General features: G+C 44.3%; 1 protein-coding gene and 1 pseudogene across 3 annotated transcripts; both read left to right on the forward strand.

Annotated features, from left to right (window-relative positions):
• The first annotated feature begins 5,846 nt into the window (after positions 1-5,846).
• On the forward strand, positions 5,847-12,629 carry LOC134380158 (cyclin-dependent kinase 20-like). 3 transcript variants are annotated; one of them, XM_063099741.1, is made up of 8 exons: positions 5,847-6,003; positions 6,335-6,448; positions 7,483-7,671; positions 7,918-8,039; positions 8,185-8,247; positions 9,558-9,681; positions 10,117-10,272; positions 11,910-12,629. In XM_063099741.1, the coding sequence occupies exons 1-8, from the start codon at positions 5,929-5,931 to the stop codon at positions 12,099-12,101; spliced, it is 1,035 nt and encodes a 344-aa protein (XP_062955811.1). In that variant the 5' UTR covers positions 5,847-5,928; the 3' UTR covers positions 12,102-12,629. The 3 variants fall into 3 exon arrangements, with proteins under 3 accessions (XP_062955811.1, XP_062955812.1, XP_062955813.1); XM_063099742.1 differs by having other exon boundaries at positions 11,938-12,108; XM_063099743.1 differs by lacking the exon at positions 9,558-9,681 and having other exon boundaries at positions 11,910-12,108.
• A 7,232-nt stretch (positions 12,630-19,861) lies between these two features.
• LOC134381135 (F-box/WD repeat-containing protein 12-like) lies at positions 19,862-58,526 on the forward strand (annotated as a pseudogene).
• Positions 58,527-72,089: the final 13,563 nt, after the last annotated feature.

Here is a 72,089-nt window from a genome sequence, read left to right on the forward strand (position 1 = left end):
TAACTCATGCACAGGCCTGAGGTCAAAGGTCACTACTCAAGGGAGGCCCTCCTGGACCCTCAGGTCTATGCACACTCATAACCTTGTACCTTGTGCATATCACAACTTAAACAATAATTTTAAGATGAGTGTTTATTTATTCGTTCACTGTTGAGGTCTCAGCTCTAGAATGCCTGCATGGGAGGAGCTCAGTCCAGGGGAGCTGAGGGTCAGGCAGGAACAGTTCATGGTGATGCTGTTCCTTTAAAGCCAGAGTGGGGAGGGGGAGGGGCAGTGGGGGGGAGAGGGAGATACAGAACCGGGCCAGCAATGCCTTTTGTGTCTTTTGCCCTTTGTGGCCTAGCTCTGGAGGTCACACCAGATCGCTTCTGTGTGACTTCCAGGTTCTACCCTCTATACCCCAGGTTTCAAGCAAATGAAAATAGAGTCCACCCACCCCTGTAGAGGATTCATAAAACAAATGTACTTCACAGGGCCTGGTTCTCCAAAGCCTTGCAATTTCAAATATTGACCTTGCAAAGGACAGGAAATTTTCCCCAGGCTATTGAGTTTCTGTTGCAAGATAAGAATTGTAACACAGCAAGGTTGCTGCCTCAAAGACAGACAAGTTGCTGATTAATATATAAAGTTACTGCAAAGCTGCTGGAGGGAGACAGAAAGTTTGCTAAATCAAGCCTTTGTTAGTGGGTCACTTAATTGTCTAATAGAATGTCATCTGACTTGTTTTTACTAAATGTTACCAGTTTCTATTGTAAAACTTGTTAAATTGTACTTAGCAAAACCCCACCTATGTCTCTTCCTGTAACTTGCTGGTCTGGAGAATAAAGGCAGGAAGAGAACCCCAATTTGTGGTTATTACCCAAACGGAAGGATGCCTCAAGCTTGAGGGTCCTGGGATATTAACCCCTTTTTGGGGCTTCTCACTGCTCAAAAGAGTTGCGCTCTGAGTAATCTTTGGTGGCTCCATCACCCAGGGGAAAAGGGGTGACAAATCCGTGGGAGGCAAAGCAACACACCCCCTTTTGTAGAAATTATGGCATGATTTCCATGACAAAACTAACATTTGCAATCTTGACCATTTTTAAGCATACAGTTCAGTGGTATTACTACATTCACCCTTAATAAAACTGAAAACAAATGATGAAGTTCAGTTTTACAGTAATAGTTTATGAACAATACTATCATTTAAAGTGTGCTCATTAATGTGCAATTTACAAGGTTAAAGCTAATAAATGATACACGTGGGGGGAAAAGTACATTGCCATTGTGCAACCATTACCACCATGCATCTCCAGAACCATCCTTGAAATTAACCTTCTCCAGGAGACCTAGTTCAGAGGAAACTTTGTTGCAAGAAAACTGGACACAGCCCTCAGACAGGAATCACATCCAATCATAAACTACATCTAAAAGAAATCTAAACCCAGCCGTCTGCCGGTCAGCACAAGTACCCTGGACTAAGCTGGCTCTGTATAGACCCTGCCTGGGTCTGCACAGGAAGACTGAGCTCCCAGCATCCACGCCTCTGGGCTCGGACAGCTCTTGAAAGTTGTTGGTCCAAAGCCCCCCATATCCTGAAACATAAACACTGCATAACAAGAACTTTCTTAAAAGAAGATGGTTTCCATCATTTCCCAGCTGTCTGAGTTAATAGGCTGCTTCTCTGAGAACTAGAGAGATTAGCCCTACTAGGAGATGCAGATGGCCAAGTGTGAGCCCCGGGGGACCGCGCCCTTGCCCTTCTCACAGCTGTTTCCTAATTCACTTTTCTTCTTCAGTAAACACTTTTCTGGGCTGCTGGTTTGGAAACAGAGCTGGACTACCAGAGACCCTGTGATGTTGATGGAGAATAAAGCTGGATGGAGACCGCAAAGAACTAGGCCAAGAGACGCAGAGGAGCTTCCGCAGCTCTCTGGAGCGTGAGGACTGAGCAGCTCCTGTGAAAGCAGGACTTCTGCCACGGCAGGAGCACGAGACACTGTGTGGGAAGCCACAGATGCCGTGTCCAGCGCACCTCGTCCCTTGCCAGATCATGCTTGTCTGAAAGAGTAGGTGGTTTATCTGGGGCCAATATTAATAGAAACATTCCCATTCTTGGTTTCCGTCATTGCAGGTCAGCAATTCCCTGCAAGCTCTGTAGAAATATTCCCACGCAGAGATCGAGATCAGAACATGAAGCAGGGACCTCAGAGGTGCCTGGGAACCAGGACTCGGATGAAAGTAAGATGGACTGTCTCCCTCCAGGCTTCTCCGGTTGGACGCATGTGCTGGGAAAGGCAAACGGAGTCACAGCGAAACAGCAACAGGCTCTGGGTGTGCGCCCAACATCTGAGCAAAGGGTCCTAGCGCTGCATTCTGACCTGTGGTGCTGTCACGTTCTGTGTCTCGGACACATTTGGGTAGAGGCAGGGCAGGCCTGATCCTTGCTGCTGGACAGGCTGGGAACCAGCCAAGTGTGCTATCCACGTGTCTGAGCACCAGGTCTGCAGGTGCAAACAGGTGGGGAGGATGCTTCCTGGTAGGGCTAAGGATGGCACACACATGTGTAAAGTGCCTCACAGTACCAGGCACAGAGTTGACACCCAATCAACGCCAATTCCCTTCCAGCTCTTTCAACTCGATCTGACTCTGGTAAGTCAGACATAACATAGCATAAACACGCATAAACAGAGCACAATTTCCTGTTCTATATTTTGCCTTCTTGCTGGATCGTATTCTCAAAAGTGTTTTCTTATTTCTGAGTCTGCTATAAATGATCAAGGAACCGATTCTCATATCCAGGGAACCCAGTACCTCTACCAGCTCAGAGCAATTGAGAGTTATTCTGCTTTTCAGGAGTAAGGACCTGAGACCTCTTTTACTTTTTTATTTTTATTTTTTGAACAAAACAACTTTAACCAGTTGGTCATTATATGTTAAATTCAAAATTTACAAATAGTGTAGATATATTGTTATTATATTCTTATTTATTTATTTTTAATTGAAACATAATTGATTGTACATATACGTGGGGTACAGCTTTGAGTATCAATACCTCTGTGCATTACTGAAAGAAATTAAAGAAGACACAAAAAGGTGGAAAGTTATCCTATTTTCACAATGTCCATACCACCCAAAGTGTCTACAGAGTGCAATTCCCATCAAAATACCAATGACATTCTTCACAGAAATAGAAAAAACAATTCTAACATTCACACAGAACAGCAAAAGATCCCAAATAGCCAGAGCAATCCTGAGCAACAAAAATAAAGCCAAAGGCATAACACTGCCTGACTTAGAACTATACTACAAAGCTATAGGAATCAATACCTGTGTGCAATCCACAATCCTCAAATCGGGGTAATTACTATATTTATCATTACATAATGTAATCATTTTTTGTGGCCCTTCACCAATTTATCCCAAACCTCCTTCCCCTTTCCCATCTCTGGTGGCCTCAGTTCTGTTCTCTCCTTTTGAAAGTTCAACAAATTATTGTGATCGTCACATCTATCTCTCTTTCTTTTACTGTTTATTTGTTTATTTATTTTTAGTTCTAACTTGTGAGTGAAAACATGCGGTATTTTTCCTTCTGTGCCTGGTTATTTCACTTACCATAATTTTCTCTAAGTTCATCCATGTTGCTGCAAATAGCGGAATTTCATTCTTCTTTATGGCAGAGTAGTATTCCATTGTGTATATATACCACATTTTCCTTATCCAGTCATACTTTGATGGACATTTAAGTTGGTTCCAACTCTTGGCTGTTGTAAATAGAGCTGCAATAAACATAGGAGTGCAGGTGTCCCTTCGACATGATGACTTCCATTCCTTTGGATGTACACCCAGCAGTGGGATTGCTGGATCATATGGTAGTTCTATCTGTAGTTTGAGGAATCTCCATACTGTTTTCCATAATGGGTGCACTAATTTACAGTCTCACAGCCTCCAAATACTTCTCACTTCCCACCCTACAACTGAACATATTCATCCTACCACTTCCCCCAAATAATCATAAATCTGTCCTCACCCACTGAAATACTCATACACATTTCCTGAAGATTACAAATAAGAAAAACCACACATAACCATGCAGCATACCCTGAATACACAAATGGTCTTCCTACATTCCCCAAATCTATAAAACAGATTGCACATCCAAAGAAATATGCACAAGCACTTTCCCTAACAGTGCCCATATGCACAAGCAGAGAACACTTCCACACCCACCATCAGACACACAAATCCTCAACATTCAGGTAAAATATTCAACACAGGTAAAATATTCCTCCAAAACCCAAATAACAAACACCTAAACTCTTTGAGTATAGATGCATTACATCTCACAACCTCCACATACGCCCAACCCTATACACTCTAGCAAAAGGTCAGGACCTTCCCTTAATCCCAAATATCCACACAGACACAGCCGAACCACGTGTAAATACGCATATCAGAAATTCTCACCAACCGATGAAATACATAGCAACTCCCAAATTATACATCCATAAAAACACATTCTAAACGGATTCCCAAATAAAGACATACAACAAGCCATTCACACATCCTGTACTAGTCTGTTTCTGTTGCTTATAATAGAACATCTGAAACTGGGTCATTTAAGGGAACAAAATTTATTTCTTACACTTTCGGAAGCTTGGAAATCCACAGGCCAGAGGGTGGATCTGGTGAGGCCCTTATTCTGGGTGGGAACACTCTCTAGGGACCCACAGTGACCAGGGTATAACACGGTGAGAAGGGCAAGAGCAAGACGGCTGACCTCCTCACTTGCTCTCCGTATGAAGCCCTCAGAACCACGCCCTAAAAAACCCATTAAATCATTATCCCATTACTCCATGAATGGGTCAATCGACCCTGACTCTCACACCCCCAAAATCAAAAACAAAACTTTCTCTCATCCTCAAATATACACACTGTCCCCCCAACCAACCTATAAGTATACACACATACATCTGTGTGATAAGTTTTACTAATACAATACGGATGTAGCATACAATTTAATTTACATACAATAATAACATATATATTCCTCTTTACTGTAAATTCCATTTAGGCAAATGATTTTCATGTAATGCTTTTGTTGATTTCTGCCAAATTCTCGAATCCACAGTCAACCCACACTTCCAAGTTAATCATGATTTCACATCAGACTATGAAAGAAAGCTACTCACTTAAGTTTGCAAAGTTGCTCACATCAGTGACAATTGAGTGTGGTCACAACACAAATGCTGTCTGGTAACTTCATGGTGACGGGTTTTATAAGTGAAGCAATGACATGTACATTACAACTTCACTCATTTTCAGTGACATGAGCTGCGTCTTCGCTGAATTGGATACAAGTCTTCTTCCTTTTATCTTTGGAGGGGAGCGGCTAGCCTGTATGGGGGATAATCGTTTTCAAACACTGAAGACGCAGGATACTGGAGACGTTTTCCTCCAGCTTTTGCACTGTTCGGAAAGTAGGAGATGCAGAGGTGACACACATTTATGTTCCCTGCATTATCACATTTCCCCCTCACTTGCAGTCCAGGCACGGAGAGAACAATGCGAGGAGCCCTGATGTGCTGCGTTTGTCACTTTCCCTGTGGTAAACATGGAAATGGCAGTTCCATACACTTAGGAGTGGGGGGTCTGAGCACCGTTCCACTGTTTTTATGTAACTGATTGGCGGACGACTCCACGGAGAACCGCAGCTGGAGCACACCGTGTCCCCTCCACGCATGCGCACCTCCTCGAGCGCGGCCGCCGCAGCGGACATTGGGAGCCGGTTGCCCGTCAACGCAGGAAGTCAGAGCCCCGCCCCTGAGGGCGTGCGCGTGCGCGGGGCTCGCAGGGGTTGCTGGGCAACGGCGTCGCGCTGGGGTCGCCGCGCTGGGGCGGAGCCGTGGTGGGGTTGGGAAGCTGCGGCGCGGCCCGAGGCTGTCCCCGATGGAGCAGTACCGCATCCTGGGCCGCATCGGGGAGGGCGCCCACGGCGTCGTCTTCAAGGCCAAGCACGCGGAGGTGAGGCGGGGCCGCGGCCGGGCCGGCGGGCGTGGACGCCACCTGCCCTCTGCCCCACGCGCCAACTCCTCCGTTCGGTCCTTGTGAGGCGGCCGTTCTCTCACTTCCCGCGATCCGTTCCGCCTGCCTCCGCGCGGTTGTCTGGCCCCTGTTCACCCAGCGGCGGGACTGCGGGCCCCGGGCTGGTCCCAGACCCGCTTTCCCTCCGTGCTGCGATTGCGCCCCCGCCAGGAGGGCCTCGGCCTCTGGCAACCCGGCGGGGCCGCGTCCCCTCTCTTCCCGCCCTTCTCCCAGCCGGGGGTGGGTGGGCCGTGTCTCCTTTCCTGCACAGACTGGCGAGATAGTTGCCCTCAAGAAGGTGGCCCTGCGGCGGCTGGAGGACGGCATTCCCAAGCAGGCCCTGCGGGAGATCAAGGCTCTTCAGGAGGTCGAGGACAGTCAGTATGTGAGTGGGGCCGGCGGCGTGGGGACGTCCCGAGGCGTCGCGTTCCGGCGCCTTCACTCCCCCTCCCCCGTGCTCATTCATCCGCCCGTCACTTCCGTCCACTTGTGCACCCTCATTCACCTCATTACCTCATTCCTCACTCATTCTATCGCTCATTTCCCCAGTTATTTTTTCACTTACTCATCATCATCCATTCATTCACCAGCTTGTTCTTTTCAAAGCATTTAGTGATTTCTAGTAATAACTAGCACCTGGAGAGCCCCTCACGTTCTGCAGGCTGTTAAATGTTCTGTGTACATTTGCGCGCTGAGTTCTCTTCACTGCTCTGCAAGTTCCAGGCGCTGTTTCTCACTGGAGGGGACAAAGTGGGATCAGCAGCTCATGGGCCATCACTGGTCAGTGGAGGCACTGGCCCAGGTGTGACTGCGGAGTCCAGACATTCTTCCCTTGGGGCCTCCTCTAGGCTTTACCCTGTGCTGGGCACTGGTGACACAGAGAGGAACTGGCCCAACCCAGCTCCTGAGAACTTAAGTGTGCCAAGGTAAACAGACAGAGGCAGCAGGGCCCACCTTGTGTGGTTCGTGCTGTGCAGCCCTGACACCTCTGACACTGGTGGCCTCAGTGTGTGTGATGTGTCTCCAGCTGTCCTAGCGCCTGAGAAGGTGTGGTTCCTGGTGCCCTTCCCTTTGTGCTGGGATTTAATGGCTCTAGAGGAAACAGGAGGTCCGTGTTCATGTATGTGTGTGCGTGTCCATTGATTTTCAGGTGAGCAGGCTGTGCTGGGGGACCAGATGCTGCCACTGAGTGACCTTCTTTAGACCTTTTCCCTGAGTGTTAGTGGAGACTTAGAGTGGGACCTGCCTTGTCTTGGGAGAGCAGAGCACCATGAGCACCGAGCTTCCTGATTCTGAGCTCAGGTCCCATGTCATCTTCCCTGCCTGGTCCTTTGTTACACATGGTCTGGAGGTCTCAAGTGGTTGCATAGAGGGTCTGGCATTGGGAGTTTGGGGACTGATGGGCTGCCCCACCCATAGGTGGTACAGCTGAAGGCTGTGTTCCCACATGGCGCAGGCTTCGTGCTGGCCTTTGAGTTTATGCTGTCAGATCTGGCTGAGGTGGTGCGCCATGCTGAGAGGCCGCTGGCCCAGGCACAGGTCAAGAGCTACCTGCAGATGCTGCTGAAGGGCGTCGCCTTCTGCCATGCCAGCAATATTGTGCATCGGGTCAGTCCCACAGTGGGCCAGGGGTGGGGCCTGGGGGGCTGACTCAGTTTGGAGGTAGGGTTAGCCCTTGAGGAAGGTGTGGTCAGAGGGGGACAGAGGTGGTCAGGACCTTTAGGTAAGCAGACCAGGTGTGTGGCCCTGGAGGAGGTGGGGCTGGGACTGACCTGGGTGGTCAGCCTGCCAAGTTCCCTGTCCCATGGTTCTGGGGGGAATTTGGGCAACTGATGCCTCCTTTGGTCCCCCCAGGACCTGAAACCTGCCAACCTGGTCATCAGCGCCTCAGGCAAGCTCAAGATAGCAGATTTTGGCCTGGCCCGGGTCTTCTCCTCAGACGGCAGCCGCCTCTACACACACCAGGTGGCCACCAGGTATGGAGGGCCAGATTCTCTCCAGCCCTCTTTCTGAGGATGAGGTGCTTCTGGGCCTTCAGAGGATGGAGCTGGGGTGACCTTCTGGAGCAGCATCCTTTTAGAGCAGTGGCCTGGCTATGACCACCAGCCCTCTTCCTCACAGGTGGTACCGAGCCCCCGAGCTCCTGTATGGTGCCCGCCAGTATGACCAGGGCGTTGACCTGTGGTGAGTTTCCTGTGGGCAGGCAAGGGATGATGTCGTCATGAATTTCTGTGAGGCTTTGGGGCTCTAAGCTGTTTGGTGGTCTTTTCCTTGGTCTGAGCTCTAGGCTGCCTTGGGGGTGTCTTCCCTGGTTTGGGTACTCTGAGCAGTTTGGGGTCAGTGTTCCTCACCATGACGTTTTTGCTGTGGGTGGGGAGGTGGTCTGAGGCTCAAGGTGGGGAGTGTCTAAGACGAATGTGATATCTCTGAGCTGGTCAGAGGCCTGTGTCCCTGGCTGTGAAGGCACTGAGCCTTTTGGGGAAGAGGATGGTTTGTAGCACCTGAGGTTCTGAGATTTGGGGGCCTGTCACAGTTCACTGTGTGGTGGAGATGAAAAGATTACTCAGAGCCCAAGTATGAAGAGCAATGAGAAGCCCGAAGGGGCTGCACCGAGACAAACTCCTTCCAGGAAGAGGAAGCAAGGCGCAGCCCCAAGTCGGTTTTTGCTTCAGCTTTTATTGTAAAGACAAGGAGGTTACAGAAGAAAAACAGATGGTTAATCAGTCATAGTAAGAACATAAAAGAACTGGCTATGAGACAATCTTCATCCAAGCGTGTATAGCTCAAAAATAGTTTAAACAATATATTATCAAAAGGAGTCATAAATCTAAGCTATGTAATGTACAAAAAGAAACAATAAGATATTTAGCAGAGTGCCTAACTTTAAAGAAACTGCTTAAGGCAGGAGATGGAACGTCCCCCATGTACTAAATAATCTACCAGAACATCCTTGAAAATTTTAACTTATGTACTTTCCCATCATTAACTTCTGCTGTACTAAGGGCAATTGCCTTAAGAACAATCCCTGTTCTGCCTCAATGCTGTTATCCACATTAAAGGCTTTAGTTTTGTGTAAATTCTCTGGTCCTACATTCTTTCCTAAAGGTTTGGGCTTTGGCCCCATAGTTGTAGGCTTTGGCCTCCTAAACTAAGGACTTTGGTCCTGTAAAATTTACGTGTTTTAATTCTATCTTATTAATAACCTTTTAATCAATATCCTCTCCCGGGGCCATTTTACTGGCCTGCCCCAGAAAGTGCAGGGGGAGCTGTGCATCCTGGAGTGTGAGGCTCTGAGCAGTGTCGCAACTAACCGTTGGGGCTTTGCTCTGGGTTCAAGGGTTGAGGTCTTTGTTTGGGGTCTGTACCCCTAGACATGAAGACTTTGGGCTGGCGTGCAGGGGTCTTGCCCCTGGTGTGAGGTTTGGAGCTGATGACAGTAGGTCTTTGTCCCATGGTGGGTGATCTCTGAGCTGCTTGGGGTTCTGTGTCCACAGGGCTGTGGGCTGCATCATGGGGGAGCTGTTGAATGGGTCCCCCCTCTTCCCAGGTGAAAATGACATCGAACAGCTTTGCTGTGTGCATCGCATCTTGGGCACCCCCAGCCCTCAAGTCTGGCCGGTTTGCAGGGGCCCTTGGTAGGGAGGGTGTGGGGCAGGTTTACTCCATTGCCCATCAACAAGTAGCTGCCTCCCCACGCCGCCACACCTTTTCTCTCATGGCCCCAACCCTTGTTGACCGACAGGGACCACTGTCCTTGCCCAGTTTGGGAGTTCCTCTTTCCTGCCATGCTGGAGGTGGGAGGGCCAGGTCCTGTCCTCTGCCCCTTCCCACCCCAGCAAGCACATGGCTTGGCGTCTCAGCAAGCTGGGTACCAAGCTGGTATCTAAGAGGGTGAGAGGTTGGAGGAAGGAATGGAAGAGTGAATGAGTGATAATGGGGACACATAGATGGGGAGCTGTGAGTGAGCTTGTGTTAGGGACAGGAGCTGGCCTCTAGGGGAGTGGCAAGGGTGGTGCCTGCTCTCATGTTCCCCCCTCCTCTTCCGTGTCCCAGGAGATCACTGAGCTGCCCGACTACAACAAGATCTCCTTTAAGGACAGGGCACCGGTGCCCCTGGAAGAGGTGCTGCCCGATGCCTCTGCTCAGGCCTTGGACCTGCTGGGCCAGTTCCTCCTCTACCCTCCTCGCCAGCGCATCCCAGCCTCCCAGGTAGAGTAAGGCCATGGTTTCTGCTTCTTTAGCTTTTCTCATCCCCGCCATTGCCCCAGTACTCTGTACTTGATAGCTGTGTGACCCCATCGTGTCAGCAACCCTCAGAACCTCTGATGGGTGGGGATGAGAACCAGGCATCCCGGACACCTGCAGTGTACCCAGGACCCCCAGGGGCCTCAGCAGCTGTGCCTCTCATGAGCAGACTCCACTGGACATCCCCAGTGTTCCCCGAAAGGCTGCAGGAGAGCAGCGATGACCTATTAGAGGGGCATGCCCATCTCTCAGGAGAGCACAGGTCCAGGTGGGTGGGTCCTGGTCTGTCTCAGACCATGTGGCAGATACAGCAAGAGAGTTGTAGGGGACTTGCTCCTTTATTCCTGCAGCAAATATTTATTGAGCATCTGGCATGTGCTGGGCATTATCCTGGGCCCTAGAATAGACAGAGAAGAGCAGACCTGCCTCTCCCCCGTGTCGAGGCAGCCTCAGGCCCAGAGGGTCACAAGAGGGCCTGCCCCTTATCTGTGGGAGCCCGAGAGGGATGCGGGGCCAACTGTGGGGTCTAGCAAGGCTTCCTGGAGGAAAGGCGGGTTTAAGCATGAAGAGGTGTTTGAGGAGGTGTGCACCGAAGAGAGAAATGGTGAGCAATGGCCTGGAGAGGAGGCCCAGGAAGGTAGGTGTGGCTGGAAGCAGGGAAGTACAGTGAGGATGGCAGGAGCCACAGGCTGATGGTGTCAGGGCCTCTCTCAGGCATACCTGTCCCTCCAGCCTGATGGCCACCGTTCCCAGCCACACTCGGCACCACGCATGTCCTCTCAGTCCCCACTCAGCTCCCCTGTCAGTCTCAGTCAGCAGCTCCTGTGGGCTCTGCCTGCACAGTGCACCCAGCCGTCTGCCCATTTCTCCCCCAGATCGCCCCCAACACCTGCATCCCTCCTCCTCCAATTGATCTTCTCTCCACCTGGCAGAGACAGTGGCCTTGTCCCAGCAAAGCTGGTCACAACCCTCCTCTGCCAGGGCCTGTGGCTCCCTCTAACTCAGGAAAAGCCAAGGCCCTTCTGATGGCCCACAGGTATGGTGTCCTTGGGCACCATCACTTCTTGACCCTGCCTGCTGGTGTCCCCCTTGCCCATTCCTCTCCAGCCCCACAGCCCTGTCCATGTCCTGGAACACACTGGGACACTCTCTGGGCTGGAGCGCTCTTCTCCAGGTATCCTGGCGCCTGCTCACCTCTTGCAGGTCATTGCTCAAATGTCCCGTCAAGTGGCCTTCCCTCACCACTCTTCAAATCTGCAGCCTTTCTCCAGTATTCCTCATGCCCCTCTCTTGCTTTCTCTTTTCAACAGCACCAATTGTTATCTGACATACTGTATATTTTACTCCATTTTCTTGTTTATTATCTTCCCCCTACCCCTCCGCCTATGTCAAAAAGGCAGAGCTTTTGTTTGCTTTGGTAACCGCTGTGTCCCCAGCCTCCGGAACAGAGCTGCAGACACAGTGGGCACCCAGGAAAGCTCTTCCAAGTCAGCTGGAGGCATGAGTGGGTGAAGGAAGACGTTAACAGTCACCCTCAGCCTGAGGCTGGGGACAGGGAGGTGACTGGTTTCCTTCTGCTGTCCCTTACTCACCACCCCCAGGCCCTTCTGCATCAGTACTTCTTCACAGCTCCCCTGCCTGCCCACCCATCTGAGCTGCCGATTCCCCAGCGCACAGGGGGACCCGCCCCCAAGGCCCCCCCAGGGCCCCCACACATCCGTGACTTCGATGTGGACCGGCCTCTTGAGGAGTCGCTGTTGAATCCGGAGCTGATTCGACCCTTCATCCTGTAGCAGGGAGATGCTGGCCCAGACCCTGAGTGCCTCCCTGCCAGGGCCACCGGGCTGCTTGTTCCTCTGCCTCCTGCCTGGCTTGACTTTCCACGGCCTCCCCACAGCCATACTGGGCCCACTCCACACCTCGCCCTGCTCCTACCGTGTCCTACTCTTCAGCCCTCGTGAGGGCTGGTCTCAAGGAGGCAGAGGTCATGTTCCCAGCACATGAGGATGTCCAGTCCAGCAGAGGAAGCCCGCGCCTTGTACTCAGTTGGCCTCACATCTGTACACTAGTGACTTGTAAGTCAGAAACAGATCTCTGCTGCCGTCCAGGGACCACCCTCGGATAGTGCCCATGCCGGCCTGTGCTGATTCTCAAGGCCCTGCGTCCTGGTCAAGGACATCCCTGTTAGAAACATCTGGGAGAAGGGTAGAGAGTAAGATGTCCTCATGTTGGAAACTCAAGTGGGAAGGAGGATTTTGGTTTAATTTTGTTCTAGTTCAGTATTTGAGATTTATTATAAAAGCCCCAAGTGGCTCTGCCTATGTCTGCTCCTCCTCTATTCATCTCATGGTCCTAATTTTTTCGTGGGTCACTGAGATCGTAGCTCTAGTTATGGCCACTCTTACCCTGAGGGCTTCCTGGGTGCCTCATACGACTGAGCGCTCATTTGGAAGTGGGGTGGACAGAAGTCTCGACCCAAGGATGGCTCAAGATCCAGCAGGCGACCCACGCACATTAGGCCAGGTTACCACCGTCTGTTCCCTGAGGATGAGGGGGAGCCAGAGCAGCTGTGTGAATAAGGAAATAGGCACTCCTGCAGTTAATTTATGAATTTAGTAAACCCCAGTCTAATCCCAGCCAGTTCTTTTTCCTTATGTCATAATAATTTGATAAAGATGATTCTAAAAAATATATGGACATGCAAAGGGCCAAGAGGAAGAATCAAAGCAGAAGAAGAGGAAATGATGAAAAGACTTGCTCTGTCAGATATCAACACGTTTTGTAAGGTTATGTAATAATTAAGACTGTGGTATTGATTCAGGGATAGGTAAACATAGACAGACGAGAGAAACTTATTTTCAGCAATCTTTTATTCTTAAGATGTTTGCTTTATGCTTCATGTGGATACATGCTTCTGGGAGCACCGAGGATACCAAAGTGACTAACACTGCTGCAGCTGCCGGCCTCCAAGCACTTAGTGGGAAGACACAACACGGTAAACCCCAGTTGCTGCTCTCAGGAAAGTCTGATGTTTTCATGATCTGACCTCTGTTTATTTCTCCAGCCACATCTGCAGACTCTAAGCTCCAGTCAGCCTTAGTTAATTTCTGGTAGTTCTCACCTCTGCATAAATGGGAGCCTGCACTTAGGCTTGATGTGTTTGGAAACAGTTTAAATAAGATGTGGTCAACTGATGAAAAGCTCATTTGGTGATTATCAGTTGAGGCCTTAGGTTTTTTCTACAAAAGCTTTTCAAGCAGCGTACATTGTACAGTGATAACCAGGCACATGAGGAGACAAGAACGTAAATAAGCAGCACAGACAACAGAAAACAGACTAGGTATTCCAGGTAGTGGACTCACCAGACATACACTGTGTAACAGCTGTACTCTGTCCAGGATGCTAAGTAATTTACTAAATTTCTAGAGTTATATCAAATCTAGAATGAAGCGTATACAATTTCTAAAACTACAAGGAATAATGGAATAATAAAAAATACTTGCTACAACACAGGTACAAATATCTAGCACATAGATGATAGTTTTAAACTAAAAAATATTAGTAACATAAGAAAGAATAAATGCTCTAGCTGAAACAAAGATTGTTATCTCAATTAGAAGGAGAATGAAATTATGTGGTATTTCCAAGAGAAGTCTAAAATGTAGATACCAAAAATTTGCAAGTAAGAGGATAAAATATTTACCATGTACACACAAACCAAAAATCTGGTATAGTTATTTGATATCAAACAATAGGTTTTAAGGCAAAGAACAGTTAATATCAAACAAAAGATTTTTCTTTTTTTTTTCTTTGTCTTTTTTGTGACTGGCCGCACCACGCTCAGCCAGTGAGCGCACCGGCCATCCCTATATAGGATCCGAACCCGCGGCGGGAGTGCTGCTGCGCTCGAGAGTGCGGCACGGGGTCGGCCCCAGACAAAAGATTTTAAGGCAAAGAGCATTGCTAGAGATAAACACGTTCAATGCTAATGATATTAAATCTATTGGCAAAATTTTCTCTAAATTAGTATTCACATAATAATCTCAAAATTTAAGATGAATATAAATCACAGTAACAGAACTAAAAACCAGAAAGACAAATCCACTTCCAAAGCGTTAGATTTAAAATAGCTCTCCAAGAAACAGGAGGCCAGTCCAAGTGTAGTTGTGTTCACAACTAATCAGTCACAACCAGTTGCAGATTTCCTTGTTCCTTTTCCGTTTCTGCTGCTTCACTTGACTAACCCAAACAAACAGGAAAAGACAGAACAATTCGGAATGTAGTTTGCCTAAGAGGATGAACATATTGACCTAATGCTTGTATATTTTAAATAAAAACAAATCCAGACTTGAGAGGCTATTTGAAAAGCCTGCTGCAATACAGAGAGCACTCCAACCTCAGGATCTGCAAGCATCTCCAAATCAACAAAGGGCTTTGCTTCTATAGAGAGGTGAGCAGGGCAGCAGTGGGGAGAGCAGGCAGCGTAATCAACGTGGTTTAACAGGACGTGTTTATTTCGTTGCTCACCAGGTTCTTGGAATGAGCTGTTACGGGAGCATGTCTACATCTTAGTGCTTGTTTAAGCTTAGGGGCGAGCCAAAGGTTAGGGGCCTAAGGCGGAGAGAGAATCCTGACTAAAGGTTGGTCAACTCAAGTCAGTGGGTAAGTAACAGGCAATAGTGAGCACTTGGTCAACAACACAAAACCAAACAACACAGGATACACATTCTTCTCAGGCACATGCAAAACACAATAAATCGGGCCAGCCCGTGGCTCACTCGGGAGAGTGTGGTGCTGACAACACCAAGTCAAGGATTAAGATCCCCTTACTGGTCATATTTAACAACAAAAAAAAAAAGAAATGAAAACACAATAAATCAATCATAGACTGGGCCATAACAAGTCTCAACAAATTTCAAAGGATCAAAATGATCCAAGGTGTGTATTTTTTTTACTCTAATGTAATTAAGCTAGAAACCTGGAAGATAACATAATTACAAATATGTCTGAAAATTAAGAAATACACTTCTAAAATAACCCATGGATCAAAGAAGAAGAAGCAACAATGCAAGATGGAAAATGTTATGAACTGGCTGATACTAACGTTACAACATAGCAATTCTTGTGAGATACAGCCACAGCAGTGCTTAAAGGTTAATTTATAATCCTGATGATATGGATATAATATCAAAAAGGCTGTGACTAAGCCGTGCATCCATCACAAGTTTAATAAAGAAAAGCAGTTACATCTAAATAGAAGGAAATAAACAGGAAGAGAAATAAAACAAAAAAGGTATGATGTGGAAGAACAAAGCCAAAAAATTTATTCTTTCAAGAGATTAATAATGTCAAAGTGGGTGATGCTGATCAAGAAAGAGAAGGCACAAACTATCAATATCCGAAATGAAAAAGGATTCAGAAGAATAATATTAGGAATAACTTCATGTTTATAAATTTGAAATTTGGTAAAATAGACAAATTCATAGAAAAGTTCAACTTACAATAGGCAAAAACAAAAAAACCCAAAGTGTCTTAAAACTATTAAACGGAACCTCCAAATCAGAATATTTTCATGATGCAACCACCAGGCTCGGATAGCTTCACTGCTAATTTCTACCAATCATTTAAGAGAAAGTGCCAAGATGCCAGAGAATAGAAGAGAAAGCCTACTCAGCTTATTTTGTAACATCAGCGATAGTCTTGATACCAAGATTCAACAAGGATATTACAGAAAAGAAAATTGCATGATTACTCTTACTCATGAGTGTAAAAACATATCATGGCTTGGTAACAGTTGTTTGAAGTAATGAAAGAATATCTGTTAACAGAATTTTTACCCAGCAAAAATATCTTTCAAAAATAAAGGAAAAATAAGGCTGGCTGGTCAGCTCACTCAGAGTGTGGTGCTGATAACACCAAGATGAAGGGTTTGGATACCCTTACTGGCCAGCCGCCAAAAAATAGTAATAATGATAATAAAACAAAGAAACAACCTTTTTCAGACATATAAAAACTGGAAAGAATTCGTTTCTAGCTGATTCACTCTAGAAGACGGCAGAAGGAAAATGATACCGATGGAAATCTGCATCTACTCAACAAATCAAGAGCACCAGGAATGGTAACTCCTTGGGCAAATATTGCTGTTTTCTCTTACTATTTAAATATTTGGTCGGATTCTCCAGTGAAACCATCTGGGCTTATAAAGTTCATCAAAAATCAGGAAAGTCTCAGAAATTGTTGCAGTCAAGAAGAACATGAGACATGACATAATGAGACAAGATATGTATTAAACAACCCAAATAGTATATGAGTCAAAGAGAAAGTCTCAAGAGAATTTCTTTTTTTAAAGTATTGAACTGAGTGAAAATGAAAACACGATGTATAAAAGCAGTACTCATGTGGAAAGTTATAGCACTAGCTGCATATATTAGAAAAGAAGAAAGGCATTTAGTGAATCACCTCAGTTTTTACTTTAAGAAACTTGACAAAAAAGAGAAAATTAAGTCCAAAATATGCAGAAGAAAGGAAATAATACAGATCAGATAGAACAAACAGGAAAAAAAAAAAAGTGAAACTGAAAGCTGATTCACTGAGATCTATAAAATGGATAAACATCTAGCCATACTGATCAAAGGGAAAAAGAAGAAAAGACACAATACCAATACTGGGAATGGGAAAGATGTTATCATTACACAGATATTTAAAAGTATCATCAGAGAGTATTATGAATTTTGTGCTGATAAAGTCAACTTAGATAAAATGGGCTAATTCCTTGAATGACAGAAATTACCAAAGCTCACTCAAGAAGATATTGATAACCTGAGTAGCCCCATATCTATTAAGGAAATAGAAATTATAATTAAACTTCCCACAAAGAAAACTTCATTATATAAAAACATTAAAAATATAAAGAAAATAAGAAAAACCAAAAATGAAAATATATTGTCCTTATTCTGACCTTGAAACTGCAATTTACTCTGAACTTTACTCCGATACTGATTCTGACCCATCCTGATCTTTAACTTGGGCTTGAAACTGACCTTAATGATAAACCTGACCTAGATCCCCCATCTTGATCCTCACCATGTCCTTGAACTTGATACTGACCCCACACTCGCCCTGACCTTACTCTGACCTTTGGTTAACCCTGTTCTGACACTACATTGGCCCTGAACATTTTCCTGACCCTGATCCTGATGCCAAAAATCATGCCTCACCTTCACCTTGATCCTGAACCTGAGACTGAACCAGACACTCAAGATCAAACTAATTCTGAACCTCAACCTTACTCTGTCCCTAAAAATAAACTTTATCCTGACAATTGTCATCACATTTACCCACCCTGAATTTGAACCTGACCTTGAACCTGACCCTCGCTCTGACACTCAACCTTTTTATAACCCTGGTTTTTAACACTGTACATGATCATCAATCTGACCCTGCTCTGGAACTAGACAAAACCTGTCCCTATTACTGAACTTCACCTGACATTGATGCTAATCCAGATACTGACCCACACTGACCCTGGACCCTCAACCAATCCCATCTACACAAGACATTAACCCTGACCCACCCTGACCTTGTACTTGACCCTAAACCTGACTCTTGACCTTCAGCCTTACACTGAACCCAACAACTTGAATCTGACAATTAACCTTATCCTCATGCTTAACTTGATCATCACCCTGACCTTGATTTGACCTTGACCCTGACCTACACACTCACTCTCACCCTCATCCAATTTTTGGCAGACTCTGATACACTACCCTTACCCCCACCTGACTTTGAACTTAACCTTAAACCTGCCCATGACCCTGAAACTTGTTCTCATATTTACTCTCTCCCTAACCCTAGCCCATTTCTGACCTTTATCCTAACCATCACCCTGACTCTGACTGCACTTGACCTGGAACTTAACCTTGACCATGAACTTGATCCTCACCTTCACCCTGACTCTCATCTTACTCTGATGCTCACCGTGACTGTGATCCTGACCCTGATGATTAACATGACCCTAACACTCACCCTGACCTTGGCCCTGACAATGACATAGCTCTCACACTGATCATGACCCTGAACCTGATACCACCCCAGAACATTTATCCTTAATGGGACACTCACCCTCAGTCAAGTTCAGGGACCCTAATCCTGAACATCAACCTCACACTCACCTTGACTCTGGAATTGACCTTGAATCCTATCCAGAACTGGACATTCACTGTCAACCTGAATGAGACTGTCAATTTTACCTCACCTCACTCTGTCATTGACCATGTCCTTACCCTGACCAAACCTATCCCTGATCTTGACCTTGACCATAAACTGATCCTGACCCTCTAATGTATCCTCATCCTGACCTTCACACTCATCTTGACCTTCAGCTTGATTTTGAACCCAACCCTAACCCTAAAACTTCTCTCACACTAATTTTGACCTTGAGCCAGATTCTGACACTGAACATGGCCCTGACCTCTCCTTTACTTTGATCCTTAACTTGACACAGTCCTTTATTCTGAACTGGACACTCTCCCACATTCTGATCCTCATCTCTCTGTGTCTGATCTCAACCTCATCCTAGCAATGACTCTGACCTCGAACTTGATCTTGACCTTCACTCTGCCCTTCACTTTTACTTTAAATCTGATCTGAACCTGTATAGGCCAGGACCAAGACCACATGAGGTCCATGGCTGGTATCAAGGCTAGCATAAAAGCCAAGGTGAGGGTCAGGGCAGGGCTTGCACAAGGGACAGCGCCAAGGTGAGAGGGAGGCTGAGAGTCATTGTGAGGGTGACTGCAAAGGTCAGGGTGAGGGTGAATGTTAGGTGAGGACAAGCACCAACATGAGGGCAAAACCAGGCGAGGGTGAGGAACAGGGGTCAGGCTCAAGTTCATAGTGAGGGTGAGAGTCAAAGAGAATGAGGGCAAATGTAAGAGCCAGGGCAAAGACCAGGTTGAGGGCAAAGGTTCAGTTGAGGTCAAGGATAAGGGAGATGGCAAAGCCAGGCCAGGGGAAGGCCAGGTGAACTGCCAGGGCTAGTGCAAGTACAAAGTTCAGGGCCCAAGTGAAGGCAAAGAAGGGGTCCAGAGCGAGGATGAGAGTCATATGGCAAGGGCGAGGGGAGGGCAAAGGTGAGAGCAAGTAAGTGCAAGGACCTAGGCCAGGGCAATGACCAGGGTGAGGGCCAGGGCCAGTGCCAAAGCCAAGACAAAGGCCAGGGTGAGGGTCAGAGTTGAGGCCAGGCCTGGGACAGATGTAGGCGAGGGCACAGGTGACAGTCAGGACTCCTGTGACCAGCGGCTGTGACCAGGACCAGGGCAAGGATGAGGGCCAAGACCAGCATTAGAGAGAAAACCAATGGTAGGGAAAGGGATAGTGAGGGTCAGTACGATGGGCAGGGCCAGGACCCTGCCCTCTGGGAGGTTCAGGTAGTGGTGAAGCAACAGTGAAGGCCAGGGACACAGTGAATGTCAGGGTCATGAGGGCTGAGGTAAGGGCAGCAACAGGTGTAGGGGTAGATGGCAGATGGTGGCCAGCACCGGTCAGAGTCAGGATGAGGAGCAGGGTCAGGGTGAAGGCCCAGGGTGAAGACCAGGGTCAGGCCCAGGTCAAAGGTGAGGTCGAGAAAGCGAGAGCAAGGTCAAGGGGCAGGGCCGGCGTCCAGTGCAAGATCCAGTGCAAGGGAGCAGGTCAGACCGAGGGCCAGGACAAGGGTTTAAAACAGGGTTGGTTCAGTGCGAGGATCAGGACGAGCGCGAGGGCAGAGGCAAGTTGGCAGTCAGGGAAAGAGGAGCCGGCCGGCACTTAAGAGAGTTAGCGGAGTGGGCTGGGCGTGGCTGTCGGGGCGCGGCGGGCTGGGCGGGAGCAGGAAGGGGCCGGGGCGGGAGGGGCAGAGCGGGGCGGGCTGGGCGGAGCCGGCGGGAGCGGGGCGGGCTGGGCGGGAGCAGGAAGGGGCCGGGGCGGGATCGCGGCGGGGGCTCGGCGGGGGCGGGGCGGGAGGGGCAGAGCGGGGCGGGCTGGGCGGAGCCGGCGGGATCGCGGCGGGGGCTCGGCGGGGGCGGGGCGGGGCCGCGGCGGGAGCGCGGCGAAGGCGGCGGGAGCGGAGCGGGGCGGGGCGGGGCGGACCCGCAGCTGGGTCGGGACGAGCTGCTTCGCGTCTTCTCCTTCTTGGAGGCCCCAGACCTTCTCTGCGCCTCGCAGGTGGACAAGGTGACGCGCTCTGTGCAGGGCGAGAGGCAGGGCCTGGGCTTGTGGTCGCCGGCGCGTCCGCGGCCGGGGCTTCTCCTCTGGACCCTCGGTCTCCCTGTCCGTGGGGGAGGCTGTCGGTCTGCTCTGAATCCGTGAAGCGGCGGGAGTCGCTCGTGGTCCCGGGCGGAGACCTCGGCGTCCTCGGGAGGCTCTAGCGACCGTCCCTTCTCCTGCGCTGGGCGCCTGTGAACCAGACGCAGGCTCCCTGCCATCAGGGTTCACTCCTAAAATTGGCTTAGAGACCGTTTTCCTTTGCATTCTCGCCTTTTCTGGAATGTTCTGGAACTTCCTTCCTGGGAGCTTTTCTTTTACCCGTTCCCTGTGCCCGGACGGCCACACTCCCGGTTCTCCCCGTGATGCTGATGGCTCCGCATCCTGCCGGCTCAAAGGTGTCCGTCCCCAGCCACTCGCAACCCCCGTCCGTCGTTTCCTTCATGCCGGTGCTCACGAAATAAACACTGGTGGAGTGAGCTCCTCCCGTGGGTTCCCCGCTGTGCACCGCCCTGTGTTACAGGCACGCTGTCTTCTTCCCCCCGAGGACTCCGCAGAACTGTAATCTCGTGATTATTTGTATCGTGTATTTGTTTAGTATCGGGTTTTCCCTGCTAAATCCGTTCTTAAGAGAGGGAGTTTGTACTTTTCATCACTGTCTCTGTCACCCAGTGTGTGCCTTGACGGTTAAGTTCTCTCAGTAAATATTTGTTGAGTAAATGAATTTCTTTAAGGAACTTAAAATACATATTATATCGTTTTACAAAAAGGTTAATAAGCAGATCCTTGCTAGAATACCGTTATTATCCTTTTTTTTTTTTTTGTCTTTTTCGTGACCGGTACTCAGCCAGTGAGTGCACTGGCCATTCCTATATAGGATCCGAACCTGGGGCGGGAGCATCGCTGCGCTCCCAGCGCCGCACTCTCCTGAGTGTGCCATGGGCTCGGCCCGTTATTATACTTTTAAGTGTATCAAGTGAAATATTGGGCTTTTGCCCTCATATTTACTGATCAGGATACTGAATATCACACAGTGATTTGCCCAAGGTCACCCATGGAGTTATGCACAGAGCTGGAATTGGATCCCTAGCTGTTTCCATGGCAGTAGGCTAGGGGTAACTTAGGGGACAAGTTTGAAAGGGAGGTGCCCAATACCCTATGGTAGCACCAGTTTCCCCAGGTCATAGTTTCCTCATAGGTAAAATGAGGTCAGTAATCCCTGCCTCACGGTGTCATTGTGAAGGCCAGGAGCTAACGGAAGGATCCTTAAAGGTGGGTAGCATTTATTTTGCAGGGTGTATTGTGTATTACAATTCTCTGTCTGGGAAACAAGATCTCAGTTGGGTTTTGAACTAGGAACTATAGAAAGGAGAGAGAGAGAGAGAGAGAGAGAGAAAGGAAGGATATACAGAGAAAATGCACAGATCATCTTGCCTGGTTTGAGTTTGCAGAATATAAACTTTACACTTCTGCCAGCCAAAAAGACTTCTTAAAGGCGTAGGAACTTTGAGTTGGCAGGTGAATGAGGGCTGTTGAAGGGGTCGCTTGGGCTCAGAGAGGGTGGTCATTGCTTCTGCCCGGGCTTGGAAAGCCACATGTCTGGGATGGGACCCTCAGAGGTTCTGGCCCACCGAAGGCTCTAGAGAGTTGCCCACTGAAGCTGTGTAGGCTCCAGAATTCTGGACGTCTTAGCTGGAGAGGGTAGGAAGTTCCATGAGGCAGGCCTGGGCCTGAGGGGGGGAAAGGTCTGGCACCCTGTTCCCTATTCTGTGAAACTGTCCTGACCCTCCTGGTAAACACTACTGCAGAAAGCAGTCGTGGGAGGATAGTCTGTGTAGAGGATACAGGACAGCCTGGGAGGCTGGAGGCTGCCCTCATTCTGCCGTCCAGCATTTCTGGGATATCCCCTTGGCCCGTGCCTTAATTTACTTCATTGCAGCAGCCTTCTTACCAGGCATACTTCTCTGCTCTCAGCTCCAAACCTTCCTTCTCACAGTAGCCAAAGTGATTTTCTGAGATGCAGTTTGACCCTACCACTCTCCTCTTCAAAATTCTCAAGTAGCATCTCACTGTTTTTGCCATTACAACTTTTGGGAGTTGGTCTAAGCCAACCTTCAGCTCCTTTTTCCATTCTTCTCCACCCAGAATCCTATGTTCTAATTAAGAGAAATTACTCATTCATCTTTTTCACCCTTAGGAATATTCGCCCAGCTGTTGTGTCTCAGCAATGCCGCAGCCACGTAAAGAACTGCTACTCATTCTTTGAGACTTGATCAGTCATCACTTCTCTGAGTCCCTTGGCACCCCACCCTTTACCCCCATTGAGTTGCTCATTCTGCCCTTTCTCGTTCATTATTTGATTGTTTTTGATTATTCAAATATGTCTCTAGCTCTACCTCAGGGTGCGTTTTCTTGAGTGCAGGGACTGAGTTTGATTCAGCTTCTTGTCCCCTCCACAGGGCCTGGCAGGCTAGGTGCTCACTGCCTGTTGTCTGACCATACACTTCTCTCCTCCTCGTTCTAGGTCTGGAATGAGGTTTCAAGGACCAAGGAACTGTGGAGGTGAGTGAAAGAAGAGCCATATGTGGTCCTGCAGAGGAGCGGTGGGTGCACTGGTTAAGGCTTCTGAGCATCTGAATTTCTGGCTCTGCTGAGTGCATAAGAAAGGATTATCCACGATCCCTACCAGTAGGAGAATCCTCCCTGGTTAGGGATGTAGCTGTTTTTCTAGAATATTGAAATATGAAAGATTATATTAATCAAATGGGAAATAAGGTGGGGCCATCAAACTCAGGGGCAGAAATATACAGCAAATGAATGCAGCTGGCTGATAGAAGACAGATCAACAGAAATATGATCAAGCTGCCTTTATTTTAATTCAGCTTTGGTGTAACAACATAGCAACACAAACTTGTATGGTATTAGAAGTTATAAAGATCAAATGAAAAAAATAAAGTTAAAAATAAAAGACATTTTAATTGTCAAGTTGTTAATTTTTTTTTTTTTTTACTAATTCATTTCTTTGGAACCTGACATCTTTTTTTTTTGTACCAAGGTATAACTGTCACTGGCTGGCCGGTTAGCTCAGTTGGTTAGAGCATGGTGCTGATAACACCAAAGTCCAGGGTTCGATTCCTGTACCAGTCAGCTGCCAAAAAAAAAACTGTCAGATCTTGTTGCAGAATACAGTGCTGCTCTAACTGCCAACTAGGAACTATAATTGTAGCCACTCATGATGGAGAACAGCTGTTCACACATTGTCTTTGAAACATGGAAAGACTCTTTATTTTTAGGATGACTGTGCCTTGAGATATTTGGGACATCAGGAATGCCAGTCTTGCCATATTTAGTTTGCAGTATCATATAGCGCTATTCCATTTGTTGGTTTTTATTAAGTTTTTATTACTAATATTAACTAGAAAAACAGTACTAATCTCTAGCCAGTTTCGAAGTAAGAGAACTTTTATGAGAATTTGGTCTTTATCTGTACAATTGGGGGAATGTAGTCTAGATATAACATTCAGTTCCAGAAAGTGATTTTTCTATAGGAAAGTGGACAAGATTATGTCTTAGCAAATGCGTTTCTCAAAGAAATTGTTTCACTAGGAATAAATGAATTGACTCACGTATTGTAACTATTTGTGGAGGTCCTGGCCCAAGAATATTTACATGTTTAAAGAGGTGTGATGCCAATCCCAACCCTAGTCTTTGTTATCTTTCCTCATAAGCCAGGGTAGGAATTTTCTGAGTGAAATGTATTTCTTTGAGCAGTTCAAGAATATTCTCTTCAGCACATCACCTGACTTCCAGGTAGTGTTCATATGTTACCATCCTGTGCCTCCAGGTTCCTCATGCAAATTGTTCAGTTGTCTGCAGGCCAAATCATGAATAGGTTTTCAGTTCATTACTATTTTATAGTTTTGGTGTCATCCCTTGTGTTTGTATCCTTGACTACTGTCCTTATAAAAACACTGGGTTTATGTTTCTTAAGCTCAGACAACAGCATTCCAAAGGCATCATGACCTGTGGACACATGCATGTGTCATTTCCTGATGCTGTGCCTATCATGGGTGCCATGTCCAAAAGCTCTCCAGGCCCATTGAAATTCTCATGGACACAGTGAATAAACATGGTTGACCATGTGATATATTTTTAATTTGTACTGTATAATTTCAATTGAAAATGCTACAAGTTACTATTTTAAATGCTTTATGACCTTTGAAATCCTGTAATTTCTTCAACACATTAAGCATTAGCTTTTTGGTTAGAAGTAAAATTGCAAATAATTGCTTCCATTTAAGGTATGTAATTTCTGTTGTGGCCAATAGCTTCTTTTTTGTTATTAATTGCTATCTGTGAAAGGTTTTGGTGCCAAAGTATTTTTTTCACTTACTTTATTCATATTTATACTTTATTGATGTTCACCTTTTTTCCTTTTTTGGTTAAATCACTTGGTTTTATTATCTCTCTTCTAAATATTGGTTAAAGTTCTCACTGTGGTTTGATATATGATGGACTTAAATCTATGTAGAAATAGATTTCACTTCCACAGCGAAATGTGCCATCTCCTGCTTTTTTAAAACCACATTATCTTCTTGGTCTAGCTTTTATGTTTATACTTGTGTTAGTCCATTTCTGTTGCTTATAACAAAATACCGGCAACTGTGTGATTTATAAAGAAAACAAAATTTATTGCTTACAGTTTTTGAGGCTGGGAAATCCACAGTCCAAGGAACACATCTGGTGGTGGCCGGCAGTGACCCCTCACATTGCAAGATAGTGGAAGCAGAAAGAGCAGAGAGAGAGCAAGAGAGAGACAGACTCTCCTCTCTGTTCTTTTAAAGCCCTTCACACCACGCCCCTGACCACCATTATTAATCCATTCACTACTGCACGATCCTACAATCCAATCACCTCTTCAATGCTCCACCTTTCAACTACCACAGGATTTCCCACCCTCTTAACAGTCACAATGGGGGCGAAGTTTCTAATACATAAAATTTGGGGGACACAATTCAAGCTTCAGTGAGTTTTGGGGGGGACACAATTCAATACACTTGTTTAGATTGTTATATTTCAGTCTAAACAATCACTGTTTAGATTGAACTATGTGTACAAGAAATACTTTCCTTTCCTTTTATTTCAACTAAAATAAGATCAACAGAATAAGAGTGATGACATAAGGAAAGTGACATTCAGCCTCAGAGTCAGGGAGATAAAGGGAATGATGAAGACAGTGGTGAATCATTGTCATCTAAAGGGTATAGCCGTGTGGCTCCAGGCAAATTTTGCCAGGTGGGAATTTGGGTTCAGTATTGCTTGACCTCCTGCTTTTATCTGATTTTTATGTAAAATCTCCTGATTTTTAAGTGTTGGCAGCTAGTTCATGTGGGCCATTCCTATGCAGGCCGAACAAAATAATCTGGGGGCCTGTTCTGCCCATAGGCTGTCAATATGGTATTTCTGGTAGAAAGACCAGAGATTCAGCAAACACAGTAAACCTCACCCCACCTGAGCACTAAAACTCTTCTCAGTGTTTTGGAAGCTCTTCAGTGCCTAGAACAAAACCTGACACGTAAGTGTTCAATGAGTGTGCAAGTTAGGATGATAGAGACTTTGTGTTGTACTTGTTCAGACTGTGGGGATATGAACGAGTTATTTTTCATCTGACTTCATTCTCCACCTCTTGAGGTATGAGTACTGGACTGGAGCCAGAGGATGCCACATCAGCTCTGATGTACCTTAAGTGCTGAAAGCCTCTGTCCATAAAGCCTCCCTCACTTTCCAGCCAGATATCCACTCTCCTTGTGCTCAAATCCCATAGCACCATAAGCTGCTTCTTCCTTCTAGAACTTAGCAATTCCCTGAATTTTATTTTTGCTTATCCTCTAACTAACTACCAGCTGAGAGTGCCTCTAGGGCAAGAGCCATGTCTCATTCACTCCAGGGACCACAGATTAGGTAGGTGTTTAGTAATTGCAGCATGGATGAGCTAACATTTTATTCTCAACAACCTATGAGAAAGGTACTATCATAGGATTGACAGTGGTCACATATACATTAAGAATGTAGGCTCCTGGAAGATGGCAGAGTAACAACCTCCAAAAGTTGTCTTCATAAAAGCTATGAGAAAATTGGCAAAAATGGTCAAAACCAACTTTTTCAGAACTCTGGAAATAACCAAAGGCTTGCAGCAATCTGGGAAATGTTTACTCAAGAAAAATGACTGAATCTCAGTAAGAATATTCCTATTCCTGTAAACCCCCTCTAGCTCTATGTTAGACTTGGATATCAACAGCTCAGAATAACAGTGAAAACTGGATTCTGGCAGTCACTGGAGAGTGAAGAATGGGATTGGAGATCCTTGAAAGGCTCATTCCCAGAGAACTGTCATTACTTGACCTGTCTGGTGCTTCTTAGAAGACCCTATTTGTAATGCTATCTTTATTTGACCTGATGTAGAGTTAAAAAAAAATTTACTTTGGGACATTTGTTGAAACAGTTACAGACATCTGGTTAACTCTGTGCCTGGCTGACAGTTGGGCAAACAATAGACTGACCAAAAAGCTTAAAAAGAAAAGCTGGGGAATGAGATGTCCTTAAAGACTTTGAAAAACTCTGACATGTTCCTAAGAATCTGGAGGATGACATGCATGCCCAGGGCTGTGTGCAAGCTCAGAAAAAAACCTAAGAAGACTCTAAACTCCTGCTGATCCTGAGACTGTGCATAAGCAGGAAGTGAAGGCTAAGGTAGAGTCATCAGATTGCCTGCTGAATGTTAAAGATGGGCCCCAATCTGCAAACAGAACCCCTTGGCAAAGACTGGGAGACTTACTGGTTCCAGACTAAGGAAATCTCTGTCAAGTTATTAGTAAGCAGTAATCTAACTGAGCTGAGATTTCAGTGGCTACCCATAATAAAGAATACAGACTTTTCAGAATTAGTTCAGAAACATCACTGACCAAACAGTAACATAAAACAGCAAAAAAAAAAAAAAACCAGAAATGATCTGATTTCCAGAGTTGCACATAATATTATTTAAAATGTTCAGTTTTCAACAAAAGTTATGAGACATACAAAGAAACATGAAAGAATGGCCAATGCACAGGAAACAAAGCAACCAACAGAAACTGTCCTTGAGGAAGCCTAGACATTGGACTTTAGACAAAAATTTAATGTCAGCTAATTAAAATATGTTGAAAGAACTGAAGGAAACCACGTGTAAAGAACTAAAGGGAAGTATGAGACAGCTTGTCTCACCCAATAGAGAATACCAATAAAGAAATGATAAAAAATAACTAGAAATTTTGAAATTGAAAAGTACTGAAATGAAAAATTCAGTAAAGGGAATCAACAGCTGACTCATGTTGCGTCTTAGTTTTCTGTTGCTTATAACAGAATACCTAAAATTGGTAATTTATAAAGAAAATAAATTTTTATCTATTATTTATTTTGTGGGGGTGGCTGGCCTGTACAAGGATCTGAATCTGTGACCTTGGTGTTATAAGGCTGTGCTCTAGCCAACTGAGCTAACCAGCCAGCCCAAGAAAAGAAATTTATTTCTTACAGTTTTGGAGGCTGGGAAGTCCAAAATTGAAGGAGTGTACCTGTTGAGGCCTTCTTACTGGTAGAGACTCTGCATAATCCTAAGGTGGTACAAAGAAGCACATGGCAAGAGGGCAAAGCATGCTAGAATGCTCAATAAGTCTCTTTCTCTTGTTAAAGAAAAAGCCACTAGTGCCACTCTCACGGTAACCCATTATGCCATTAATAATGAATGGACTAATCAATTCATGAGGGGGCAGAGCCCTTAAAATACACTCCCCTCCTAAAGGCCTCAACTCTTAGTATTGCCACATTGGGGATATATTGGCCCTGCAAGAAGTATTAAAGGGAGTCTGCAAGAAATACTAAAGGGAAGTGAAAGGACACTAGATAGTAATTTGAATCCACATAAAAACATAAAGAGTACCAGTAAAGGTAACTTAATAGGCATATATAAAAGGTAGTATAAATGTATTTTTTGTTTGTAACTTCTTTTTCCTATCTGATTTAAAAGACAACTATATAAAGCAGTAAGTATAAATCTCTTTTGACAGGCATACAGTGTATAAAGATGAAATATATGTGACAATCACAGCACAAAGGAGGCAGGGAGGAAATGGAGCTATATAGGAGTAAAGGTTTAATATATTATTGAAATTAAGTTGGTATTAATCAAAACTAGATTGTTATACATTAAAATTTAAATAGTAATCTCCAAGACAACCACTAAAATATGGTAGAAGAGATGACAAGGGAATTAAAATAGCACCCTAGAAAATATTTAACACAAAAGAAAGCAGTAATAATGGAATAGAGGGGGGAAAGGCATAAGACCTAGGAAATAAATAGCAAAATGACATACATGTATTCTGTGTTATCAGTAATTCCATTAAATGTGTATGGATTACACATTCAGTAAAAAGGTAGAGATTGGCAGAATGAGTTTAAAAAATGATCCAATTTTATGCTGTCTTCAGGAGACTTACTTTAGATTCAAAGACACAGATAGGTTGAAAATAGAAGAATGGGAAAAGATACCATGCAAAAAATATCTAAAAGAGCTGGTGTGGCTATACTAATATCAGACAAAATAGACTTTAAGATAAAAGATGTTTTTAGGGACAAAGAAAGATGTTTGAGAATAATAAGCAGGTCAATCCATCAAGAACATGCAGCAATTGTAAATATATATGCCCCTAACAACAGAGCAGCAAATACATGAAGAGCTGACAGAATTGAAGGGAGAAATAGGCAATTCAAAAGTTAGAGTTGGTGACTTCAAAAAATGTGAGTTCTTGCATCCCAGCTGCATAACTTTGAGTAAGTTGTCTAACCACTCTCTGCCTCCACGTCCTTGGGTATAGAATCGGGATGTGATCTTATTTAATAGGGTTGTTATAAGAAGCACTTTGTGCCTAATATGTAGTGAGCACTCATTCAATGTTATGTGGTCCTTACCCCCATTTTACAGAAGAGGAAATTGAGGCCTAGGTAGGTAAAGTGAATTCATGGCCAATAAAAGGCAAAGCCAGGATTCAAAGCTAGGCCTATTGGCTCCAAAAACCATGACTGTTATATACCGCCTGGAATTTCTGTTTTTCAGGCAGCTGTGTCTGAGATGCTGGTCCTCCTGGAAAGCCTCTGAGGTTGTCCTGGGCACACAGACATGGAAACAGTACTATCTCTGCTGGTCTGAGCTGGAGTTCCGAATGGAATCTGGGCGGCCAGGGAAAGACTTCATCTGCAGAGCCATTGCCGGGCACGCAGGTATGAGGTGGGGAATGTGGTAGCTGTGCTCACTCCCACTGCTCACTCTGGTCAAGTCAAGTCTCCTTCTGGTGAAGTCATGGCATTTCAGCCAATGACTGGGAAAGCATCACTTGATGAGTGCATGTCTTGCTGTGTTCTATATCATTTGTGTTATGTCATTTGATCCTTGCAATAACCTTGTGAGGAAGGGCTCATTATGTCTGTTTCAGAGTAGGAAGCAACAGAAAGTAAAAGTGCAGGGGGTAGATTAAGGTTACATGGCTGGAGGGTGATGGGCAGTCCTGGGAGCAGAATCCAATTGTAACTCTGAAGCCCTAGTTCTTTTGCCATCCACACTGTCCCCTAAATGAGCGTCCATTGTGCTCCTGAGACAGAGAAGGAGAAATGGTTTTCTTGCTTGCCCTTTTACCGAGTTGAGTGTTCACAGCACAGGCCATCTGTGTCTGTGTTCTCTTACAGGACAGATAGAGGAGCTGGCTTACGTCACAACTAGTGAGTACCGGTTTGACAGGAGGGAGAAGTCTGTGGTTTGCACTGTGTCCTCAGACTGCACTGTGCGTGCCTGGGATTTGCATGAGGTGAGCAGGCCCCCAGGAAGGGAAGGTGAGGATGAGATTGATTGAATCCTTACTGTGTCCTTGGTCAAAGGGTCTCAGGCCTTTTATCTTTATGATCTCATTTAATCATCATGGAAAACTACTGAGGTGAGGAGTGGGAACCTTATTTTGCAGATGAGAAATCTGGGCTTGCAAGAGGATCAATTAGTGTGCCAGGTCACACTGGTAACAAGCACGAGTGGACCCGTGTTTGAAACTCGAGTCTGACCAGTCTCAGGTGACACATTTTTGGCTTCTTGCTGCACTGACTTTACCAACAGCGCCTGCTGGGGGCCGTGTTGGCGCCTGCTTGGGATGGCTGCTGCCATGCTGTCCCTCGCACCTTCATGTGAGCGTCATCGGACTTTGATCTGAAGCCACTCTGTCATGTGATTCTCCACGTGGGGACTGATGCTGGCCACTGGGTGGTGGTTCTACCTAGATAATTACAACTTTCATTTATGCCCACGTGTGAAAACCTGGATAACTAAATTAATACTTCAAACTTTGTTGGTGCTTATGGTTAAGAAGTTTTCATAGCCATTTTCTCATTACAGCAGCCAAGCAGGGTATTCATTATTATCATCCTAATTTTATAGAAGGATACACTGGGACTGAGACAGGGAAAATGTCCTTAGTCTTGAACCATGTGGTCGCCCTGCAAATCCAGGAGTTCTGCCTGGGGCCACACAGATGGAACACGACCTCCTAAAATAGATATTTTCCTGGAAAACTGTCGATTATTTCGCATGTTTGATTGTCCTAGACAGGCAAAGGTACCTTTACTGTCTTATTTTATTATGTAAATAAACAGTCTCTTGGGAAGTGAGTGCTCACCTCTCACTGTTCATCGGGTGCTGCAAGTGGATGCTGCCTCTAAAAAGTAGCAGGTTCCTCTCAAGTTAACTAACACAAGACAGCAGCAGCAGGGGGGGAGGAGGGGCCGCCCACCAGGGTGTCAGGAGACCAGGTGGAGTTCAGGTCTCAGCTGCACCCTCACTCCTTGTGGTGTCAGGTCTCCTGAAAGAGACCTGCTTGCAGGGTGTGGACGTGTGGCCACGGGCAGGCTAAGATTTAAAGGCACTTGGGTAGGAAGAAGACTTGAGGGCTGGGACCTTCCACAGTTGTCAAAATGAAAAGATCTTAACTTGAATAGAGAAAGTGCTTTCACGTGGGGTAGGCATGTTTTTCTGTAAATGGCTAAATAGTAAATACTGTAGGCTTTGCAGGCCAGTCTTTGTCACACTACTCATCTCTGCTGTTACAACATTAAAGCAACCATAGACAATAAGCAAACAAATGAGAGTGGCTATAGTACAGTAAAACTTTATTTACGGACACTGAAACCTGAATTTCATGTAATTTTCCTGTGCCATGAAATATTCTTTTGATTTTTTTTTAATCCAAGATACAAAACTGCGCACAATACAGAAATAGGCAGTGGGCTGGGTTTGGCTGCAGGCCACAGTTCATCAAATCCTACTTTAGTGTGCTCCATTATTTCCAGTGGGACAGGTTCACAGTGCCAGAGGCCCTTCATGCCATTCTGCCTGGCTTCCCAGCCCTGATACCCTTCATGAGCAAATCTTCAACCTTATTTTCTTTTTAAAAATTTTGGTCATATCGTTGGTGTTGTGGCTTACATGCTTTTGTCCCCTTGAAATTGATATTGAAATTTAATCCCCAGTGCACCAGTATTGGGAAGGATATCCTTTGGGAGGTGATTGAGTCATAAGAATGAAGTCCTCGTGAATGGGATTAAGTGGCCTTATAAGAGGAATTGATGGAGGGAATCTGCCTCTCTTGCCTTCCATCTTCTACTGTGTGAGGACACTGTTCTTCTCCTCCTGAGGATGAAAGAAGAAGGCCTTCACCAGACAACTGAACCCAAGGGCACCTTGATTTTGAACTTCCCAGCTCCAGAAATGTGAGAAAATAAATTTCTGCTGCTTATAAATTACCCAGTCTCAGGTATTGTGTTGTAACAACACAAATGGAATCAAAGTAGGCTTTTCAGGTTGGCTTCTTTCATTTAGCAATACACGAAGTCCTCCCATCTCTTTTTGTGGCTCGATAGCTAATTTCTTTTTAGCACTGAATAATATTCCACTGTATGGATGTACACGATTTGTTTATCCTATTAAAGGACATCTTGGTTGCTTCCACGTTTGGTGATTATAAGTAAAGTTGCTTTAAACATTTGTGTGCAGGTTTTATTGCGGACACAAGTTTTTAACTCACTTGGGTACCAAGAAGTGTGATTGCTGGATTGTGTGGTAAAAAGATCAAGAGTTGGGTGGTGGTGGGGGTGAGGGTGGGTGCTGCCTATGTGGAGCACAGGGGATTTAGGTCAGCAAAGTTATTTTGCATGATACTATAATGGTGGATACATGACATTATGCATTAGTCAAAACCCGTAGAATAAACAACACTAAGAGTGATCCCCAGTATAAACACCGGATTTCAGTTAATAATGATGTATCAGGATTGGTTCATCATTTGTAACAAATGTACCAGCCCCATGCAAAAGGCTAACGGGAAACTGCAGGTGGGGCAGGGGTATGTGAGCACTAAGGTACTGCCTATACTTTCCACTCAGTTTTTCTGTCAGCGTAAAACTGCTCTAAAAATAGAGTCAATTAAGTTTTAAAAAGATTCAGCCATTTCAAATTCAAGGTAAACATTTTCATAAAAATTTAAACAATAAAAATTTAAAAATTAAACAATAAATGTGTTTAAAGTAAAATTAATATTCTCTGCCCCTTTCTCCTGATCCTATGCACTAATGTTACGAGTATTAACCATTTGGTCTGTACCCTATTTTATTATGCAAATACATACAGGCACACTCGTGTGTGATTATGTAGAGAGGTGCTTGGTTGTTAGAAAGTATTACTTTAATTTCTTAAACAAGATAAGATTATCTTGCACACACTTCTGTAAATTGATGGACGTTCCTTCTTGTCAACTTGTATACAGGTAGTTCTCATTTGTTCTTTAATACCCCTTTAATATAGCATAACATGGTTGTGTCGTAATTTATTCAGCCATTTCTCTATGAACATTCAGGTATCATTTTTGTATTTTATATACATTCAGGTATTTTTGCTATTACATATAGCATATATATATGCTCTAAGCACTAATATCCTTATGCATATATACTTAGAGAGTTTATTCTTTTGTGTAAATTTCCGTAAATGGGGTTGCTTGTCAATTTCATGAGTAGTTTAGATTTTAATAAACACTGTCATATGTGTTAAAAGGTTTGTGATAATTTATACTTCCACCAAAAGGGTAGGAAAACACTGGCTTCCTGCATCCCTACCAGTGTTGCTTACAATTATTTTTTGCCAGTCTGATATGCACAATGTTCAAGTTGTCATTTCTCTGTTTACTTGTGAATTTGAACATGTTTTACAGTGCTTACTGGCCTTTTGCTTTTTCTTTTCATATTCTTGGTCCATCTGGCAGGGGGTTGTGTGTCCTTTCCATATCAGTGTGTAGTGGTTCTTTATATGGGAGGATACCAATAACAATAAAATAGCTGATGAACTCACTGAATTCTCCCAGATCCTATGCCTGGAGGGGTGTTATAGTTTAAGAAGGTGAAGCCACATGTTAAGAGGTGAGACCTCAGCAGTCTGGCCTCTGAACCCCTGCTCTAACTGCTGCACCCTGCTGTCTCCAGGGATGACTTGGGGTTTCCTGCTGGAGTGACAAAGACTCCTCAATATTACTATTTAGTATTTTTTTGGTAGTATTGTTTTTTCTTCCTTTTTCAATTTATTGAAACATAATTGATTATATATGTGGAGGACAGCATAGAATATCAATACATGTGTAGATATGTGATCTAAAATTAGGATAATTAATATATTTAACATTATACAATATAATCATTTTTTGTAGCCCTTTACCAATTTCTTGCTACCCCTACTCCCCCTCCTCCTTTTCCACCTCTGATGATCTCAGTTCTGTTCTCTCCTTTTGAAAGTTAATGAATTATTGGAATTATATCTTTATTTCTTTATTTTTTTTAGCTCCCACTTTGAGTGAGGACATGCGGTATTTCTCTTTTTGTGACTGGCTTATTTTACTTAAGATAATTTTCTCTAAGTTCATCCATTTTGCTGCAAATGGCAGAATTTCATGCTTTTTTTTATGTATAAGTAGTATTCCATTGGGTATATATTCCACATTTTCCTTACCCTCTCATCTGGTGATAGATGTTTAGGTTGGTTCCAACTCTTGGGTATTGCAAGTAGAGCTGTGACAAATATGGGAGTGCAGGTGTCCCTCTGACGTGCTAATTTCCATTCCTTTGGGTACATACCCAGCAGTGGGATTGCTGGATCATGTGGCAGTTCTGTCTGTAGTTGTCTGAGGAGCTTCCACACTGTTTCCCATAAAAGCTGCACTAATTTACAAGCCCACCAGCAGTGCAGGGGGTTCCCCTCTCTTTTTGCATCCTTGCCAGCATTCTCTGCCTGTTTGATAACAGCCAGTCTGACTGGTGTGAGATGATATCTCTGTATGGTTTTGATTTGCATTTCCCTGATGCTTAGTGATGTTGCGCAGTTTTTCATCTGTTGGCCATTTGTATATCTTCCTTTGAGAAATGGCTGTTTATCTCCTATGCCCATTTTTTAATTGGGTTACCTGTTTTTTTTTACTGTTAAGGTGTTTGAGTTCCTTGTGTATTCTTGATAGTAATACCTTTTTTGCAAATATTTTCTCCCATTCTGAGGTTGTCTTTTTGTTCTGTTACTTGTTTCTTTTGCTGTGCGGAAGCTTTTTAGTTTGATATAATCCCATTTGTTTATTTTTTATTTTGTTGCCTGTGCTTTTGGGGTCTTATTCATAAAGCCTTTGCCCAGTCCTACTTCCTCAACTGTTTCCTGTAGCTTTTCTTTTAGAAGTTTTATAGTTTCAGGTCTTATACTTAAGTCTAATCCATTTTGAGTTGATTTTGGTAAATGACAAGAGGTACGGGTCTAGTTTCATTCTCCTACATATGGATGTCCAGTTTTCCCAGTACCATTTATTGAAGAGGCAGTCTTTTCCCCAATGTATGTTCTTGGTGACTTTGTCAAAATCAGTTGGCTGCAAGCATGTGGGTTGATTTCTGGGTTCTCTATTCTGTTCCATTGGTCCGAGTGTCTGTTTTTATGCCACTACCATGCTGTTTTGGTTACTGTAGCTTCATAGTAAAGGTTGAAGTCTGGTAGTGTAACACCAATGGTTTTATTTTATTCATTTATTTATTTATTTATTGCTTAGGATTGCTTTTGCTATTTGGGGTCTTTTGATGTTCCATATGAATGTTAGGATTTTTTTTATATATATATTTCTGTGAAGAATGTCATTGGTATCTTGCTGGGAATTGCATTGAGTCTGTAATGTTAATTCTTCTGGTCCAAGAGCATGGAACGTCTTTCCATCTTTTTATGTCCTCTTTAATTTCTTTCAGAAGTAATTTGTAGTTCTCATTGTAGAGATCTTTCACCTCTGCTCTATTTCTGTTGCTTATAACAAAATACACAGAACTGGGTACTTTGTAAGAATATGAAATTTATTGCTTACAGTTTCAGAGGCTTGGAAGTCCAAAGTCCAGGGAACACATCTAGTGAGTCTTCTTTAGTGGTGGCTTTACAGCAATGCAAGGGTCTCACATGGCAGAAAATGGCAGAGCAGAAAGAGCAGAGAGATAGCTCCTCATACACTCTCCTTTTAAAGCCCTTAGAACCACACCCATGACCACCATTTTTAATCCATTCATTAGGCATGATCCTCAGAATCTAACACATCTTCAAGCCGCCACCTTGCAATGACCATAATAGGATTTCCCACCCTCTTAACAGTCACAGTGAGGGTTCAGTTTTGGGGGGACATTCAACCCAAGGCAACCTCCTTGGTTAAATTGATCCCTAGGTGTTTTATTTTATTTTATTTTTTTGATGACTATTTTAAGTAGGCTTGCTTTCTGGATTTCTTTTTCTGCTAGTTCATTGCTGGAATATAAAAATGCTACTGATTTTTGCATGTTGATTTTTGTATCCTGCAACATTACTGAAATTGTTTATCAGCTGTAAGAGTTTTTTGTAGAGTCTGTAGGTTTTTCTCTATATAGGATCATTTCATCTGTAAACAGGGACAGTTTGACTTCGTCTTTTCCAGTCTGGATGTCCTCCATTTCTATCTCTTGCCTGATTGCTCTGGCTAATACTTCCAATACTATTTTAAATAGAAATGATGGGAGTGGGCATCCTTGTTTTGTTCCTGTTCTTAAGGTAGAAGCTTTCTCCCATTCAGGATGATATTGGTGGTGTGTTTGTCATAGATGGCTTTTATTGTGTTGAGATACTTTCCTTCTATACCTAGTTTGATGAGAATCTTTATCATGAAGGAGTGTTGAATTTTGTCAAATGCTTTTTCTGCATCTGTTGAGATAATCATATGGTTTTTGTCTTTGATTTACTGATGTGGTGTATCACATTTATTGACTTGTAAACAACTCTACATCAACTACACATCACATATATTGTAAACAACTATACATCAACAAATTCAAAAACCTGGGAGAAACGGATAAATTTCTGGACACCTACAAACTAGCAAGACTGAACCAAGAAGAAATAGAAAACCTGAACAGACCAATAACAAGTAACGAGATTGGAGCAGTCATCAGCAGTCTCCCAACAAAGAAAAGCCCAGGACTGGATGGCTTTACTGCTGAATTCTACGAAACCTGTAAAGAGGAATTAACAACAATCCTCTTCAAAGTACTTCAAAATATTAAAACAGAGGCCATTCTCCCGAATTCATTCTATGAGTTCAAAATCACCTTGATACCAAAACCAGACAAGGATACAACAAAAAAGGAAAACTCAATATTTTTCTTTCTTGGATTTTGCTTTACAGAAGTTTAATTTTTACCCAGCCACAATTTTTTCCTCCTTTTATGATTTCTGGGTATCCTGTCTTGGTTTAGAAGGCCTCTCTTATCCTACCTTGAAGTTCCTCTTTTCCTATATTTTATTCTAACTTTTTTTTTTTTTACATTTTTGATATTTAACTTTTAAGAATATCTTTTTATATGTGATTGGAAGCATAGGGGTCTGACCGTAGTTTCTTCTAACTAAGCCACCAACTGTTCCAACATTGTTTGTTGGATAAAACCTCCACTGACTTATAATGCCTCCTATTTTATATATCAAATTTCTATTTAGATTTGGGCCTGTGTTTATAAACTCTTGTTTCATTTATATGAATGGTTGTTGTGCTGGTACTATATCACTTTATATACAATAGCTTTATAAAAGTTTGATGTCTAGTAGGGCAAGTCTTCTTTACAGTTGTTATTTCAAGTGTTCTTCATGGTCCTTCCTCCATATGGACTTTGGAATCGTGTGTGTGTGGGGGGGGAGAGAGAGAGAGAGAGAGAGAGAGCTCTTTTTGTATAATCTGAAGCAATAAGAACAGTATAGGAACTGTAATAGTCTGTTTTCTGTTACTTATAACAGGATACCTGAAACTGGGTAATTTATAAAGAAATGAAATTTATTTCTTACCGTTTTGGAGGCTGGTAAGTCCACAGTCCAGGGAACACATCTGGTGTGGGCCTTCTGGGAAGTGACTCTCTACAGCAACTCAAGGTATCACATGGTGAGAAACTGCTGAACAAGAAGAGAGCTAACTCAGTTGCCCTCCTTATAAAGCCATCGGAACCATGCCCATTACTCAGTGGATCAATTCATTTGTGAGGGCACAGTCCTCACAATCCAATCACCTCTCAAAGGCCTCACCTTTCAAATACCATAATTGGATGTCTGACCCTCTTAATATTGTTACAGTGGAGTTCAAGTTGCCAATACATGAACTTTTGGGGGACACATTTGACCCATAGCGTGAATGAAACACTTTTTTAAAAGATGGAGTGAATTCACTCGTGAAATGTTTGGACCTTTTGTCTCCATTGTGATTAAAATTTACCAGCCTTTTCAGTCTCTCCTGTAACTTCTTTTCTGTCCAGGATTTTGCCTGTTCTTGAATCAAGCTGAATCACTTATATTTTGCTAGAAAATTACATTCCTTCTGAGTTTTCAAACGTGTTGCCTTAAAACTGCCCATGGTTGGCTGTGATTGTCTCATCGTTCTGGCTGTGGTATAGTTCTTTCTCATCTCATTAGTACATTAGTCTTTTTATATACCCAGCAGTGTTGAGTTTGCCGATAATTAATTTAAGTTTTTTTGTATCTATATTCATGAATAAATTTTTAAAATATTTGTTTATTTGTAAAATTCATCACAATATTTTTTGAAGAAAATAACTAAAAGCATGGCAAAGTTTTGCAGTCACCTGATGGGTGATAGAAATCGGGGTGCTGCTAATATTAGAGTTGTGCATAGTTTAAAGGTCAAAGTTCAAAAAGGATTGTTTTATTTTGGGGGTAGAAGGGGCACGGCTGGCTGGCATGTGGATCAAAACCCTTGACCTTGGTGTTATAAGGTTGTGCTCTGACCAACTGAGATAACTGGCCAGCCCTAGGATTATGTTAAAACCAGTCATGCCTTGCCCCTGTATCCCCAGAGGAAACAATGTTCCCAAAGGGAAATTAGGCATCTCATTATTAGGCATCTGTTGAGTTCTTTGGCAGGTGATTTAGCTCTTTCCTTCTCTTCCCGCACACAGGTTTAACCTTCCTGTCCCAAAACAATTATACTGTGATTTTGTTGAGGTCAACATTTATTGTATACACTATTATAATTTTGTAAATGCACTTCAGAGCTGAGTCATGAAGTAAATTATCTTTACCATTCCTTCCCCTTCACCCCTGTAGCATTTTGGTTTCCCAGAAGTTAGTAATTATCTTTCTTTTAAAAAATTTGCTTAATTTTATGCATACTTATAATATTCAACTCCACATTTTGACTGGAATCTATATTGATTTCTGACATGGTTTCTCACGCCATGCTTTGTTCTCTGATCCCTGGAGAAGTCTAAGGTTTGAGATTGTCTCCTTCTAATGTCACAGCATATGGTGCCAGCAGAAACATCCTTCCACCTACAGCCTCCACTTTCCTGTTTCATGACCTGCATGGGATTCCCTCCCCTTGGGAGGCACATGGAATTGGGGACTACAGGCAGGAATTTGAGTAGCGTGTTCTAGCATTCTCTTTCACTGGCTGCTGCTTTTCCATTCTGACATAGGAGGAGAGTTGCATTGCTTTTTGCCCACTTCAGTACCACTAAACACTGGTAAATATTCTGTGTTTCTCTGAGAGTCACTTGCCATCAGCCCAGTCCCTGGTGCTGGGGTCTGTCCTAGTCACGTTAACTGTTTGAGCAACAGAAATCAACTGAGGGAGAAAAAAAGAAACTAATAGAGGAATATCAAGATATGACTAGAAAAAGAGATCATGATAAAAATAATAAACCATGGTAAAAAAAAAAGATATAATAACCCCCACTTGTGAAGCAACCTAACCATGGCAGGCCTGGGAAGTGGGGAGCAGCAGTCAGTGGTTCACCCGAGGCCCTGACTCAGTGGCACTAGGCTCTTTACCTCTGCATTCCTATTTTATAAATCCCAGGAGACCGTGGAGTGGATCCCACTTGGGGCAGCTGTTTTCCCCTGGATCAGTGAACTGTATGTGGGGCTAGGCTTTGGCCAGGGCTGGCCCATGGCAGCACTGCTGGTGCACACCCCGAAAAGGGGGAGGTATTCAAAGCAGGGCAGCTACCGTCTGTGCAACGTCAAGTATCTATTCACATCCACAAGCCTGAATTTGCTTGTCAGTTATACTGGCTACCATGCGAACAGAGTGAGACAGTACCTGTGGAAGTTCTCTGTAGACTGAGAGCAGGGTGCAGCGGTGCACAGCCCTGGCTCTTGAGCATGGCATCAGGCTTGCATCCAGCCTCCCTGTCCATCCTGCGCCTGCCTTCCTTTTCACTGGACCCTTGGTAATGCCGAAAGTGCTTCAGATACGTCGGGCCATTGTGTGTGCCGTAACCCCACGCTTAGGCTTAGTAAGTGCTATCCAGCCTCCAGCAGGTCTTTCCAGACACTCCAGCTGTGCTTTGCAAGTTATTACTCTTCATATATCTAGGATACACCTTCCTCTTCTGTTTTCCCTACTGTGCTGTAGGGTGAGGTCATGTCTTTTTCACTTTTGCATTCTTGGTGTGTACCGTGGAACCTGGCACAGAGTAGACACAGATAACTGTGTCTGTTGAATGCATAAAAGTAATATGTGTTTATGAAATAAATGGATCACTGTGTAAGTTGTTATGTTAATTTTGTTTTTGCCCAGGGCACAGAGATCTGGTCAAGCCTGCTGCTCTGGTGAATTTGGTGACTTACCCTCAGCTGCAGCTGGTTGTCACCATGGACAAGTGGGGATTGATCAAAGTGTGGAAAACAGAGAATGGGTGGGAGGGGGCCTCCTTCTGTCTGCCGACATTCTCATCTGCGATGGAGGCCTGTGACATCCAGAGGGCCCCTTCCTGCTGGTGAGTGACTGGTTCTTAGGCACCGATGCAGGTCCTAGCCTTCTCCTAAGGTTTGTGCACACTGGCAATATGACTACTATGATGGATGAGCCTTGAGCCAGGCCCTCTCCACAGCAGACCATGTCACTCTCCTCTTTGGGTTCCCCGGCTCCTCCTTGCCTGCATCGTATAGTGAAGATGCCTTGTTCTGGCCTTCAGCCCTAGCATGCAGCAGTAGCCTTTGTATGTGGCCCCAACTGGGTAGCCTCTCCCTTTCTTTCACAGTGAGATCCACCTTTATGGGCTCCCTCGGGGTTTTTGTCCATGTGCCCCTGCTTTCCTGTCTCCTTTATAGTCTTTCTTTGTTTATAGTCTTTCTCCTACCTGAAGTTTCTTCTCACTACTGCATTTTTACTGTTTGTTCCTGTTTTTCAAGTCCTTGCTAAGGCCCAACTCAGGAAAAGCTGAGACATGTTTGACAGAATGTGAACATTTACCCAAGACAGTGAAAGACTTGAGTTGCTGGGACATTTAATTTAAAGATGACATTGGAAAGCATTTGACCAGGCAGAAACACCATGAAGATGGTGTTTAAGATGACAGATCTAGGAAGTAGCTCTCATCTAAAGACAGTGTCATCCACTTGTGGGGAAGAGGGTCTTTGGAATTATGGGCAAGCTGCTGTTTCTAAATAAACAGATGAGTAGATATCCAAGAACAGTGTAATGTTTCAAAAACAAAACAGAGAGGAACTTAGCTCAGCAAACAAAGTAGGACCTAATGAAACATTTAATATAAACAACTTTATAGTTGTCTGAGTATGAGCTAACAGTATAATGCTCACCAAACTGAGAAGGTATCCTGAGACTGCAGAGTGAAGCAGGCAGCTCCCTATGGCTTACAAGTAGTTTATTATTCTGATTATCATCATTGGCGGGTGATTACTTACAGGGAATGGATTGGATGGACTCTCGATCCCAGTGCTGTGCAGCCGCTTTCTCCACAACCCTGGGGAGTTTTGGGGGAAAGGAGTTGGAGCTTATAAGGTACTTAGGGACAAAAGTGGAGCCATGCCAAAGAGAGAGAAGCTGCAGAAGGAGAAGATTCCCTGGCACCTCGCAGCCTCCTCTTGCTTATCCCTGGGGTTGCTGGCGTCATTCCCCTTATCTTAAACAAGCATAGCATTCTGTTCCTTCCCTTTCTCATTTGCCAAGCAACCTGTGCAGGGGAAAGATTGTAACTATTGAAGCCAGAGCTCTGAAGGCCATGAGGATGAAGTGAGTTCTCGTCGGCGTTCCTGTAAGTTGTTTAAAGACTTTAGAATAAGTGTAATTAATAGCTCCCAGAGAAATTTGAGAATGTTATTGTACAGATGAAGAAGAAACCACTACGATTCTCCTTTGGGAATGGCAGGCCATGGAATTCACACTGTTTGTGAGGGACAACTAAGAAAAATGAGGGAAAATGTATCCACACACAGACAGTGTATGTATCATCCACTTGATAATGTGAGAGAGCTAAAAAAAAAAAAAAAAAGAACAACTTCTAGGGCGAGATTTAGGAGATGGGATCACAGTGGTGACCCCATCACTGGGGGCTATTTTTGCCTTGGGAATATTTACTCCAAGGCATTTGAGAGACTGAGCAGAACTTTGACAGCCTAGGGGACCAAAGCCAAGGCCACCAAGTATGGCAAGCCTGTGAATCCTCATGCACTGGGTGGGATTAGCAAGTGTTGCAACCTAAGGGTAAGGGTAGGCTGTGGGTCAACCAGCCCTTGCATAGGCTGTGGCTCAGCACCCCTGATCACCTGGTAGGAGTGAACAAAAATCCATTTTGGAGAAAGATAACATCACTCTATGCCTCACATTATTTCTACTTAAAGCTAGGCATAGGAAGAGGTAAGATAATATGAGCTAGAACTGGCAGGAGAAATAGTAGACAATATAAAGAGAACCACAGGGGCTTCAGACATTATAGATATTAGACACAGACATTAAAACACCTATGGTTGCTATGTTCAGGGAGGTAAATTTCAGCAGAGAACTTATGGATATAAAACATGACATAATAGATTTAGAAAATAACTAAGTAGAAATTCTAGAACAGGAAAATTCAGTAACAAAGGTTAAGAACTCAATGGGTGAATTTAATGGCAGGGTAGACAATTGAACCACACAGTGACTGGGTGTGGGGCAAGGGGAGCTTTTGAGCTACTGGCAATTTAGCTATTTCTTAACTTGGGTGGTGACATGAATACTTGCTTTGTAATAATTTATTGAGCTCTACACTTTGTTTTGTGCAGTTTTTACATATGTGTGTTACATATCAATTAAAAAGTTAAGAATGTAAAAGTGAATTAGTGAACTGGACGAGAAAGCAAAAGAAACTGTCTAGAATGATACGAAGAACATTAAATGTGGACGAGAGAGTAAGAGAAATAGGCCAGAGCTCAGGTGCTAGTGGGCATCTGATCACCTGGAGATCTTGTTTAAGTGCAGATTCTGATTCAGTAGGTCCCTGGGGATGCCTGAGATTCTGACTCTATCAAGCTTCTAGGTAATACTGATGCTGCCTGGGGTCCACAAGGCTATAAAGGACCCACAGAAAGTTCCAGTATTTGTTTAACTGATATCCTAGGGGTAGAGGAGGAGTGAATGGGGCAGAAGAAACTTTTGAAGAGATAATAGCAGATACTTTTCCAAAGCAGAGTAAGGAAATTAATGCATGGAATCAAGAAGACCTACAACCCCAAGCAGAGTAAATAAAAATAAACCTGCATATGAACCTGTCAGAGTGGACTGAGATAGCTGAAGACTAAGAAAAATCCTAATAGAAGCCAGAGGAGATCAAATTACCTTCAAGACTGACTTCTTAACAGCAGCAGTGGAAGCTAAATGACAATGGAATATCTTAAAAGATAGAACTGCCAACCAAGGATTCTATAACCATGTTGCTTTGTGTTGCTTTGCCCCCCATGGGTTTGTCACCCCACTTCCCCTGGGTGACGGAGATGCAAAGGATTACTCAAAGCCCATCTCTTCCAAGTGGTTAATCTCCCACTGGAACCCTCAAGCAAGAGGGATCCCTTCCTCAGGAAATTAACCCTGAATTGGGGTTCTCTTCCTGCATTTATTTTCCAAACCAGGAAGTTACAGGAAGAGAACATAGGTGGGGTTATAGTTTAACAGCATAGGCTGGTAACTTTCAGTGAAACAAGCCAGATGACATTCCAGTAACGCAATTAATGGTCCTATCAACAACAGTTTGATCTTAGCAAACATTCCTTAACAGCAATTTCCCAGTATCTTTACATAACAATCAGTAACTAGTCTGTCTTTGAGCCAGCAACCTGCTGTGCCACAATCCTTATCTTGCAACAGAGACTTATAGCCTGAGGGAAATTTCCTGTCCTTGCAAGGTCAATACTTGAAACTGCAAGGCTTTGGAAAACCAGGCCCTGTGAAGTACATATGCTTTTTAGTATATTCCATATAACTAGAAAAGTTTTTAAAGGATGATAGTAAAACAAAGATTTTTTTTCAGGAAAAAAATGGAGAATTTGTACCAAACAACCACTACCACTAAACAAACAAACAAAAACCCCAAAAGTAATGGGACTTATTCAGGGAGGAAAAAAATGATCAGAGATGAAATTTCATCAAGTCAGCAAAGCTTGAAGAGCAACAGCAATGGTCAATAAAAGAAATCTAAGTGAATCCTGACTTTGTAAAAAAGCAGTGAACAATGTCTTGTGGACTTTAAACTATAAATGGAAATAAAGTGCATGACAGTTGCATTTAAGTTAGAAGGTTATGAGATCCTTGAATTGTCTAGAAAGATTAAATGTGCCGTTTAATAGTATAGTATTGTGGGCTGGCCCCGTGGCTCACTCGGGAGAGTGCGGCGCAGGTAGTGCCAAGGCCTTGGGTTTGGATCCTATATAGGGATGGCTGCTGTTCTTACTGGCTGAACCTGGTGCAGACAACACCGTGTCAGGGGGTTGCAATCCCCTTACCAGTCCCCCCCCCCAAAAAAAATAGTATAGTATTGGTAAGTTAAGATTGCGTACCATAATCTGTAGTGTTAACTCCAAAAGATTAGCGGAAGAACATATAGCTAGCTCTAAATCATAAGAGGACAGCAAATATGTCTGATGGGTGCCCCATGGGGACAGAGTTAACCCAACCCAAAGTTTGTTTAGGATTTCAAGGCAGATCTGGAAATGGCTTGAGAGTGTGAGGAGGAGGGACTGGCATGGGCTTTTCTGGTGGCCAGGGGGTGGGGCTGGGGTGAGGGTGGCCACCTGGGCCAGTGTTGATGTGGTTTGAACACTTCCTTTCTCATCAGCTTGTCCTGACATGGAGCAGAAGCTGAACAGAGCGGGTGGGGTTAAATGTCAGCAAACATCAAAAACTGAGCCAGACTGTTATACTCATCCCAGTGTTTAACGACTGAAATGTGCATGTTTTGTGTAACTGAATTTGAACTTGTGGAAGCAAACGGTTAGTGTATCAGTCCATTTTGTGTTGCTATAATAGAAATACCTGCGACTGAGTAGTGTATGAAGAACAGAGGCTTATTTGGCTTATGATTCTGGGACAGCTGCATCTGGCACGGGCCTCAGGCTGCTTCTACTCACGGTGGAAAGTGACAGCAGCTGGTGGGTACAAGCAGATCCCATGGTGAGAGGAAGCAAGAGAGAGAGGAGGTGCCAGGGTCTTTTAAACAACTCTTGAGGGAACTAATAGAGCGAGAACTCACTCATTACTCCCTCCCCCAGGGAGAGCATCAATCCACTCATGAGGGATCTGCCCTCATGACTCAAACAGCTTCCAACACTGTCACATTGGGGATCAGATTTCTGCATGAGTTTTGGGGGACAACACGTCCAAACTCTGTCAATTAGGGTACTCTGGGAGGCCTGTGTTCTAAGGCTGATAACTGAAGTGAAAGTCCCATTGAAAGACTTGTTCAAGAGCCCATTTTGTATTTTGAGAAGTGAAATACTTTTGTCTCTCTCTTTAATGTCTGATTGTATATAGAGTATAAGGAGTGTCTTAAGTATGTGCAGAGACATGTGTAACCTTGGTTTATATTTTGGGTATCTGGGAGGCAAGCGATTCCCCGAGGTCTTTACCCCCAGGAGGGAAACCCTGGATGAGGAATTGCTTTTTTGGCCGTTGGTCGGCCACACAGGCAGACATTTGGCAGTGGCCCAAGGGTTTGTAAACATGTGCAGATGGGCGGACTGTGGGCCAGGGCACTGAGGGCTACGGTAAAGTGCAGCCATCTGTGCCGACCTTTGGGTCCCACCCTTTATCAGGGACATTCCACCGTAGGGATGGACAGCAGCAGCCCTTCAGTGCAGGGGTGGCAGTGCCATCCAAAAAACATGTGAATGCCCATTCTAGTTTACTCAGGTGTTCTCAAGGAACCTCTCGGGTAGCCAGTGGGTCCTGGAGAGTGGTAGCTTCGTCCAGTGCCCTTGTATCTGGTGAGGGTCTGAGCACAACGGGAAGCTGCTTCCCCCTATGAGGGGAATGCAGGGAATACTCCGGATGGCCCAGGTCTGCTGTCATCCTGAAGATGTCATTTACGTTTAGCGAGGAGGCTTCTGCGTGACCCCAGCCACAGTGTGCAGCTGGGTGCAGAGTCACAGGCTCAGGAGCTGTGAGAGTCTCTTTCACCAGGAGGACCCAGCTATGGCCAGCAGTGTCCACGCGGATGGTGGAGAGTGTGGGGACAAGAAGGGCAGATTTTTGGCACCAGAAGCCCATGAGCAGCTCACGGCCATCGTGGGTGTTCCAGAGACTGAAGGAGGCTTGAGAGGAGGTTGCTGAAGCCTCCACGGGGAATGAGTCTCTGGGGCACTAACAGGATGCCTGCTGTGATGTAACTCGGACAGTTGCTAGAGGCTTTCGGGATAAAAAGCAGCATTTAGAATGGGCTGATTTGTGGGTAACATAAACAGGCCTAGATAAGTTTGTAAATGAGGAATGTGTGGCCCCCAGAACCCAAAAAGGCCTAAAACTTGTTGATTTTGTTGCAACGTGGGTGCTGAGAGGGCCAGCGGGTGCTTCACAGATCGGTCTCAGTGTTTGTTTCCTCCCCCGAATCGTTTGTTTTTCTTTCCTTCCTTCTTTCTTTTCTTTTTCTTGTTTTTGTGGTTACTGGATATACTTCAGAGAATGGGAGAGATCCTCTCTGCCCTGCTCGTATTTATAAGTTTCTCCCCCTAAAGAATCCCAAACAACTATCATCAGCATTAGGGTCCGTCTGTGGCAATTGTTACCTTGCTGGCTTTCGGGGCCCCAGGCCTAAGCTGGGACTGGAGTAGGTCTTTAGCATATTGCTAAGCCTGGCACTCAGTGGAACCCCAAATCTTTGTTGGTCTGTTTTACAGTCGTCCAGAAGGGTGATGCCATTCTCCAGCCTTTAGGAAAGGGGATGGTAAAGGGAAGGAGGGAAAGCATTGGCACTGCTTTTCAAAGGGTCTGTGCCTTGGGGTGCCATGGGTGCTTTTCCCTATCACCCTAGAAATCAGAATCTTTGTTATCATGGAGACAGTAGGCAGCAGAAACAGCATAGGCATTTTGTGGGGTTCAGGGGAGCCACCTGCTTTCAGGAGTTAGAGCCTAAGCCCACATGTTGCACAGGGCATCAGCCTCTCCACTGAGTGCTCTACAGAGCAGAGATCAGAGCCAAGGTGAGACACACAACCAGTGGTACCAGGGTGAGAGCTGTTCTTCTGAGCCTAGTGACAGTCATGGCTTATGCTGGAATCCAGACACATGATTCCATATGAGACACACAGGTGAGTCCGAGCCAAGAACATGATCTAAGACCACTGACTGCCAGTTATTGAAGCTTAGATTGGTTAAATTTGTAAGGTGGCTTGGTGGGACTCTACAAATGCATGGCAGAGCAGCACAGCACAGGTGCCTACATGCCAGCCAGCAGCAGAGCCAGTTGAAAAGCCAGTGCAAGAGAAGTGTGGTGGGCATCACCCAGACACTGCTTGCTGCACCACTTCACCAGTTTTCTTGTGGTTGCCCTGTGGGGGACAGGTTGGGATCACACCCCATCCCCCTCTCTGCAAATTTGGCTCAGATTTGGAGGCTGCTAATTATACACATGCGCCAATAGTGTAGGAAAGGTGTATTGCCCACATAATGAAACTTTCTTGGGGAGAGCAGGACAGGCACCCAAACAGGTTCAAAAATGGCTTGAGAAAGCAGGAAGGGGGGGTGACAGGCTTTGGCTTTCATGGTGATTAGGAGATGGGGCTGAGGTGAGGGTTCTGGTGCATGGGCTAGGGCTTGTTAGTTTGAACTTCCCACCCAGTGCCAAAGGAAGGAGTGTGCAGGCTTTCTTACTAGCCTTTCCAAATGTAGGTCAGGGAGAAGGGCAGGGCTGGGAAGCTGTCAGCAGTCAGATATCAAAAATGGAGCCAGACTCTTTATTACCAAATGGCAAAAGAAGCAAAAAATCCTAAAGAAGCCCCCCCAAAGCAGGAAATGGAACATAAAACAGACAGAATTAATATAAATCTTATAATAATATGGCATATATAACCCCCCATTATAGCAGTAATTAATTAAATATAAGTGGTCTAAATATCCCACTTAAAAGGCAAAGATTTTAGAGTAGATTTTTAGAAAGGCAACATAGTAAATGCGGTGGGTTAAATAGTGTCCTCCCAAAAGTTCACGTCCACCTAGAACCTCAGAATGTGGCCTTATTTGGACATGGGATATTTGCAGATGTATTTAGTTAAAGATCTCAAGATGCAGTCATCCTAAAATTAGGTTGGGCCCTAAATCCAATGACTGGTATCCTTACAAGAAGAGGAAAGGACACAGACGCACAGGGGAGAGGGCCATGTGAGGACAGGCAGAGACTGCAGTGATGCTTCCATGAGCCAGGGACAGCCTACAGCCTTCAGAGAGGGTGCAGCCCTGCTTACACCTTGATATAAGACTTCTGGGCTCCAGAACTGTAAGGGAATAATTTTGTTGTTTTAAGCCATGCAGTTTGTGGTCTTTTGTTACAGCAGACCTAGGAAACAAATACAAGACTAATATAAAACATAACATGTAAGGAAGGTTGGAATTAAAAGGATGGGAAATGATCCATTGCTTAGTATCCTGGAGATGCTAATCAAAAGAAAGCTGATATGCCTATTAATATCAGATCAAGAAGACTTTAAGATAAAAATCATTACTAGATATTAGGGGACATTTCATATTACTAATTAGATCAAACTTTCAGGAAGATATAACAGTCTAATTTTAGATGTACCTCAAAATATGGCCTAAAAATTTATAGAGCAAAATTTATAGAATTACAGGGACATATGGTTAAATCAACAAACATTATGAGAAATTTCTCATATAGGGCTAAACAGAAATGATCTGGGTGGGCCCAGTCTAATTACACAACCCATTAAAGGCAGACCGTGTTCCCTGGCTGCTAGCTGAACAGGAATTCCAATTTGCAGCCTGAGGAGGAGTCAGTGTGAATGCACTGCTGGCTGCGATGTTGTGGGAGAAGCTGTGAGAAGGCCTTTGGCAAGGACCCAAGGGTGGCCTAGGCACTGAGAAGAGCAGTCCCTGGCCAACAGCCAGCAAAAATACTTACATTCTGCAGCCACCTGAGTGAGCTTGGAAGAGGATCTATATAAGTGAGAATGGTCTATAGTTTTTTGGTTTTGTGCTTTCTTAATCAGATTTACATATGAAGGCTATACTTTGTTCATAAAAGGAATCTGAAGATTTTTCTTTTCTTTTTTTTTTTAAATGCCCTGCAACTGTTTAAGTTGCACGGGGATTATCTAGTTTTTCAATTGGTAGAATTCATCTTTCACATTGTCTGGTGCTGGATGCCTTTTTGTGGGGTAGTTTTTAAGCAGTTTTCTCTTTGTTTCAATATTGTTCTTGATTTATAGTTTTCTGTTATTGTGATCAGAGAACGTTCATATTACTTTCCCTTGTAGAACCTATTGAGGCTTCTTTGTAACTGGACTGTGTATTCAATTTTTGTGACTGTCCCACGTGTACTTGCAAGGGAGGTGTGTTCTCTATTATTAGGGTGCAAAGGTCCAAATGTAGTTATTATTAATTATATTTTTTAGGTCTTATATTTATTTGCTTTTTGTTTACTTGACCCGTCTTAGACTGAGAGCAGTATTGTCACTATTAATTATTTTTCTTTAATAATATTAGTAATATATACTTAAATATTAGGTGTTATTGATGTATTTCACTCTATTTCTCCTTGGGCTTGCTTTTTTGTAAAGGTGACTGGGGTGTTCCTTTGATTCATAGGTGTTCATAACTGTGCCTTTCTCTTGGTCCTGGGGGTCTCATGAGGCAGGACTACACGTAGCCTCTGCCAGGAGTCCCTCAGGGAGCAGGGCCACATGCAGCCCTGCCAAGAGAGTGCAGGAAGGTGAGTTGCTCAAAGCACGCCTTGAGCTAGGGGCTGCCGCCTGGGGAGGTGGTCAGCCACAGGCCAGACACAAAGTTCTGCGGCCTAGTGCACGCACTAAGCAAATTTATTGGGAGAAAGCAGGTATTATATATTTTTCAGCCAGCTGCAAACCCCTCCCATCACCTCTCCACCTCCTAGGTAACTCAATAGGAAATCTGTGGCTTGTGGTTAAAGCCTTGCAAAATCTTGCTGACACAGTGTGTTCACATCCTGCTGAGATGGGCAAAATACAGGAGAGCAAGAGTGTCTCCATCTTTAACAGGTGTTCTCCTTCATTTTCCTCCACATAACTATTATTTTTTCATGGTGAATTACAGCCTTTACCTTGGTAAAGTGTCTGTATTATTTCATTTCATGCTTTAGACCTGAATGCAGCCTTTTCTGGTCCAGGATCATACACCTGTCCTCTCACTGATTGCGTTTGTCTGGTCCTCTTCCCCTCCCACACTGGCCTTTCTGTCCTGGATGGGTCTCTTGAATGTAGTAGAGAGATGTTGTGTTGTTTGCTTGTTTGTTAACCAACCTGAAAATCTTTTAAATAAGTGAATCAACCCATTTTCTTATTAAGATGATATTACTTATGTGCCTAATCTCAACCTTGCATTTAATTTTATGCTACGTTCACTGTATGATGTGGCGTATTTACTCAGTTCCTTTCTCTGTGTCTATTTTATTCCCTTTTTCATGTGTGCATTGGGAGGAGCGCTGATACCTTTTATTAATTAGGAAGGCCTTGTATTTTTGTTGTAATGGTTCCCTTTATCTTAATACTTTTTGGAGCACCCTTAATCTCCTTTTCTTTTTTATTAGGCTTGTACTCTTTTATTTGTTGGCTTTAAATGGTATGTTTTTACTCTCATGACAGTCACTGAGCTGTGCTATTTTGATCCTTCTTGCGTCTCTTCCTATTTTAAAAAATGCATCATTTCTACTGTGGTGAGAACATGAAACATTTACTTGCTGTTCTTCCCTCCCCCCACCACACCCCACTTTTTTTTTTTTAACTCTTTGGTCTACAGTTTAATGTACTTAGTTCTTTTGGTGAACTTTTCCTTGTCGTCTCCTGGTTTGAGGAAGATCATCCTCTACTAGATTCCTGAGGAAGCGCGGTGCGGACAGTATAAGGGCTCGTGAAGTCAGTTCTTATAGATTTAAAACCGCTTTTCTACAGCCTTGATGCTTGGTGGGGCGTAAGGTCTGCGGCTCACACTTTTCTTGAATTTTATGAAAATATTATTTCAGTTTGTATGTTTCTGTTGAAAAGTCCAATGCCAGCCTGACTTATTTTCCTTGTTAGGCATTTGGATGCTTTAACTGAGGAAGTGAAGAATTTTTAAAAAATACTTCGGGGCCTGGCAGGTTGGCCCCCTTGGTTAGAGCACAGCGCTGGTAACACCAGGGTCAAGCGTTCAGATCCCTTTACCAGCCAGCCGCAAATAAACAGATAAATATATAAAATAAAAAATAAACTTTAGTAGTTTTATTACAATATGTCTAAGGTCATCATCTGGGTCAGTTTTTCCAGGAACATGATAAACCCTTTCAGTATGTAGATTTAGGCCTTCTTTTATTTCTAGTTTCATTGTGTAATTTAACTGTTTAACTTTTCCTCCTTAGGAACTTCACTTTGTGTTTACTGTATCTTCTTTGCCTGTCTGCTCTGTCGCTTTTTTCTCTGATTCTTTTCAGCTCTTTATTTCGCTTTGTTCTCTTGTCTGTTTTTATTTCCGTCTCTAGTGTCCTTCTTATCTGTTCAGTAATATTCTCCCTTAGACTTGTTCATCTTCATTTTCTTTTCAATTTATCAACATATAATGTAGTTGATTTTCATGTCCCTTTACCAATTCCTCCTTTGTTAATCTTCATTTTTAAGATAACTTTATTTAATATCTTTCCTGAATTAATTTTAACTCTTATTTCATATCTTCTTAGTTTTTTATTTTGTTTTTTGTCCATTTCAGTTCTGATCGTTGAATGTTTTTCTTTTTCTTTTTAAAACAAGTTCTGGCCAGTTTTAGTAAAGAAAAATTTTACGTAATTTTCTTTTCTCCAGTCTCCTCTGGCATGCTTCTAATGGAGTCAGAACCACCAGGATCAGTGACGGCCCGTGTGCACGCTCCAGTGTGTCATGAACACCATTGTGGCCGACATGGCGTAGTGCTCTATTTTGTATTTCCTCAAGGCGGGCAGCTCTTGGCAAGGACGACCAGTTTTGCTTTGTCTTGTCGGATCATCTTCAGCATCTGCCTGTACCCCAGCAGGTACTTTCCACTTTTTATAACAAGTTGGAGCCTAGAGTTGATCAGCTCCAGGGAGCTTTTTGTTTCTGTTGTGGCCGTGATCTGCCTGCCTCAGGCGTGCGACGGCCTCCAGCCAAGAGCAGCTGCCAAGACGGCCGGGGCGCAGGAAAGGCTGAGGGTTGACTTTCTGATTTAGGGTGTTCTTTCAGATCTGCAAATACTTTTTGTAGATGTAAATATTGTGGTACTTAATTCATATTGGGGTGTGGCTACAGATCTGTTTTCTTGGTTGTTCTTTGGAGTAATATTTTCATCTGCTAAAATATTTTGTTTCTTTCTTACTGTTTAACTTTGTTTCAGTGTTACTTGCCATTTCCTGTGCGTTTTGAAATATTTGTGTTGTCTTGGACAGTAGTAACAGGTGTTTCTACATATATAGAACAGAAAGTCCAGAATGGATTCCACGTGTAAATGTCTGTGGCAAAGGCAGTCTTTTATTTAATTATTTATTTTTTTGTTTTTGTGTTTGTTTGTGTGAGTGTTTTAAGATGGTCTTTTAAAAGAGTAGGTAAAGGGCAAACTATTCAAGAAATGGGACACTTGGCTTTTAGGAAAGCAAAAGTAAGCTACTCTATATCAATCCATTTATAAAAATAATTTAGAATAATTAAGAAACTGAATGTAAAATGTAATGTTATAAAATTTTCTGAACAATATACAAGTGGTTTTAAAAATCAGTCTGAAAGGGCTGGCCGGTTAGCTCAGTTGGTTACAGCATCGTGTTTTAACAACAGCAAGGTCAAGGGTTAGAATCCCCATACTGGCCAGCCCCCCCAAAAAATCAATCTGAGATGTACAAGGCCTTGCTAAGCAAGACAAAACTGGGATCAAGAAAATATATGCAGATTTGATTTACTTAAAAAGTTAAAAATATCTGAATCATAAAAGACGGTATTTATAAAATCAAGACACATGAAAAGTTATGAAAAAACACTTATTTAACCAAGGATTTATGTCAGACCATATAAAGAGTAAAAATCCAATAGAAAAATAGGTAATGATATGAATAGTCAATTCGTAGAAAAAAGTACAAATGGCCAATAATATGTAAAGCCATAAACATAACCTAGTCATCAAGAGAGTGACATTGAAATGAGACTTTTCACCTACCAGATGAGCAAACTTTTAAAGATTAATATTATAGTAATTTGGATGAGGAGAAGCAGGTATTTTTATACATGGTAAATAGGAATATAGTTTGAAGATTTTTTGAAAGTTTTTTTTCTCTGTTAAAAGTTTTAAATATGCATAGTCTTTGACCCAGTGATGCCTGTCGCAGGGATCTGCTGTGAAGAAGCGCTGGCATCTGTGCACAGGGTCACCTGCAGGATGCCCACTGCAGCAGTCATTCTTCATAGTAACAAGATTTGCAAACAACTGAAATTTCCATCAGTATGAGAGGAAGCAAAAAGTCGAAGGAAACTGTCCATGAATGTGGAAAGATTTCCAAGGAATATTTTATGTATAAAACCTAAAAGGCAGGTTGCAGAATGGCACTCCAGCGGTGACCCAGTGTGCCATATGCCAATGGCTAGAAAGGGCCCTGGATGGTCACATGCCAGACTTTTGCAGGAAAGGGATAATGGCTTTTGCTGTGAAGACTTATATGCTGTTTGAGCATATTCATTTTTGCCTGTGTATTTGAAAAAATATTCTAAGACATGACTTAAAGCTAACTGGCACTCTGTAAGGGAGGCAGTTTAGCAGTTACCGTCTCCATCCTTCAGGCGAGGAAACACCACCCAGAAGGGGATGGTGCTTCCTACTTAGCCGGTGTCCTGGCACCCCTCAGGCTGCGGCTTTGTTTTGGCTGCTTTCTGTTGCAGGTGGCCTATGTTGAAGGGACCCTCTACACACCGACAGTGCCTCAGCTGCAGGTGGTCTCCAAGGTGTCTGTGTTTCCCAACAACTCCATGACCCTCATCTGCTCTCCTGGCCAAGAGTGGGTGTTTGTCTCTACACAGAATTCAGACCTGGGCTCAAAGGTCAGTGTCTGCGGAGCCCTTTCCTAGGGAGCCAGCATGTGAGGAAGACGGAGGGTCTGGAACCCCAAGGTTGTGGGATGCATGTTAGGACCAAGCCGTGCAGCCGGTTGAGGGCACCCAGGTCAAGTGTTGCTCATTGTGAGCCACACCTGCTCTTCTCGGGGTCTGTTCCCAGCAGTAGTGTCCTCTCTGCTGGCACTTACCTCCCTTACGCAGGAAGCTCAAGGCCACTGTTGAGTCTGTCCTCAGGGCTCCTGCCCCTGTAGCCTCTGCTCTGTCCAGGCTGCTGTGTTGCCTGTGAGCTGAAAGGGGCTGGCACCCAGGCTGGGGAGGGTAAAGTTTAGTTGTGAACACGTTTGGGCCTTAGGAACATCCCAGTGGAAATCGTTCAAGAGCTGTTTGTTTGGTGATCTGAGGACAGAGCGTCAGTGAGAATGAGAGTGAGGGGAAGGCATGGAGGGGATGCTGACACGTGGAGAGGGCATCCGGTGCCTGGCAAAGGAAAGCCCAGTGCTTCGCTGCACCTTCTGCATAGGGTTGTGTGAGAGTCCTGATGACTCGTGGGCACAGGGACGTCCAGTCATCTGCTAAGGATGAGGCACCTGTTGAGTGCCAAGGTCTGAGTTAGGAGTTAGACTAGAGTATAAGGCAAACTGCTGGTGATGGTCTTTTGGAAGAAGGAAGACAGAGAGAGAAACTGATCACAGAAGAGCCCCGGGACCTGGTAGCTGGGCAGGCGAGTGGTCAGGGAAGAGCAGACAAATGTAGAGAGGCCACCCTCTGAAAATGCAGTGCCAGGGCCCCTAGGGGAGGCATACGGAGATGGGAAAGGAATATGCTGTGTATTTGGAGGCAACGGCAAAACAGTGACCAAGCAGTTCAAAACCAGAAAAATGCTGTTTATTTGATTCATCCGTCACACCGACCTCACTGCACCTGGCCTACCAGCGGGGCCAGACGTGGGCTGGGATTAGCCTTGAAAAGCCCCTGGTCTATGAATAGTTGGAAAAGAGGACCCACAAGTGGCATGGCTGCCCTGTGGGGCCAAGTAGGGCAGGGGTGGGGTTAGAGGTGGGGGCAGAGCCCGATTCCCTGGCTAGGTCCCCTAGGGGTGGGGAAGGGTGTTTCCAAGTGCTCCTGGGCCTGCGAAGCCCCCTCCCTCACCTGCAATGTGACCCATGCAGGTACGTTTCCCCAGGTGTTCTACACTCACTCCTTGCTGCACCCGTTGGAAGACGAGCCTCCTGTCTCCACCACCCTCCCCATCTTGCTGAGTTCCAGAGCCTGCTGGGCCCATGACGAGTTGGCCAGGCTGATCGTGATGCACAGAAATGACAATGGCATGCAGCTGGTTGTCACTACCTATGAGCTAAGGGCCAAGAAGTCCAGGGACAGAGTGAACATTCTGGGTGAGAGTCCCCGTGCTGGTGCCGGCGGGTCTGCATGTCACCGCCATCATAGTATGATTCTTCCAGCACAGGTTGCTCATGTTTCCTCCGGGACTCTTTCTTTTTCCTCTCAGGATATAGAGGGATATAGTGGCCCCTCGGAGGTGGTGTTGTTTGCAATTTTATGTGCTGGTTGAGCAACTGAGCACTTACTACGTGTCGGGCCCTCTGGACAGCCTGGGATTCAGACATTAAATGCCGACTCTTAGAGTCTCACTTCTCCTTACTGATCTTCCTGCTTTTACTCATTCCTGCCTCTTTTCCTGGCTTTGTCAAAGGCCCTGTTTGGGCACTGAGTGCACACAAACATGAACACAAGCCATGACTATCTCTTCCCTAAGGAGCTTCTAGTCCAGAAGGAAAATAAGACCCACAGCCCTCTTCACACTGTCTCCTTATCTATGTCCCAAACCCCGCGTCACCCTGACAGGCCTTCCCGATGGTCCTTGGCAGTTTTTATTTTGTATTATGTTTGTTTTCACATCATTATTTGATCATAAATTTGACTCTGAGCTTCCTGGCAGCCAAGGAAAAAAGAGAAACAAAATGTGTAATATAACCCCTTGTCTGATATGAGAGAATACATGAATTCTTCAGAAGAGGTCATTTTTTTCCTGGTAAAAAGGAATGCTATACTATGTAAAATATAGTATCTTCAATTGTTTTTGGCAGATACCATAAATGTCATATAGTTCTTAAGTGGCCGTTTCTTATATCATCCTGTCATAGATGAGAAAGGGTAGAAGGAAGGGCACCTCATTCCCTGAAGGTGCTACATGCCAGATACCCTGCTGGTCACTTCCACGAGCTTATGGCACTGAATCTTTACAACCACCTGTAATTAAAGTGTTGTAATCAGTATTTTAGAGCTGATGAACTGGAGATATAGGGTCGTGAATGCATGGGTCAGGAGTGAATGCAGGTCTAACTGCAAAACTATTGCTCTTTTCAATGTACCACATCATCTTAGGTTAGGCATATGTCTATTCCAGAGAAGCCAATTTCTGTGTCTTTATTTCAAAAAGTGCAACAGATCATCAGTTTCCTCTTCCCAGACACCATGGTGCCTCCCACCTCATGAAGGGCCATGGCTCACAGGTGATCCTGCTGGTCTCTGGCGCAAAGCTCGTGCTGTTCACCATTCACGGCTTGAAGCTGGCTGTCTTCCAAGACCACCAGAAGCCCATCACATCTACGTGGGTGGTGAGTGTGGTGCCCCTGCCCATGTCGCGGCTTTCTGCCGTCCGGAGTCCACATCCACACTTACTTGACTTTTCATTTCAAGGACCCAAACCAAGTCATCACCTCTTCCCTTGACTTCTCTTTGCGAGTCTATGTGTAGAACAAAGAAAAGAAATATCCCATCCTCAAGAGCTGCTATCATTTGCTTGGGGGATCCCACAGATGGGACAGGTAATTGGCTGTTTTCCTTCACTTTGCCTGTAAAATGGCCTTACATGGCCTACCAAGCAGTGTTTTCTAAGGAAATGTTGGAAAGGATGTTAATAAGACCTACTATCATAAGCCCAGCCTCTCCCTTCCTAATGGGACCCAAGGCAAGCACTGCTCAGATTCTGTTTCCTCTTCCTCTAAAGATGTTGGCTGTAGCTATGCATAACATACATTGTCTCCTGTAATGTACAAAAACTACACATGCAGTTGGCATCACCCATGTTTTACAGATAAAACAGAAACATACAGATATGGATATTTTGTCCAAGGTCTCACAGAGAGCACACAGCCAAGCTCAGCTAAACCCTGACTTTGACCTTGTGGAAAATGTCCACACTCATTAGCTCTTGTACCTACATTTCTTTCATTCAAGATAGCAATGAGAGTGATCAGGAAGTGATATATTAATTCTAAATTCTGGGGAAATGACTCAGACTTGCCCAGATTGGATTAGGTGCCCCTCCTCCTGTATCAGGAGAAGTTTCTAGAATAGTTGGAATCATTGTGATTCAGGAGCTCTTCTGAGGAGGGCCCAGAACTGATATTCCCACTTAAGAATGTGATATTTGCTAATTGTTACAAATGAATTTAGGTCCTCAAATCAAAGCCCAGATTAAGCAAGAGATAGAAATGGGGCCAGATGGGGTGGACTGGGTGGGAGACGGCACAGGAGGCTGAGTTCCACCTGCATGTAAAGGCTTTAACTACTTAAGTTCTTGTTCTTTTCTCAGATTAACACCCAGCATGCCCCTTCTCTTTGCAGTAAATTTACCCATGTGGAAAGCGATGACATGAGCATTGTAGGTGTGGAAACCAATAACATGGAGAGAAGTAGCCTGAGGTCATACTGCTTCAAGGTGCAGCATGGCTCAAAGGGTGGTACCAAGTGAAAAGGGACTCATTTTGGACACATGCAGAAACTGGAATGATGTTACCAGCATTGGGGCAGGAATTAGTAATTCTTGGGTGCCTACTGTGTGCCAAGCACTGTGCTGTGTGACTTTACTTTTAAATCCTCACAAGTGAACAAAATGGGTATGATTGTCTCTTTTTTTCAGACAAGGGAAATGAAATTTTAAAAGACAGTAATTGAAAGAGGTAGACCCCAATAATGTAATAGTGGGGGACATAAACACCCCTCTTTCAAAATTGGACAAATCATCTAGGCAACAAGTCAATAGAGAAACACAGGATTTAAACCACACTTTAGACCAATTGGACTTTCCAGATATCTACAGAACATTTCATCCAGCTACTACAGAGTATACAAACTTCTCACCATTTCACAGAACATTCTCCAGAATAGATCACATGCTAGGCCACAAATCAAGCCTCAATAAATTTTTAAAAATTGAAATCATTTCAAGTATTTTTGCAGACCACAATGGATTAAAACTAGAAATCAACAACAAGCAAAACTCTGGAAATTATACAAGTACATAGAAATTAAACAATAGGCTCCTGAATGACATATGGTTCAAAGAAGAAATTAAACAGGAAATCAAAAAATTTCTCAAAATAATGAAAATAGTGAAACATCATATCAAAACATATGGGATGCTGCAAGGCAGTTCTAAGAGGGATGTTTATTGCATTAAATGCTTACATCAAAGGAATAGAAAGTTTTCAAACTAACAACCAAACACTACAACTCAAAGAATTATAAAAACAAGAACAATCTAATCCCAAAGGTAGTAGATAGAAAGAAATAATTGAGATCAGAGCAAAACTAAATGAAATAGAACCCCCCGCAAAAAAACAATACAAAAGATCGGTCAAACAAAAAGTTGGTTTCTTGAGAAGATAAATAAAATAGACAAACCATTAGCCAGACTAACTAAAAACAGAAAAGAGAAGACCCAAATATCAAAAATTAGAGTGAAAAAGGAGACATAACAACCAATATCACAGAAATACAAAGGATCACTGGAGGCTGTTATGAACAACTACATGCCAGCAAATTTGAAAACCTGGAGGAAATGGATACATTTCTGGACACAAACTACCAAGACTGAACCAAGAAGAAATAGAAAACCAAAATAGACCAATAAACAAGCAAAGAGATTGAAGCAATAATCAGGATTCTTCCAACAAAGAAAAGCCCAGGACCAGGTGGTTTTACTGCTGAATTCTACCAAACATTTAAAGAATTAATACCAATTCTTTTCAAACTATTCCAAAAAATTGAAACAGAGGCCATTCTTCCCAACTCATTCTATGAAGTCAGTATCACCCTGATACCAAAGCCAGACAAAGATTCAACAAAAAAAGGAAATGATATGCCAGTATCTCTGATGAACATAGATGCAAAAATCTTCAACAAAATATTTGCATAGCAAACAGAATACAGCAACACATCAAAAAAAATTATACACCATGATCAAGTGGGATTCATCTGAGGGATACAAGGATGGTTCAACATATGCAAATCAATAAATGTGTGAAACATCACATCAACAAAATCAAGGACAAAAAGTATATGATTATCTCAGTAGAGGCATGGTAAAGACTCTCAGCAAATTAGGTATAGAATGAGAATATCTCCACACGATAAAAGACACATATGAAAAACCCTCTGCCAATATCATCCTGAATGGATCCTTGAGAACAGGAATGAGACAAGGAAGCCCACTCTGACCACTCCTATTCAGTATAGTATTGGAAGTATTAGCCAGAGCAGTCAGTCAAGACAAAGAATTAAAGGGCATCCAGACTGGAAAAGATGAAGTCAAATTATCCCTGTTTGTGGATGACATGATCGTGTATATAGAGCAGCCCAAAATCTATACAAAAAAACTCTTAGAGTAGATTAACAACTTCAGTAAAGTTGCAAGATACAAAACCAACATGCAAAAATTGGTAGCATTTTATACTCCAACAACAAATTAGCAGAAAAAGAGATCAAGGAAGCAATTCCATTTACAATAGCAACAAAAAAAGTAAAATACCTAAGAATCAACGTAACCAAGGAGGTAAAAGATCTCTACAATGAGAACTACAAACCACTGTTGAGAGAAATTAAAGAGGACACAAAAAGATGGAAAGACATTCCTTGCTCATGGATTGGAAAAATCAACATTGTGATAATGTCCATACTTCCCAAAGCAATCTACAGATTCAGTGCACTCCCCATCAAAATACTAATGACATTGTTCACAGAAATAGAAAAAAGAAATGCTAAGATTCATATGGAACAACAAAAGACCCTAAATAGCCAAGGCAATCTTGAGCAAAAATAAATAAATAAATAAATAAATAAAGCTGGAGACTTAATGTTACCTGACTTCAAACTATGCTACAAAGCTATAGTTACCAAAACAGCATGGTAATGGCATAAAAACAGACACTGGGACCAATGGAACCGAATAGAGAACCCAGAAATCAGCCCACAAACCTACAGCCAACTGATCTTCAACAAAGGCAAGAAGAACACGCATTGAGGGAAACACTGCCTCTTCAATAAATGGTGCTGGGAAAACTGGACATCCATATGTAGAAAAATGAAACTAGACCTGTACCTCTCACCATACACCAAAATCAACTCAAAATGGATTAAAGACTTAAATATAAGACTGGAAACGATAAACCTCCTAAAAGAAAATGCAGGGGAAACAGTTCAGGACGTAGGAGTGGGCAAAGGTTTTATGAATATGACCCCCAAAGCACAGGCAACAAAAGGAAAAATAAACGAATGGGATGATATCAAAGCTTCTGCACAGCAAAAGAAAAAAACAGAGCAAAAAGACAACCTACAGAGTGGTAGAAAATATTAGCAAACTATGCATCTGACAAAGGATTAATATCCAGACTATACAAGGAACTCAACTTAGCAGTAAAAAACAAATAACCCAATTAAAAAATTGGCAAAGGAATTGAACAGACATTTCTCAAAGGGTGATGACAGAGTTTGGATGTGCTGTCACCACCAAAACTCATGTGGAAATCTAATCCCCAATGTGGCATTGTTGGAAACTGAGTCATGGATGTGGATCCCTCATGAATGGATTAGTGCTCTCCCCAGGTGGGGGTAGTACTTAGTGAGTTCTTGCTCTATTAGTTCCCATGAGAGCTGGTTGTTTAAAAGACCCTGGCACCTTCCCTCCCTCCTTGCTTCCTCTCACCATGTGGTCTGCTTGTACCTGCCAGCTGCCTCCTGCTTTCCGCCATAAGTAGAAGCAACCTGAGGCCTATGCCAGGTGCAGCTGTCCCAGAATCATAAGCCAAATAAACCTCTGTTCTTTATAAATTACCCTGTCTCAGGTATTTCTGTTATAGCAACACAAATGGACTAATACAGGTGATATGCAAATGGCCAATAGACACATGAAAAAATGCTCAACATCACTCAGCATCAGGAAAATGTAAAACAAAACCACATTAAGATACCATCTCACCCCAGTTAGACTGGCTGTCATCAAAAACACAGAGAACAACAAATGCTGGTGAAGATGTGGAGAAAAAGGAACCCTCCTACACTGTTGGTGGGACTGTAAATTGATGCAGCCATTATGGAAAATGGTATGGAGATTCCTTAAACAACTTCAGATAGAACTGCCATATAATCCTTCAATTCGATTGCTGGGTATATACCCAAAGGAATGGAAAGCATCATGTTGAAGAGATACCTGCATTCCCATGTTTATTGCAGCTCTATTTAGTCAAGAGTTGGAACCAACTTAAATGTCCATCATCAGATGACTGGATAAGAAAAATGTGGTATATCTACACAATGGACTATTACTCAGCTGTAAACAAAAGAATGAAATATTGCCATTTGCAGCAACATGAATGAACTTAGAAAAAATCATACTAAGTTAAATAAGCCAGGCACAGAAAGACAAATATCACATGTTCTCACTTATTTGTGGGAGCTAAAAATAAATAAATAAATACACAAAAAAATTGGGTGGGGGATGGAAGAAGACATAACAATTACAATTCCTTGAAGTTGATATGCCAAGCAAACAGAAAGGGCATTGTTGGGAGGGAGGGGGGAAAGGGAGGAGGGAGGGAGGTTTCAGTAATGGGCCACAATAATCAACTAAATTGTATATTGACAAAATAAAATAAAATTTGAAGAAAAAAAGAACATTTCCCCATCCTCATTTCAGCATCTGGGCAGGGGTCGAGCCGAGGCCAGGGGAGGGTGGAGATTCCGGGGTGGGACCCAGGTGGATGGAGCGCTTCCCGGGGGAGGCAGGGCCCCAGGGAGGGGCCAGACCTAGCGGATCCCCCTCCTCTTGGCATCCCTGCCGATGAGCCCACCGCACCAGCCCCCCTCCCCCTTTTCACCCACCCTCAGCCCACCCCACAGCCCCTCAGGCCCTGCATCCCTGACTCACTTTGCTGCCATGTCGTAATAGTTCATGCGGTCATAATTGCTCGTGCCCTGCCATTCCTGCATGGCCCGCCGCACTCCGTCCTCCAGGCTCATGGTGGGCTTCAGCCGGGCCAGGGACCGAAGCTCTGGGCTGTAAGTCCTCAGTGTCAGTCACAATGCCCCTGCCCTCCTTCCATCCCAGCTGACCGGCACACACCCGTGCCCCGCCACATCACACACATCACACCTGTCCTGTCACATGTGCCTGTCCTCCCAGTGTGGGCTCTGGAGCCTCCAGGACAACCAACATGTGTCAACCTCAGCATAAAGGACTTCTTGGCCTCTCTGACTTTGAGGCCTTAGTATTATTGTGTGTTATGGACTGAATGTGTGTGTCCCCAAAATTTACATGTTGTGGCCCTAACTTGCAATGTGATGGTATTTGGAGGTGGAGCCTTTGGGGATCATCAGGTTTAGATTAGATAACTAGGAGGCCCCGTGATGGGATTTGTGTCAATGTGAGTGTGAGAAGAGGAAAAGACAGCAGAACTCCCTGTGATGTGAGGACACAGCCATCGAAAGCCAGGCGGAAAGTCCTTGCCCGGAAGTGAATCTGCCGGGACCTCATCTGGGACTTCCGCTTCCTGAACTGGGAGACGTGAAAGTCTGTTGTCTAAAGCACCTGTCCTGTGGCGTTTTGTTATGGCAGCCTGAGCTGACCGAGAACTGCCTAGAATGGCCGTTCCAAGGCCCCAGGACTGAGCACTTAATCAGCTCCTGGTGACCCTCTAGAGAGGCAGCCCTTGGGGACACAGCGTCAGGGTCCCTCAGCTTGAAGAGCAGGCGCGGGGATCCAGAGCCAAAGGAGACCGGTGCCTGAGCTGACCGGGCAAGGCCTGGGGGCGGTGGCTCCATTTAGGGACTCAGGACAGCCTAGGGCACCTGGGACTTTGGTCGAAGGGGAACTCCGACTGCTCAGGATGTGGGGGACACTGAAATCATTGGGGACAAGGATTTGGGGGCCCCTTTAATTTATACACTGTGTGCAGCTTCCCATGGAGGGCAGCCAGTGTGGGAGCGGGACAGGTATGCAGCCATGTCCCGTGTCCTGTGGACTAGGATACGTGCTCCATGTGATGGCCCCAGGAACATGAGGGCCTGCAGGTGGAAGGAGGCAGGTGTTGGGGAGGGAAAGACAAACACTCCTGGCTACGGACGTCGCTGCCTCCCATCACCTCAGCCCCTGGTCCTGGGCTCCTGGGCTCACGGTCCCCTCACTCCCTGTGGTGGGACATGTGACTTTGGGAACATTTTCCTATTCTAGGTTGCCTGTTCTTAGTGTTGACGTTAATAGTAATCATCATCATAATAGGAAAACAACAATGATGAGGGACAGCACATGCCAGAGACTCTGCTAAATGCATCAGACATGAGTAGGACAATCTTCCCATCCCCCAAATGAGGTCGAATTGTATCTCTGTCTAGGAGGCATTCAGGGATAAAGAAGGCGACTCTGCGTAGGATCCAAACCCAGTGATGGGGGCCCAACCAGGTCCCAATGTGTGGCTTGACTACCTCAGTCTCCTTGCTAGAATTTTCCAGAAGAGTGAGGGGGTACATGTGTGTAAGGCTCCTCCTGTGGCCTGTGCGTTCTCCCCCCAGTCCCTCCATGTGACGTCCCGAAGCCATCCGCACTCAGGTCCTGTGCTGGGCATGAGAGGACACGGGGAGGAATGACGGGTGAAGGCAGAGACCTGAATCCAAGTTGTGGCTCATGTCACACCGGAAACTCACTCTGGCCTTTACCTTCTGTGCATATTATGGTAATTGTTAAAAACCAAGTTTGGTGGACTCACAGGGTGTTGGGGATCAGTTGACCTAAGGCTCATGAATGTACGTCGTGAACCGGAGTGGGACATTAGTTAAATTGCTGAGAATTCACGGGCCGTCGCCCACGTGAACTTCATCCAAGTTCCCCTAAATAGGCTGCCCTCCTCGTCCGTCCTTCGTTCCCCTTCATGCGGGAGCGGTGGGATTAGCTCCATCCCCCAAGGAGGGCACTCACATGAGGAAGCAGGACAGAGCTTCAGCATCAGGACTCTGGGGCAGGTGCCCGCGGGCCAGGGACTTGAAGCGCTGCCAGCGTCGGAAGTTGTCGTAAACACTCCTGGGGTTACAGGAGTCCTCTGGCGCGGCCTTGGGCTGGGAGGGGTCCTTGCCACCCTCCCCACCAGCCCCATGTGGACATGGCCTGTCATTCCCTGAGACCACGGTCGGACCCAGCTGGGCTGCTGGAAGGGGAGCTGTAAGGGGGTGGCCTGGGAACCAGTACCCCTCTCCAGCCCGCGTGCCCCCGATGGATGCAGCAGGCATCACGGTCCCTACAGCAGGAGCTGCCAACAATAGGGGAGCAGGATACTGAGCACCCCCGCAGAGGGCCCCTGGAGCACTCCAGTTGAGGGGGGCCTGAGCCAGGACAGTGGTCTGAGTGTGAGAGGGCTCTGCTGGAGCCCCTTGTGTCCTGACTGGGACAGTGATGTTGAAAGTCCCGGCCCCACTCGGGCCATGGCCAGTGGCTCCGGTTCCCTGAGGCATCCTGGGGAAAGCAGACCACACCAGAGGGTCACCAAGATGGAACGCTGACATCACTAGGGCAGGTGGGGGCTGCTCGCAGGGCGGCCCGGGGACTGGGCCGGAAGCAGTCATGGGAAACAGCGGACGGAAGGAACTGAACAGATGGGTCAGGGTCACGTTGGGCCCCAGCACTGCAGATGCTGTGGAGACAAAGGAGAGGGGCGGATGAGCAGGGGACACGGCCACCAGGACGGAGGCTCTCCCTTCCCTTAGAGTCAGTGTGAACCAGAGCGAGGCATCACAGCAGGTGAGGGCCATAGGACGGGGAATTGTGCAGTTTGTCCCCAAGTGAATTTAATGCTCCGCCTTGGGTTGGGGATCATTCTACTAGAGAACTTGCTTCTCATTCACTGAGATCCTCTGACCCCCGTCAGTCAAGAAGTAACACCTAAGCTTCCCCTGCCTCTGAGAAGCTTTCCAGGGTGTCCCCGGCACGTGGACCCGCCAGCCTCGTGGGGTTGCCCCTAGATGTGAGTTGGGGTGGACTGTGCTTGGCGGCACAACGCCCCTCAGTGTGCGCACCCCCATGCTAGGCCCCTTCTCCAGTGCCAGTTGCAGGCGCCCACATGACCTATGTGAAGCCAGCAGATTCACAAGGTTATGAGCCCTTCCCTTTCTCAGTGCTCCTTTTCCTGATGCTCCTCATAAAGCCCTCACAACCCAAACAAATGAACTTGAACAAAATCTGTGCCTCAACTATCGCCCAGGAGCCCTGAGGGTACCCCAGAATGCAGCGGCCCAGTGAGGATGTGCTTCTCCTGGTACCACCCACAGCAATCATCGAACAGAGGCCAGGTTCGGGGCACACTTGTCCCCATGCACAGTGGTTCGTTCGTGCTGTCACTGAGGCAGCTCTGTTCTCAGGAGATGGTCTGTGAGTTAGATGATGAATTCCCTGAGACCCTGTCACTGCACAGCCAGAGAGGGCTGCAGAGGATTAGAAAGGCCAGGAAATGCGGAGCCCTGTGGCTCCCAGGGGAGGTTCGTAGAGATTTGAATAGCTGCTGATGGTTAGAGTTGGCTGTGGGTAATGGAGACCTTCTGTGATCCTTCTCCTTTGAGCTCTCAGTGATGGCCCACAAAGAACCAGGGTGAAAGGGGGAGGGGCTGGTGCGGTGGGCTCATCGGCAGGAATGCCATGAGGAGGGGGATCCGCTAGGTCCGGCCCCTCCCTGGGGCCCTGCCTCCCCCGGGAAGCTCTCCATCCACCTGGGTGCTTGGGCTTCTCTCTCCTACCCACCCCGGAATCTCCGCCCTCCCCTGGCCTCGGCTCGACCCCTGCCCAGATGCTGAAATGAGGATGGGGAAATGTTCTTTTTTTCTTCAAATTTTATTTTATTTTGTCAATATACCATTTAGTTGATTATTGTGGCCCATTACTGAAACCGCCCTCCCTCCTCCCTTTCCCCCCTCCCTCCCAACAATGCCCTTTCTGTTTGCTTGGCATATCAACTTCAAGGAATTGTAATTGTTATGTCTTCTTCCATCCCCCACCCAATTTTTTTGTGTATTTATTTATTTATTTTTAGCTCCCACAAATAAGTGAGAACATATGATATTTGTCTTTCTGTGCCTGACTTGTTTCACTTAATATAATTCTCTCTAGGTCCATCCATGTTGTTGCAAATGGCAGTATGTCATTCCTTCTTACAGCAGAGTCGTATTCCATTGTGTAGATATACCACATTTTCCGTATCCACTTATCTGCTGATGGACATTTGGGCTGGATCCAACTCTTAGCTATTGTAAAGAGTGCTGCGATGAACATTGGGGAACAGATATACCTTCAACTTGATGATTTCCATTCCTCTGGGTATATTCCCAGCAGTGTGACAACTGGGTCATATGGTAGATCTATCTGCAATTGTTTGAGGATCCTCCATACCATTTTCCATAGAGGCTGCACCATTTTGCAGCCACACCAACATTGTAGGAGAGTTCCTTTTTCTCCGCAACCCCGCCAGCATTTATCGTTCACAGTCTTTTGGATATTAGCCCTCATAACTGGGGTGAGATGGTATCTCAGTGTGGTTTTGATTTCCATTTCCCGAATGCTGAGCATTTTTTCATATGTGTGTTGGCCATTCGTATATCTTCTTTTGAGAAATGCCTATTTAGCTCTTGCCCATTTTTTATTTGGGTTGCTTGTTTTTTTCTTGTAAAGTTGTTTGAGTTCCTTGTATATTCTGGATATTAATCCTTTGTCAGACATATATTTTGCAAATATTTTCTCCCACTCTGTTGGTTGTCTTTTAGCTCTGTTTCTTTTGCTGTGCAGAAGATTTTAGTTTGATATAACCCCATTGGTTTATTTTTCCTTTGGTTGCCCTTGCTTTTGGAGTCGTATTCTTGAAGTCTGTGTCCAGTCCTACTTCATGAAGTGTTTCTCCTATTTTTTCTTTAAGAAGTTTTATTGTTTCAGGATGTATATTTAATTCTTTAATCCATTTTGAGTTGACTTTAGTATATGGTGAAAGGTACGGGTCTAGTTTCATTCTCCTGCATATTGATATCCAGTAATCCCAGCACAATTTGCTGAAGAGGCAGTCTCTTCCTCAGTGTATAGGCTTGGTGCCTATGTCAAAGATCAGATGGCTGTAGGTGTGTGGATTAATTTCTGGATTCTCTATTCTATTCCATTGATCAATGTGTGTGTTTTTATGCCAGTACCATGCTGTTTTGGTTATTATAGCTTTGTAGTATAGTTTAAAGTCAGGTAGTGTTATACATCCAGCTTTATTATTATTATTATTTTTGCTCAGCATTGCTTTGGCTATGTGTGGTCTTTTGTTATTCCATATAACTTTCTGGATAGTTTTTCCCATTTCTGAGAAAAATGTCTTTGGAATTTTGATGGGGATTGCACTGAATTTGTATATCACTTTGGGTAGCATGGACATTTTCACAATGTTGATTCTTCCAATCCAAGAGCATGGGATAGCTTTCCATCTTCTTGTATCCTCTCTAATTTCTCTCAGCAGTGGTTTGTAGTTCTCATGATAGAGATTTTTCACATCCTTGGTTAACTCTTTTCCTAAGTAGTTTTTTTTTTTTTGGTGGCTATTGTAAATGGGCAAGCTTTCTTGATGTCTCTTTCTGCATGTTCACTATTGGAGAATAGAAATGCTACTGATTTTTGTGTGCTGGTTTTGTATCCTGCTACTTTGCTGAAATCATTTATCAACTCCAAGAGTTTTTTTGTAGAGGCTTTAGGCTGTTCGATATATAGGATCATGTCATCTGCAAACAGGGACAGTTTGACTTCATCTTTTCCAATCTGGATGCCCTTTATTTCCTTCTCTTCTCTGATTGCTCTGGCTAGTACTTCCAACACTATGTTGAATAGGAGTGGTGAGAGTGGGCACCCTTATCTAGTTCCTGTTGTTAAAGGAAAAGCTTTCAGCTTTTTCCCATTCAAGATGGTATTGGCAGTGGGTTTATCATATATGGCTTTAATTATGTTGAGATACTTTCCATTTATACCTAACTTATAGAGGGTCTTTGTCATGAATGGATGTTGAGTTTTATCAAATGCTTTTTCAGCATCTATAGAGATGACCATGTGATCCTTGTGTTTGAGTTTATTAATATGGTGTATCAACAAATGTAATTGATATATTTTTTCTGGCTTTAAAATTCTCTTTGGAAGACTTTCCAAGGCAAAGTAATAAGTTAGTATGGGGCTTATGACATCTGTATAAGTGACATGTGTTACAGTAATAACACAAAGGCCAGTAGGATGGAAATGGAAGCTACAAAACAAATTTGATAAAAGCAGTGAATTCAGCTTCCACCTTAAAAAACTAGAAATAGATAAAAATGGATTAGAGACTTAAACGTAAGACCTAAAACTGTAAAACTCCTAAAAGAAAACATAAAAGCTTCATGACATGAGTCTTGGCAATAATTTCACAGAAATGGCACAAAAAGCACAGGCAACAAAAGCAAAACTGGACAAGTGAGACTATATCAAACCCAGAAGCTTCTGCACAGCAAAGGAAACAAGTGAAAAGGCAACCTACAAAATGGGAGAAAACATTTGCAACAATGTATCTGATAAGGGGCTCATTCCTGAAATATATAAGGAACTTCTACAACTCAGTAACAAAAAAACAAATAACCCAACTAAAATGTGGGCAAAGGACTTGAACAGACCTTTCTCCAAAGAAGACATATAAATGGCCAATAAGTATATGAAATGGTGCTCAAACGCACTAATAGTCATCAGGAAAATGCAAATCAAAACCACAATGAGATATCATCTCACACCTATAGGATGGCTAATATCAAAAAACAAAAAATAACAAGTGTCGTTGAGGTTGTGGAGAAATTGGAAACCTTGTAGACTATTGAAGTAAATATAAAACGGTGCAGCTGCTATGGAAAACAGTATGGAAGTTCCACAAAAAATTAAACATAGAACTACCACGTGATCCAGCTATCCCATTTCTGTCCCAGAATCATAAGCCAAATAAACCTCTGTTCTTTATACGTTACCCAGTTTCAGGTATTTCTGTTCTAGCAACAAAAAATAGACTAATGCAGATGGGGAGTTGTTTAAAAGGTATAATGTTACAGTTATACAAGGTAAGTTCTAGAGATCTGCTATACAACATAGCACCTATAGTTAACAATTATGCACGTAAAATTTTGTTAAGACCTCATATTAAGTAGTCTTACTACACAAATAAAATAGGAATAACAACAATACGCAAACAAAGGCAACAAATGGACGGAAGGGAACTTTTAGAGATGATGGATATTTATTACCATGATTGTGGTGATGGTATCATGAGTATATGGCATCTAGAGCTAGGGCTGGGTCTGGAGTTCACAGACCCCTCAAGCCCATTGTCTAGACTGGGTCACAAACCCTTCACATGCAGGTCTATGAGCTAGGGAACAGGAAAAGGGTCCTTGGAGCCATAGGTGAAGAAAAAATAGTCTTTATTCAGCACACCCATGTCTAAGAGCTGGGCAGTCCAAAGAGAAACCGAGCAGCTGCCAGCCAAGTAAACACACTCTATTTTTAGACATGAGCTTTGCCGACCAGCAGTTCAGAGTGGATTCTTCACACAGGGAAGAACACACAAGAATAGCAACAAGCTAAAAAGATACATGGGCATGCATGTGCACTAACTCTACCCCCATACAACTTGTTAACAAAGAATATGCTGTTCCACCCCCAACCGGACCTGAGGTGAGGGGGCCGGACTAAACTATCCATTTTCCCCACAAGGCATATGTCTAAACTCATCAAACTGTATGCACTAAATATGTGCAGTTTTTTGTATACCAATGATAACTCAGTAAAGGTGTAAAAAAAGAAAAGAAAAGAAATTGAGCCGACACAAACACACAACAACAAACTAGAAAAGGATAAGCAAATTAAACCCAAAATAAGTAGAACAGGAAGGAAACAGATACTATCAGAAACCATGAAATAGAAAAGAGGAAAACAATAAAGAAAATTAATTAATTTATCAGAAACCATGAAATAGAAAAGAGGAAAACAATAAAGAAAATTAATTAATTTAAAAGCTGGTTCTTTGACAACATCAATAAAATCACAGATTCTACAGATATTAAAAGGATAAAAAGAGAACATTAATAAAAACTTGATGTTAATAAATTCAACAACTTAGATGAAATTGACAAATCCTTGAAAGGTAAACATCACTAAAGGTCACACAAGAAGAAATATGTCGATAAAAATTAATCTTAGTTAAAAACCTACCCATAAAGAAAACCCCAAACACATATGGCTTCACTGTTAAATGGCACCATATATTTAGGAAGGAAATAATACTGATCATACACAAACTCATCTAGAAAATTGAAGAAGAGGAGACATTTCCCAACTCATTCTATGGAGACAGTGTCTTACTCCATTTGGTCTTCTATGATAAAATTCCTCAGACTGGGTAATTTACAAAAAACAGGAACTTCTTGTTCACAGTTCTAAAGGCTGGGCCCCAAGGAGGGGTCATCACAGAAACCTGCCCAGCAGAGGCGGCTTCCCATGAACCTCGACAGCGCAGCCAAGACAACACCAACCTGCCCAGGCCCAAGGAGCCTGCCCTCTGGCCAGATCATCCGGAGTCACACAAGCTGAGGGCTACCCATCTCGGCTCCCCTCCCCAGGGCCACAGACCCTCCACGCCTGGTCTCAGGAGAGCCTGTCCTGTTATGCCTGCGCAGGGCCCAGCAGTCAGGTCCAGTGAGGTCGAGGAGGACCTCCCCAGCATGGCCTTCCTCCTGACTTGAAATACAGCCTGCAGCCCGGGGGAATGTCCCTGAGCGCCGTCCCTGATCGGTGTCTGGCTCAACTCCCTTGTTCTCAAAAGGGAAGGGGTGACCCATTGGTCTCTGAGAGGAGGAAGGAACACCAACGGTGGCAGCCCATCTGGACTAGATTTGACCCTAACCGCATCATGTAGCCCGAGTGATCCCGAGCTCCCATCAACCAGTGCTGACAAAACTGATCCTCAGCTATGGG

This window comes from Cynocephalus volans, chromosome 6 (assembly GCF_027409185.1).
Source record: "Cynocephalus volans isolate mCynVol1 chromosome 6, mCynVol1.pri, whole genome shotgun sequence".
Lineage (NCBI taxonomy): Eukaryota > Metazoa > Chordata > Mammalia > Dermoptera > Cynocephalidae > Cynocephalus > Cynocephalus volans.

Bases quoted from the DNA above. Each gene is read 5' to 3' on its own strand.
- LOC134380158 (XM_063099741.1), top strand. From the start codon at position 5,929: ATGGAGCAGTACCGCATCCTGGGCCGCATCGGGGAGGGCGCCCACGGC. The intron at 6,004-6,334 runs GTGAGGCGGGGC...TTTCCTGCACAG, and splicing joins TCAAGGCCAAGCACGCGGAG to ACTGGCGAGATAGTTGCCCT. The intron at 6,449-7,482 runs GTGAGTGGGGCC...CCCCACCCATAG, and splicing joins AGGTCGAGGACAGTCAGTAT to GTGGTACAGCTGAAGGCTGT.